The 61,719-nt window shown below is 40.8% G+C and overlaps 1 protein-coding gene and 1 long non-coding RNA gene across 3 annotated transcripts; both read left to right on the plus strand.

Annotated features, from left to right (window-relative positions):
- Positions 1-11,814: 11,814 nt before the first annotated feature.
- On the plus strand, positions 11,815-51,530 carry RDX (radixin). Of its 2 annotated transcripts, XM_035326925.1 has the most exons (14): positions 11,815-12,055; positions 20,658-20,729; positions 29,838-29,921; positions 34,793-34,888; positions 36,918-37,192; positions 38,757-38,840; positions 39,321-39,467; positions 40,921-41,017; positions 41,681-41,844; positions 42,513-42,643; positions 45,578-45,738; positions 46,429-46,521; positions 47,918-48,160; positions 49,135-51,530. In XM_035326925.1, exons 2-14 carry the CDS (start codon positions 20,718-20,720, stop codon positions 49,297-49,299), a joined length of 1,752 nt encoding a protein of 583 aa, XP_035182816.1. In that variant the 5' UTR covers positions 11,815-12,055; positions 20,658-20,717; the 3' UTR covers positions 49,300-51,530. The 2 variants fall into 2 exon arrangements, with proteins under 2 accessions (XP_035182816.1, XP_035182825.1); XM_035326934.1 differs by lacking the exons at positions 11,815-12,055; positions 20,658-20,729; positions 34,793-34,888; positions 36,918-37,192 and having other exon boundaries at positions 29,863-29,921.
- A 635-nt stretch (positions 51,531-52,165) lies between these two features.
- On the plus strand, positions 52,166-55,812 carry LOC118167521. The gene is made up of 2 exons (XR_004751178.1): positions 52,166-53,594; positions 53,748-55,812. It is a non-coding gene; the product is annotated as an uncharacterized LOC118167521 (long non-coding RNA).
- Positions 55,813-61,719: the final 5,907 nt, after the last annotated feature.

Genomic DNA, 61,719 nt, shown 5'->3' on the forward strand with positions numbered 1-61,719 from the left:
TTGAGATTTTTCTCACACTAGGAGCATGTTTATCACATTCAGAATGTGAACAGAAGTATTTTTAAAGCTGCTAAATTTTATATTTTTTGTAATATGTTAACCAACACCTTCTTTCCCTCATTTCAAAATCAGGTGATCAGCAGCTAAGAATGTAAAATCTAAAATCTGGACTTTCCCCAGGCTGGAGGAGAAACCTGAATATAATAATACAAAAAAGAAATAAAGAGAGACCCAAAGTATCATTAAAGTCTCATGAGTGATTTTTGTTTGTTTGTTTGTTTTTTAAATGCCAGTCTCATGAGTTTCTGAGAGCTGATTTATTGAAAGCCTTGGTTTGGCGATTCTGCACTTGGCTAGCTTGGCCTTTACCCAAGTCCCCTTTTTTTTTTTTTTCTTGGCAGCACTTAAAACAAGTCGAGATGGAGCCTGTGTTCCTTTGTAATCCAAGATTGCTGTGTGCAATCAGGAACCCTTCAGCAGAGGAAATGAACAAAGCGCCCCAAAGCCCAGCTGGCTGCGCAGGCTGCGGGGGGCTGCTCCTGCGTGGGTTTGGTGTATCCGACATGCTCGCCGGTGCAGAAATTTGACTTTACTTTAAATTGCACTAGCTTAGTTGGCAGCAACCCGACTGCTGCAAACGCAGTTGCTTTGAGGGAACTCATCTGATATTTCCTTTAGCTTTCCTTTCCTTTCCTTCATCTGATACTGCCTTTAGCATTTGCTCGAGCTGCTGCTCTGCAGCAAGCAGAGGCAGCGTGCGGCCACCCCCCGCAGCAGCTCGCGTCCCACCGGAGCAGAGCAGCAGCAGCGCCAGGTGGTTTCAGGAGCGTTCAGCAATCTCAGCAGCGAGGCAGCAATAAAACAATGCTTCCAATGTACTGCACTGGCTCTGCCAGGCGGCTCTTATTTCAAGGCTGGGGTATATATATTGCATAGGAGGTTTCTCCTGTGCTGCTTTTAGGGCTCTCGGCCAAAGTGCTGGCACAGCATTGGAGTTAGTAACCCGTGGCGGTACCAAACCGCTGCGGCAGTGCTCTGCCCTATTACTTTTTAACACACTTCTGTTTTCTGTATACGAGCATGGGTAATGGAATGGGGCAGTACTTGGGGTTTAAAATGGGCCAAATTCTTTGTTTTAAATGGGCACAGCTGTGGAGCTGGTGGAGTCCTTGCCGCAGTACACCACGCAAAGCCTGGCTAACCATCACGATGCAGAAGCCCTGTGCAAAGACAAGTAAAGGATCACATAGCTCCAGTGTTTATACCCTATGCGATTAAGCATGATACTTTTCGTAATGCCTTTAAAATCAAATGTCTTTTAAAATTGTGTTGTACCATCCTGCTCTCACTGACTTGCCGGCAGCCGAGATTTCAGCCCAGGTGTTTGCTGCACTCAATAGCTTTTATGTGTGGGCTGGCGTCTTCCTAAGATGGAAGAAGCTTGAACTGTTCAGCTCTATAATGGAGAAGCAAATGCTTTTCTAGCAATTGCTAGCTGTGTAGCAGAGGGGAGATACTTCCTGAGCCAGCATTGTTGCAGTCATCACAGGCCAGCCTGCCTGTAGAACCTGCCATTTGTTAGCTGGGACAGCCAACTAACTAGGCTGAATGTGTTCCCTTTTATATCTATCGATGCTGGGTTAATAGTTAAAAGGGTGTGTATGAAAGGCTGAAATCTCCAGCACTGCAAACATATCAACAGTTTTGTTTGAAAGATTAATCCCACCGCATAGAAAACCACAATGTCATCAGACAGCAGCTGGAGCAAAAACGCAGTTTTAACATGTATTATTACAAAACACTCAAAGTTTACTGAAGCAAAAATACTCGGGTTCAAAGACAAGGATGCAGAATTCTGTGCTTTTCTTTGGGTGTGTTCTGTTTCAGTGGAATACAGAGAAGTCAGCAGAGAAGAGAGCACCCCCCCTATACCGGAGCTCGACCTGTGGCCCGTCTCTCGTATGCCAGCAGCAGAAAGGCTCGCAGGCAGCCCACGGCAGCCTGTCCCATACCGCTGAAGCCTGGTACCCATGACTGAGCCGTGCCTACTGTGAGCTAACCCTGGAGGTGTGTTTGCTGCCTCTCGGATCCCCATGCTGTACCGGGTTTACGCCTGACAAAGTGAATCTGTTCAGAGGATGCGTGCAGAGCAGCTGCCAGGAAGCAGCTGAGATATGTTCACTCAGCCCACACAAACCCAGAACTACCCACATCCTCATCTGTGTCTCAGGTGCATCTTCTGCTTTACAAGAAAATGTTCCGGAAGAAATCCTATGTTCTGCACTTTTTGCTAGAGCTCTTCCATCTTGTGTAAAGAAGCGTAATAGTGCCAATTTAGTTTAAGGTAAATGATATGTTGTAGTGTGTCTTGCTTAATTTGCTGATTTATTTATCTCTCTTGTCCCACAGATTTGTCAGTGGCTTTGCCCACTGTATGGGAAGAATACGAGTCCAATGGTTTAGATTTCACTGAATATGGAAAAATCTAGGCGGACAGTTCTGCAAACCAAAATGTGTATGAACAGTCCTTCAAATACATCAGGACTGCTAGCGAGGCTCGTAGGTCTTGTGAGGCTAACTTTGCTGTCATTTAAACTTGCTGCAGTAGGAAGTATTGAACCTTTGAGTAATGGATTACTTCAGGTACTACACAAATATTTCTGAGACTGATTGCTGATTATATTTTTATACAAATTAGCAGTTTGGGTACCTTCAACTGATAAGGAAAAATGTTTGGCAATTAAAAGTCCCTTCCAGGGGAGTTGAAAAATGTGGTGAGAAGCAAATGACATCTGATAATATTAACACCTAGAAGAAGGTCTGAACCCTTTAGAGAGTTGTTCTGAAGGCTCTGGTCTTGATAAAAAATTCCAGGAGCAGTTCTCAGCTATACAACTGCACTAGCAGCAGTGGCACAAGCTCAAGCAGAGACAACAGTAGAGGTGTTCTACCATTTCAAACCCACTCCAAATAGAAAAGGTGAGAAGAGTTAGGTTATGTCCATGTGGCACGGTGAAAAAGTGAACACAGAATTCACCTCAATCTCAGTGCAGCTGACATTACGACTGATTGGCTTTACTTGCAATATCTGGACTAAACGCCTGTGCAGGCTTTGGGCATATCTTCATTTTGCTTGTTAAAGCACCTTAACAATACAGCCTCTGTTGCTGTGTTTTACAGTGTGAGTACTACGTCTTGCAGGATGTGGTGTTTCAGCATGACCATAAAATTACTAATGAAAAAGACACTTAAGTAAAAATGTTATGTTCTGCTCTGCTACCATTGGCAGGAGGAGCGTGACTAGGCTACTACTGAAAAATAAGCAAGTTACCTTAAAAGCTGGATTCTGTTCTTCCACAGAGAGTTGTATAGTGGGGCTTACTGCCATCACAGTTTGCTGTATGTGAGAGAAGGAATATTAAAAACAGCCTTCGTAAATACAAAGAACTTTTAACAATCTTGGGTGGTACCATGACAGAGCCTTCCACGAGGAATGGTAGCACTTTTGAGGATCGTAACAGCTGGCGATTGCATTTTGACATACAAATTTTAATTGGTAAGCAGAGCTGCAAATAGGAATCTACCTCAACATTTTCATGGCCTGTTGTATTTGGGAACAAGGTTTTCTGAGCCCTAACAGCTCTACAGTAACACCTGAAATGAGGCTCTGCCTAAATGAATTTTCCCAAAGCCTGAATTGTCTAGAACTGACTTTCTACAGAAATTAGGGATTTTCTGAACAGTTGTGTAACTTGTATTTCTTACATTCTCCTAAAGGGAAATAAGAACTGACCTTTCAGAAAGAGAGAGTTTGGGAGCAATTATGTGCACTTCAGTAGTCGCTTAGAAACTTTGCTTTATAGAATTAAACCTTAGAGATTCTTTCCCATTTTTCCTCAAGGCATGTATAGTTTGATCACTGACATGCTCTCTCTGTGGGCTAAACCTAGTTTTATTTCTAAGACAATGTTGAGCTCATTGGAGCATATAACGTGCCACACTGCATTATGTTAATTTAGCCCGATTGTGTATATCTAACCATTGTTGTTTCCCAGTGCTGCTGAGAAGATACAAAAGTAAAACAAACCCCAAAATATTGTCAACAGAAGTGTGGTGATGGAGAATTCAACTTAATTACTAACTTGTGTTTCAGGCTGGTTTTCTCTTTCAATACCGCATATAAATAACAAAAATATCCAGAAATACAGTAATTCAGAACAAGAAAATATTGCACTCCCTCTTAGATGCTTGCTGTGTGTTTTGACTTCGGTAACATTCTGGAGCAGTGAGTTTCAGTCCATTTTTGTTCTTTAATGAAAAGATAACACTTGGTTTCAAATATACTAGTTTTCAACTTCATGGTCTGCCTCCTCTTGTACTACAAGACTAAGAAAATGAAAGCTCATGAACGTTTTCTCTATTCTATTTTTATGTTTGCCAGCATTTTGCTCGATCTTGACACAGAATTTTTAGGGATTATTTACTCAAAAGGGACATAAGCAATACCATACAGCCCATTTATATCAGCAAATCCAATGGCTTAACATGACAGAGCTTTGAAATGAGGGAAATAAAGGAAGAGAAATGGGACAGCAACTACATTTTTCCTAAAGCTCAGAAGTAATTTAGAGATGTGCTCTGGTTTCTTAGGGGAGGTGGCAGCTATTTATCCCCTTAGGTAATACTTTATTTGCTGGTATTTTATGTCAAGTCCTGTGGATTTACCACCTACCTCAGTTTAGGCTGCAGTATGTCAAAATGTCACCGTGTCATTTGAGTTAGTTGCTCCCCGTCACCTGCTGCCCTTTCATCCTACCAGCTATTCCTTTTTGTTAGACACTCATCAGTGATCATGTGCTTTTTCACAGGAGATCACATATGAAGACAAATAATCTTTATTGCCCAAGAAAGATTTTTTTCAGAGCTTTCTGTTCCTTTTCGAGGAGTTTCTGCATCCACAGGCTGAAAGTGTGGTTTTAGAACAGGGCGACTGCTAATCTGGAGCACATTTATGCCTAGTTAGTTTGCCCAGGCTTTTCATGTGTTACTGCAATTACATCACTTTTTCAACTTTATAACATTTTTTTTTCTTGGTGGCTGACTTCTTAACGGGAATAGAACAAAGCACAAACTACAAATAGAAGGTTTCAAGCCTGCCCATTTCTGTTCTGTTCCTTTTCTATGCAAAATCGGTAGCTGTGTTTTTTTTCACAGAATCACAGAACGGTTGAGGTTGGAAGGGACCTCCCGAGGTCATCTTGTACTGTGCCCCACTCAGGTAGTATGACCTAGAGCCATTTTTTCTGGAAACAACATTGTTACCATATAACGTGCAAGATGTAAGTCATTTTTACCATCTCTACCTTGCATAAACTTCATTTGCCATTGTGCTCCCTGCACCTCAGCATAGATGGACTTCCTCCCATCTGTCATAGACTGACCACAGAAACAAAGTTTGCGGGGCCCAGCTGCAGCAATGAGGGAAAAAGTGCTCAACTATGCTTATGTGATAGGAAATGATGTAAATTTCAATGATGAGCCATCAGCAGGGCAACCAGCGTAACCCTCCTCTCGGGTGTTTAAGTGGAAGCAAGCAGAAGCATGCTTTGTTTAGGAAGATCATGGAGCAACTTACCTATTTTTATAATTATAATTTCAACAGCATCTGAAGTCCCAAATCTGTCCTTACATTCCACCCTTTCGTTCTCTCTTCACCTCTAAACTTCATGAATGACCTATAAGAGGAAGACATTAAGAGTCTGAAACAAATTTCTCATTTCAATTTTATCCTAGTTCATTGCTTTGGTACCCTTGTAATATCCTAATTCACCTGTCTCTTCACCTGCCAGCATTCTGTAAGGACAGCCATAGACTGTATCTTTCAGTATTTCTCCTCAAAGCAAGTAAATACCGCTAAGTCTTCCAGCCCTTCTTCACACATGGCAAAATGAAAAAAAAAAAGAGCAGCTTTTAAAAGTATGAGAAGCTTTCTCTTTCCTTCCTTATGGTTCTCTTTGCTGAACTTTACTCAAGGGTGATTTGTTCTGATAACATTAAATTGGAACATGACACCTGCTGCAAGAGCACATACCCTCTTAAGGCCAAATCACCTTACAGACTCCAAATTGCATCTTTGTAGGTGAGCTAGTCATAGAGCCTTGAGATTAATCTGGCTTCTGCAAATGAAGAACCTTGATACACGCCTCACTTGCTGCGCTAGGGAGGTGAAAAAAAGAATGAATCTGCAGGGACACGCACTTCAGCAATAGAGTTGTAGCTGGCTTTAATGACACTTGCTTTTGCTAGTACCAGCTCAGCCTTTTTGTTCTTAAATTCCTTCAGAAGCCTAGAATGTCTGCTGGCTTGCTACTCTGTACTCTGTTCAAGCAGATTAACTCTGAAATAAGCCACTGATTTCCAGGGAGGCATAGAGGTAAAATAAGAAAGGAATTGTATTTGCTGGCTACTTTACATCAAATTCATGGTGTGATTTTTTTTTTTTTCTATTGCTTTTTTTCAGTGGAAGTTCACGATTAAGGGCTACATATAATTTAGCTGAAAACAACGTCAGCAAAAATTGCCATCTGTTTTCTTCTAACTAGAACGTTTTCTTAATAAGAATGGGCTGGGGAGACTTTTGTGGAATATCCCCTTGGAAGAGGTGATGGGGTGTCTCCTTTGGTTCTGCAGGCATTTTTTCATCATTGTGATGCTACTGGCATACTATCCGTACGGAGTAAACACAAAACTGAACAGCTTGCACTTTTCTAAATATATGTAAGCATTCCAGGAAACTTCCCTGTTAGAAAAGGAGTCCTAGCCACTCTATTTGGAAAGGGTTGAGGGGAAAGGTGGACTTCCGTTTTGAGGTTTTGACATGTCATTTTGGCAGGGCAAGTAGATGACACAGTCTCAAAATTGTATTTTGGCCAAAAACTTGTAACTCTCACAGCCTTGATTCTTTTTGCTTCTTAATAAGGAAGCAAGTAAATGCAGTAAAAATAGAAGGGTGGAGGCCCTAAAAATACTATAGTGACTGATTCCTAGTAAAAACCTCTATATTTTAATATGATTTTGTTTATTCACTAATTTCAGAACAGCTTACATGCGCCTCAGTGGGTGAGTGGGTGTGGGGGGTGGAAGTCAAAATCATTTGCTTTTACTTTAACAGCTGTATTTTTTTTTAAGCTTTCAAATGCTTGCATCCAATTCCTTGGTAATCACATTCCCCTTTTTCACCCACAGAATTAGTTCCAAGAAAAAAAAAAGTTGTTGTTTGCACTGGTGCCTTTAACTCAGCCTATTACCTTACCCCCTCTTTTATTTCATAATAAATACTCAGCATTATTTTGCTGAAATTAATATCTCCAGGATTATCAATGGCTTTCATTTCCACTGCTAAGACCTAGCCACAGCCATATGATAGCTAAAATAAACACTGTCACTAAAAAAAACAATGCTGTCACTGCGGAACAACTTGTACTTGTCATAATAATTACAACTATGAATGAGATAAAAACATTAAGTGGCCAGAAGCAGAACTGCAGCTAAGTGTCAGCTGCTAGATGACAACCTCATGCATCAGTGAAGGCACGTCTGGGTGACATGACACAAGAGCAGTGACATACACAGATTTGTCCCAGCTGGAATACAAGAAATCAGCTTGCCCCAGCCTTAGCTGCAAAGCAGTTTAATTTGTTAACATCCCTTTGGACAGTTACCAACTATTATAAAAAAAAATCATAAAATAATAATGGTAGTTGACATAAAAGATAAAAAATAACAACAGGGTAATCCGTATTTTGTGTGCAAAAATTACATTATTTGCAAATTGTTAGCACAGAGATGCAAGTACTGATTCACTTAAAATGAATTAAGATCTGTATTTGACACTTTTAAATGAACATACCTCAAAAGTGATTTCACTGTTTTCAGTCTTGAGCAGAAAAGGTGTTACAATTTGGCCCTGAGATGGGCTGACACCACTGTGGTTCCTTTCCTGCAGCACCAGAGACTAAATACCTAAGAGAAAAACAAAAATATGCCATTGGAGGAGGTCATCATATGTGAGAGATGTTTGGTAGCAAAGCTTTTGGGCTACTCAGACAACAGTCTGAAACCCACGGCCCTAACCATGTGTTTGCTTGTGGTGGCAGCAGTCATCAAGAGAAGCAGTGTTTTCCTCAAGTCTCACTGGCAGGAACTCACTGGGCTGCAGGACAAATCATTTGCAAACAACTTTGCAGGTTTTCAGTGGTAAAGGTGGCCACTGGCCAGCCAGATTTCAGTGTGAATGTTAAAGGTTAAGCCTTTTCAGCTAGGTTATTAAAACAAAAGGCAGAACCGTTTGACACTAAACCAGCTGCCAGCACAGCAGTTCGGTAGCAGATTACCCTGAATTTTGTTTTCCAGATGTTTTGATCAGGCTTTGGGGTCCTGGTTTATCCTGTTTTCTGTGTGTCCCTGATGAGGAGGAAGAATCCCTCTTCCTTGCAGCACACAGAGGCTGTCCTCCCTTGTCACAGCACTTGTACGGGGGAATCTCCAGGAACTAGACTCCTCAACATTTTCCTGGAGCTGAGGCAGTCAGCAATAAATGTTTGTGGAGCTGCTGCAAACCACAGTATTGAGGTGTTGAAGGACACCTAAGTGTGTTTCACACAGCTACAGTATTTCAGAAAGGAAAAGGACAAATCCTTCCCAGAACCATACCACATTTTGCCTTTTGAACTTGATCAAAGCTCAGGCTATATAAATACACTCAAGTAAAGGCAACTTGGATTGTTCAGTGTTGTTACTGGAATCTTTATATTTTTATTGAAACTTCGTATTTTAATAGCACACAGAAAATAGTTTTTAGTACATTTAATTTTAAATGACAAATTTAACACCGGACACAAAACCTATTACTTCAGCCATTTACTGTAATTTCACCAAATATTTAAAATATCTGTGAACTGGATTCATCTAATGACTGCAAAATTCTTTCAATTCATTTTTTTTTTCTAGCAGAGACTTTAAAAGGCAACACTTGTTGAAAAAAGAAACGTGATTAATGTCCATTAAGGCAACATACCCTATTATATTTATTCAAATATTAACAAAAGAATAAACAATTCTGTTTTAGACCGCACAATTAGTAACAGTTAAACTACCCTGCAATAATTCTTGACACTGTAATGTCTGCCTCTGTAAACATATTAATAGATGAATATGTGTGTATTGAGTCACATGCATAAATATGCCCAGAAAGAGCAGCTGGGCTCCAGACTTGCAGGCTACGTCCACGTATAACTTCTCGTGTCAGTGGCATGGTATGGGGAGAACTACACTTCTACCCGAGCTGACAGCATAACTCTTGATTGGATTACAGGATAAAATAAAGGTGTATTACATAACGTTTAACGTGCCAATTTGGAAATTTCTCTCTTTTTTTTTTTTTTTTTTTTTGTCTTAAGCTCTCCTTTCCAAACTGCCCTGTCCAGTAAATGCCCCTCGGATTGCACGTTTAGCTTTCATAAAAGTAAATTCTAACACACTGACTAATGCTCTCCTTCACGGCTCAGAAATCTTTACTGTCACAATCGATTCTAGGTTTAATTCCTCAGATGGGGCAGTGGAAGTTTAAAATCTGTTTTTTAATGAAGAGCTGTATGTTGGCATTACTGCTGGAAGACAAACTTTTATATCTTGCAGTTACAGTATTCTTATCATTAACTTTATCTTTATAACCTACCTCTTCAATAACTGTGCAATTTAAGTTGATACAGATATCTGAAAGCTCTCTTTATTGGCTGTAATTCTTTCTGTAGTTTCAGTTTCATGGCTAAAATGAGTACACTAACTACACTTTTCTTTTTACTGCCCTGCTTTATCAGGCACACTCTAAGTTTACACCTTGTTAAGGAAGCAAGGCAAGAATAAAGCCACATTATACTGTTGACAAGGTAGATAAGAATGTTATTTACCTTGACTTTTTTGAGGAATAATATTCTTTGTGCACCGCTATAAGAGATAAAGCATATCTGAAGACGATAACGCGCACATTGAAAGGCACTTTCTTTACACCTGCTATCAGCACGAAAGCATGTCCTAGTGCAATAATCCTACACCTGAGCCAATTCATGATGGACTCTGTCAGAGGAAGAGCCAGCCTCCAATTCAGTCAACTAAAATGAAGATATTTATCTGTGCACTGCCCTGATTCATAGGTGATTTCTGGTCCTACCAAACTTCCTAAAAGTTCCTACCTTTAGGTCATTGAATGCAATAAGGTCTGGTTTTCCATGGAAGAGCTTTTCTTGATTCCCCTTGGATCTTGCTCTGACCTGAAGAAAAAGGCCATCTGAACAGGGAAGAGTATGTTGCATACTGATGATGATCCCTGGAACCATGCATCTGCAGAAGCTGCAGGACATTTCAGAAGTTTAATGTGCTCCAAAACTTTCTGTTTCAAACCAGGATGTTCTTGAGGACAAGCAACAACAATAGAGAGTAGGTGAAATTAGCCACTGTCACTTTTTCATTGGAATGTAAAAGCAAAAACAAAGCTGGAATTGAAATTTTAGCCCATGGGAAGAAATTGAATCTATCTTTAATAGACCGAGATGTTCGGGTTCTGTGGTGACGACTGCAAGTGCAATAAATGCCTATTTGACATATACAATAAAATACATAAAACCATGACAGATTAACTTCATTAAATGCTTCTATAAGAAGCAATTAAACTCAGTCTCATATAGTTCAATTTAATTTCATCACAGATTGCATTATGTAGTCATCTAATTTATGGGAATGTTCTTTAGATTTTGTCCAAACAAATGCAAAAAGATTTAGTCAGTGAGGCTCCCACACATTCACGGGGATATTACTCCTTGTGGCTTGCCAGGCTGCTCTCCTCTTCTTCCCCAGCTCCCCACCTCCGATTCATCCTAAAATGTTATTATTCTTGCTGAAGCGGCGTTAATTGGCAATTCCTCCCAGTTCTTCCCCCAGCCTTTCTTTCTTTATCAGGCAGCCAGAGGGCGAGGTGTATTAATAGCAGCTGCATGACTCAGGGCTGGGAGCTCAAGCGGATCCCTCTGCACCGAGCCTTGCTGTCCGGCCTCCCTGGCGGCACTGCCAGAGCTCGGGGAGCACCTCCAGTTACTTGCAAATAAAATAAACCGCAAGTCCATGGAGGGGGGCTGGGACTGCCTCGACTTTGTCCTTCAGGATTGGGAGAATTTTCTTGACCTTCCACAAGAAGTTTGTGGAGGGTTCTCTGAAGGGTTTGTGTGTGAAAAAATGGAAATGCGAATACGAAAAGCCACGTGTGATGCCAGCACGCCTCCTTCCCCCCTTGGAGCGATGGAGCAGCAGCGAGGGTCCCGCCGCCCTGCGCCAACACGGACGTGCGAGCTGTTTCACCTCTTCACGTGGGCGAGCCAGAAGTTTTTATTTTTATTTATTTTTATTTATTTTTTCCCCGGGAGGACGCTCCTTACACCCCCGAGCATCAGCGGGACACCGAGGGGCAGCACCACGCCTCCTGGCAGCCTCTCGAGGGCCGAACCGAGCCCGAGGACTGCCGGGGACACTTCCCCGCCGCCTCAGCGCGGCGGCAGGACACCGCGCCCCGCCGCCCCCTCAGAGCCGCAGCACCGCCCCCTCACCGCGCCCCGCCAACCCCGTGCCCCTCCGCCGGCACTACGGGAAGCGGCTCCGCTCCGGGCACGGCTCCGCTATGGGCAGCGGCTTCGCCGCGCGCAGCGCGCATGCGCCTACCGCGCCGCGCATGCGCGCTGCGCCCCGAGGCGCAAAACCCGACAGAGGCGGGTAGGCGGGAGGACGGGAGGGGGATGTGCCCGGCGGCCGCCGCCGCCGCCATATTGCGGAGCTGTCAGCGCCCGCCGCGCTCGGCGCCTCGTCCCCGGCGGCGCCGCCAGCAGCACCGGGGCGGCCCCGCAGCGGCGGGCGGGGGCTGCGGGGGTGGGCAGCGAGCGCACTGAGCCCTTCGGAGCGGCAGCCGCCGCCAGCGCCTCGCCCCCCGCCGGCCGGGGGAGCGCGGCCCCAGGTGAGGCGAGGCGGGACGGGGCGGGGGTGGCGGCGCTGAGGCGGCCCCGGGCTCCTCTCAGGCGGCGGGGGGTGGCTGAAGGGGCTCTGAGAGGGTCCCCGGAGATCGCCTCCGGCCCGTCGGCGCTTCCCGGCCCCGCTGCATTATTCATGTCCCGTCAGCGGCCGGCCGGCGAGCGGGGAGGGCTGGGGAGGGATTACTTCATAACCGGGGGCTGTGGAGCATCTGTTGCTGGCTATTGTTTTCAACGAGCGGCCGCTCCTCGAGTCCTGAAGGGCCGGCAGAGCTGGCGGCCCTCAATGAGCCTTTGTGCGTGGCTGTGGAGCGGGTTCGTGTTGTGCACGGGTCGGCGTGAGCCTTGCTGGCAGCTCAAAGGCTGGTGCAGTGAAGTGGCTCGGGCTTTAAGTCCGTGGGTTTCAGTTGTGTGTTTTTTTTTTTTTTTTTTTTTTTTTTTGTCGTTTTTTCTTAATTCGAGCACGGGAAGGTCTCTCTTTGGACTCCATGCCAACACAACTGGTCATGCCAGTCGTGAGGAGATAAGAAGCTGTCTTTTCCAGTCTGACATCCCAGCAAATTATTTCGTTTTCCTCTGTCTGCTCTAGGCTTTCAAAATGACTTCTTGTTGAGCTTTGGGAGCTACAGTTCTGAATTTAAACCCGTTCTGTCTCTGTGACTGCTTTGGGCCAGGAGTCAGAGGTGTCCCTGCATCTTGCACAGCCCTTTTTCCATTCGGGGCGCTTGTCGTTGCATTGTAAGCCACGGCAGTGTTTCGAGGGTGCATCGTCAGCTCGCACAGCACTAGCCATGCTCGGGTGCCCACAGAAATGCCACGGTTGCCCCGAGCTCTCATGCAGCACCTTGGCACAGCGCTGCCGGGCGCTGTGTGGCGAGGGCAGGCGTGGAGCTGGCACGCGGAAACCTTATGGCAACTGCCACGAGGTGGGTCTGCGATCGATAAAGATAAGAGAAAAGTAGTGACTCTTTATTGGATTGTAGGGCTTCTCTCCATTGATCCATTGATTCAGCATAAGAGGGGTGTGAGAAAAATAAACTGTAAGTCAATGCAGTGTTCCCAGATAAGAGCCCTCCTGGCAAATGGCAATTGTAAGGCAGTGGCATGCTTCCAAGCTTTGTGCTGAGTGACACAGCTCTTCTATCAGCTTGGGAGACAAGAGAGCAAAAGTACAGTAAACAACTTTAAAAAAACACATGGAAAAGGACATGGTGTGACACGTCAGGAGCTGTCCAGAGAGTTTTCCATGAGCGCTGACTGAAAGAAACAGTGTAAAAGCATCTGTTGGGAGGACAAGAAGAGTTCTTGTCACTGCCTACTTCTGCCATTGCAGTGGAGAGCGTTGCATGCCTTGAAGATATTCAGAGCTGCCAGAAAAAAAGTTGGTTCACGGGAAATTTGGTAAAGCTGTCGAATGAGTATGGCTCCGTCTACAAGGTGCAAGGTTAGGGAGTAAGAAATGTAGAAGGTTGTGACGTTAGAAGGCAGTTCCTGGTAAATAAAGCAACTAAAGGTACTTAAGGCATTGTTAGGCTAGGTATATGGCCTTTCTTCCTTAGAGATCTTAAATTGCTGCTCAGCTCTTTAAGCAGGGGTACTTTTGTTGGCAGGCATTAAAAGGAAAGTTGTTCAAGGTATTACTTCTTTGTATTGGATGTGTTAAATACATCAAAGCTGTCCCATCTCTTTGTATTGCATGAAAAGTGTGTGGGAGTAGAGGAAAGGGAGGATTTTCAAGTCTGCAAATGTAACCAAAACTTTATACAAACTTGTGAAGAAAGACCTGATTGTCAAAAGATACTGGTACATGAAAGCAGCGCTGAGTGTCTTGTGTGCTTAGCGAGTTTTCTCCAGAGCTGAAGGGACCTGGTAAACTCCTTGCTTTCAGCATTGAGGGGCTGCATTTGGGGGTAACTTCACCACTAGTCGAATCCTTAGCTATGCTCTGAATTATTTTTTTTCTTTTAGATCTTTATTAATTACTCTGTGCAATAAAACTTTCAAGTCTAGTAATACAAGGAGAAACAAATAGTGTATTGGCCCAAACAGGGAGTTAACATCTTTAGAACAGTTTGATTCAAGAACTCGAGCCAGCTCACGTGGAGTCTGATGCGAATGGCAAGTTCACGTTAGCAGGTTTTCTTTATTTTGTGGAACTGCTGCTAAGAGACTTAGCTGCTTTATTCAGAAAACACAATACCTGCTTCTGGAATGGGATATATCCAGGATTTTGGTTGTGACAATCACCTGTCAGTGGTATTTCCACAGAGAAGTTTATTGAAGCAACAGAGTACTTATATTGGACACAATTTGTAATTCTCATTTTTATGAGAGATATGTGGGAAGAGTGGACGTTGTCGTTGTAGAACTTCAAAATCTTATAGTTATTTCATCTACTGCAGTTGTGAGTACTTTAAAATGCGAAGATGAGAGTTTATATTCAGATTAGTATGTAAGTTATACAGCACATCTGTCACGGACTGGTAAAACTGCAAGCGTTGCATAAATGTTCCTTGGCTGGGCTGTGTTCCTTTCTGACTGCGGTGTTGCCAAGTTCCCATTTGTACTTTTGAAGTTACTGGGATCTCCCGTTTGGAAGAAGCGCTTGCCTCTTCAAAATACGTTTAGCTATAAATACACTTAAGGCGTAACAATTGTACTGGTTGTATAGGAGTTACCTTTCAGAGGCACAGCAAGCCCATCTCTAGTATCTTACGGGGGGGATTGGGAGGAAATTGTGTTCTTAGGAAGGCGAGGGGATAGTGCTCAAAATGGTGGTATGGAAAACTCTGTGATAACCAGCTCTGGTCACATCTGTTTTATTGTTACAGAACTGCTACTTCTCCCCTTTTTTTGTAAGATAGCTTGCTTTGCTTTCCCCTGTGGTTTGCCTACCTGCGAGACAATTGTGCAGACCGCATCTCCTCAGCTGTCTGAAAAAGATGTATGCGGAGGTAGAGCCTGCGGTGAATTAACTTCTTTATTGGACTTCTGCAAGTGTGTCATTAGGGAGCTGTTAGGCTTAGTGGAAAAGATGATTGCCCTGCAGGTACTCGCAGGCTGCTTTGGAGTAGAGATGTTTTGGTAGAAAGCTGAGACCAGTTAGTCAGGTACAGTGGCCTGTACGTTTCCTGCTGCTGCCTCTAAAGCTATTAGGTACCATAAGAATTGGAATGGTACAAGACTGAGAAGAAGTACATTTAGTTTTAAGAAGTTCCTTCTTTTGATACGGCCCAGGGTATGCTTGGAGCCCAGAGAGCCAACTGTACTCTGGGCTGCATCAAAAGCAGTGAGGCCAGCAGGGTGAGGGAGGGGGTTCTCCCCTTCTGCTCTGCTCTCGTGAGACCCCACCTGGAGCCCTGCATTCAGCTCTGGGGCCCCCAGCACAAGAAGGACAGGGACCTGTTGAAGTGAGTCCAGAGGAGGGCCACAAGGATGGTCCAGGGGCTGGAGCAGCTCTCCTGTGAAGACAGCCTGAGGGAGTTGGGGTTGTTCAGCCTCGGAGAAGAGAAGGCTCTGGAGAGACCTTACAGTGGCCTGCCAGTACCTAACGGGAGCCTACAGGAAAGCTGGGGAGGGACTCTTTGTCAGGGGGTGGAATGATAGCACAGGGGGGAATGGTTTTAAACTAAAAGAGGGGAGATTGAGATTAGATGTTAGGAGGAAATTCTTTACTGTGAGGGTGGTGAGGCACTGGCACAGGTTGTCCAGAGAAGCTGTGGATGCCCCATCCTTGGAAGTGTTCAAGGCCAGGCTGGATGGGGCTTTGGGCAACTTGGTTTGGTGGGAGGTGTCCGTGCCCATGGCGGGGGGGTTAGGATTAGATGATCCTTAAGGTCCCTTCCAACCCAAACCATTCTTTAATTCCTGTAAATAAGCAAGTTAGAGTGGCATTGCAGTGGCTAAAGCTGTGGGGTCCCTGCCATCTGCTTGCAGGAAAGCAGAGGTTGAGCCTCTTCATTGAGCTGGGGAAGCATGCTGTTAAGAGGTTGCTTCTGAGGGAAGGTCCTAAGCTGTCATGTAGGGACCCTGCTGCTTTTGAGGGTTGGGTTCTGCCATCCGGGTGCCCTGCTCGAGTCATCTTCCTCACCTGACCTCAGACCCACGGCTGTGTGCATGAATGTTTCTTTTGAAAACAGCTGCTGCATAAATTATATGACAGAGTTTTGGCATGGAGTGCTTTATGCACCATCATTTTCTGCATAAAGCTTCCTTTGTTGTCTTCCAACAATTGCTTTATTTGTAGCCTTTTGTGGCATTACTGGAAACATGGATGATGATGATTTAAAAATCTAACTGCCTTGCAGAAAGGAGTTGGAATTGCAGTTCTTCACTTTAAGAGAATTTTTGAAGTTCTGGGCGAATCTTTTCGGTTTGGTTTGGGAAGTGGAGCCAGCTGATATTTTGGCGCTTTGGTCCAGATTCCTAGCATCTGCCACGAAGGTCTTGAGGACTGGAGCACTGTAGCAGCAGGAACTCTGCGGAGTCACGACCCTGCTAATCCTCTTGGCTCAGAAGAGGCACCTCTGGGACTCGCAGTGCCCCAGCAGCAGCTGCGGTGTGCAGGAGGTCACAGGCGCTTCAGACCGCGAGAGCCGATAGGGAATATTGTTCCCCGTCCTGTTGGATGCAGCGTCGTTTGATGAAGGCATTAAGATAAAACTATAAGTAATTAACTGTGTCAAAGCTAAAAGCTGAGTAAAACTGAACTTACTGCATCTACCACGTGTAAAGTTAGTGGACACACAAGTGGCAGACATGAGCTCCCCTTCCAATAACAGCAGTGCAGATGCACGCTATTTTCCCTGACAGTGAGTTTTTGGTTTCTTTTGGACAAATGTTTTCATGTTTGCTGTGTTTTAATGCTAGCTGATGTCAGTACTCAGGAAAGATAATGTTATTTTTTTTATTTGCACAGTTCTGAGATCTGCGAAGCTCTTATTTTTTTGTAGCTATCATTCTTGGTTGCAGTGCTTTTGTGTGAGCATACTGTGCTGAAATTGTGTAACACTTCAAGTGTGAAAACATATAGACACAGGCTGTTTTTTCTCTATGTACAGATTATTTCCATTTTACAAATGTAAGTTTTAAACTAACATTGGTGTAACATTTAGTGTGTTTTACTTGTAATATACCACATGGTTTTCATCATCTGAAACAGAAACAACTTTCAGCCTAGTTGAATAAATTTAGGAAATATTTTCCTTTTAAATAAATGAAATGACAGACTAAGTTACTGCAGCACACTTCAATGAAAAATATCTGGGATATTATTTGTTTTCCATAGATTTTTTTTCTCTTATTGTGGTAACTTTGCAAGCCCCTGAGATGATCTGTGGGGCTGTCAGGGGCACTGTTCCTCCCTGTTGGGTTTTGGACAAGAGGATTCTTACTTTTAGCTGATAACTTTGTTTCACTGTGCATGAGCTATGTGTTAATTCCATAAACTCAGTTAAATTACTTGTCTCCTAATTGCGATTTGATGACTTTGTTTTATATTACAGGATAGTTTTTTGTAGTGATGTTTCTGATTTAAAAAAAATACGTTAGGGTTTTAGAGTATGTTATCAAATAATAACTTAGATTTGGTTGTTTGATAGGAGTTTAACAAAATGTTTAGGTTAAAGTACTCACCCCAGATCAGGATACATTTGTGGGAGAACTTGCAAGGACAGAACATCAGAGGGATTGATGTAGTCCCTTCAGAAAGTGCTCGATACTCTGTCTTGTAGGAAGCCCTGAGCCAGAAACCAGTTGGTCGCCCAGGACTCAGCCTTGAGCCATCTGCTCCCATTTGTTTCCCAGCGGCTGCTCTGAGGCAGTATCGGTCATCCCCCTGTGCCTTGTCTTGTCAATGCAAATGTTACTCCAGGCACATAAAAGCAGTTGTGCTACTTCCTACTCCTTTTAGCACTGCTGAGTTGGCACGCTTCTAAAATGGTGGATGGGAATCTAGTTTAGCTTTTACATTGCTAGTTAACTGAGCTTAACTCCAGGGCTTCTGCCTGCCTTCAGTGTTACGGGCAATGAGCCTCTGCTGGCAACCAGGTGGGCACAGGGATCGCTCCAGCTCAGAGCCCTGCTTACAGGTAGCAGGAGTCAGAGCCAAGCCTGTTCTGCTTTTAGTGCTCCTGGGTTTCTCTGAGCTAGAGAAAGGAAGAAGAGGCAGCAGCGTCTTCTGTGGACTGAACATGTGCCATGGAATTGTATCAAAGGAGAGTGTTATAAGGTCCCATGAAACATGTTAGAAACATCATTTGTCTCATCTTCCCCCCCACCCCCCCATTAAAAGTTTTTTGGGTAAATGTGGTGGTTTTACCATGCTAGGCAGTTGAACACCACAACCGCTCTCTCACTCCCCCTCCTCAGATGAGGAGGGGAAGAAGTAAAGGAAAGAACAACTCACGGGTTGAGATAAGGATGATTTAATTAAAGAGGGAATATATATATATATATATATAATTAAGGAAATATTATTATTAATTAAACAATTCAACTAAAGGGAAAAAAAGGGAAAGGGGAAGAGGAAGGGGGAAAGGGAATAACTAAACAAAACAAGTAAAGGCTATGTGGAAGTGCAGAGGAAAGAAATTACTCTCTACTTCCCACAAATGAGCGTTGCTTGACCACGTCCTTGAAGCAGGGCCTCAATGCACGTAGCCGGTGTTCGGGAGGAGGACAGACGTTTTCACAACGAGAGCCCACCCCTCCCCTCTTCTTCCTTTTTCCACCTTTTATTGCTGAGTGTGACATCATATGGTATGGAATATCCCTTTGGTTGGTTTAGGTCAGCTGCCCTGGTGATGTTTCTTTCTCACTTTTTGCCCACCCCCTAGGAGGGTCAGAGAGAGTCCTGATGCTGTGCCAGCACTTCTCAGCAGCAGACACAACACCAGTGTGATACCACTGCTGTTCTAGCTACAAGTGCAGAGCGCAGCACTGTATGGGCTGCTGCAGGGAAAGGTCACATCCCAGTACAGTAAAAAAAATATTTTTTATTTTTTAAAAAGGGATTATGGAAAAGTGTATTTGTATTTTACAAATTCTATCAGGCTATATATTGAGATGGTAAAATAGACTTACTGATACTGTCTAATGCTTCAGAATATCTTCTGAAATTCAAAACCAAAATAAAAAATTCAAAATTTCAAACCCAAAGGAAATAAAAATCCTACTGGAATGTAATTGTCTTTATGATGGGCAAACTATAATATGTTATACCTTTATAGTTGTGCTACATTAATTATGTCATAGTGAATATACGTTAAATATACTGTTTTAATTTCAGGCTGACTCTTGGCGTTGGATCTCTTTCTGTAACGTTTAGTCATTTATTTTTCTTTACCAGCCAACAATATTGATACTTCTTAAATTATTTTCAACCTTTATCTCTTTTTTTCCAGTCCCTCTTTTCAAACGATCTCTACAGAATAGAAAAAAAGAAAAAGCCTTAGCTTGCTGCCCAAATATTTGTTGATGTTACTGTATTTTTTGCCAAGAAGCAAAGAACTTTTCTAAACGTATGTAACAAAAATTGATACTCATTTTTTGATGAATAAGAAATCATAGAGAAGTTTGCTTTTGATAAATAAATTGCTCTAAACATTTTGATTTTGATTTATACTTTTTTTTCCTCAACCACTTCTGAAAATTTTATGTCAGACGTAATCATGGAATTGTAATACTGAAATTTCAGATTACATTCACACTAAGGCAAATATTTCTCGGAGTAATTAGTTATATTTTGGAGGCAGTGCCACCGTTGCTACTCTGCAGACCAGTAGCAGGACTGATTCATAGAGGCCGTTACTTTGAAAGTGTGAGAGAAGGTGACTAGCTGCTTTTGCTTTCTCAGTTGACATGAATTGAGTCAAGGCAGGCTGCAAACTACTAATGAAATTACACGCTTTTTTTTTTTTTTTCAAAGCATAAAGACTGTTTTGGACTTGCAGAAGTTGATAGTAATTAATTTCATTATCATATAGGCGTAACTTAGAGCATTTCTGCTTAAAAAATAAAAAATAAGCAGTGCAGATTTTCTTCCTTTTTTAATGTAATGGTCTGACAACTGGAATTTCTCTTCATTAGGGAAAATTGAGTTCATGACTTGTTCCCTGAGACAAATGGATGCCTTTATGGATGCGAAATACAGTCTGATGCTTAAAAAATGTTGTTTTTTCTTTGCAAGAAGCTTCAAGTTTGGCTAGCATTGACAGATTAAATTGCAGCTTTGGAGTTCCTTGTTCAAATTTTACTCCTCTAATAATGTTACAAGCTTTCAGTACTGGAAGCTGTCAAATATCAATTTTTTTAAAAGAATTTGGTTGGGGATCTGTGTGTCTTTTCTCTAACATTAGTGGATTAGTATTCTGTAAAAACTGGGAAAGGGGTTACTTTTTAGGCACCTGTAGATTCTGGTAGTGGGTAACTTATTTTTTTTTTTTAAATAAATGATATCTACTGAAAAGTGCATTTTGTACGTGTAGAGCTCTTGTTTATCTGTGTTGGAATTTGTACTATTTGCTGTGATGTATGTGAACTCTGTTATGATTTATTTAAAAATGAGCCTTTTACATTTCTTTTTGACAGAAGGGGACAAAGAGATTGTAGAAGACTTCACTGGACAAGAGACTAAAGAAAACCAGCAAAATGCCGAAACCAGTAGGTAGCTCTTTTCTTACTAATCTAAAATGTAACGGGATTTTCAGTTTTCAGAGTAGTTATCTTAAAACAGCTCTAGTTTCTTTGACTCTGCCCTTATTAGGTTTTATAAGATCTGGTAAGGTACAATCAGAGTTCAGGTAGTTTAATACCAATGTGTGGAAAAACAGCTCAAGAAATCTTGGAGCTGGGAGGAGCTGTGTGCAGCATGGATGTGTGTACACTTGGAGAGGGGGCAGAGCTCACAAGCTGTAGTGAATTTAGGGCCCCTTTGGCTGGCAGGAGGAACAACTTCTCAGGAATTGTTGACTTTGAGATGAGCTGGCATGCAGTGGGTGACGGAGGCTGACTCAACATCTGCTAGAATCAGTGAAAGGATTTGTTGTAGGATTTGTCAGGGAAAGGCAGAACACGTGAAATGTCCGTGATAGCAACAGGACTAGAAGGTGATATTTTTTCTATGGGCAGGGATATAATTTAGATGGTAAGCGTGGAAGGAAGGACAAGAGCAATATTAGTGGTCTATTCATCTCATTTCAGCTAAAATAAGGGTTCATCCACTTTCTGTAGAGGAAAAAAGAAATCTCAGATTTTTGTTTCCATGCTGGTTCTGGAACTCTTTAAGGATATAACTCTTCAGCAGCTTGATCTTTTGTTGTTGATGGACTATGGGATGCTTGCAAATTTTTCTGCCATGTGTTAAAGGATTTTTGGTTGTCTTTTCCACTTAAATCTAGTGAGCAAAGTATGCAGAAAGGGAGCTGAATTGTCAGAGGAGATTAGTTCTATTCTTCTTAATTGGTTTATGTAACAGCCTGCAGGCTTCCTTTGTTTACTGATGTTTCATTGAGATCAGGAACAGGACAAATCTACTGAACATAAGTCTGTGTGCACATATATTTGTGGATATATGTATATTTTTGCTATTAATTAGAAATCACAATAGTTGGTATTGCACTTCAGTGTTTGGAATCAGTACAGCTGAATGAGTATTGTGAGCATGGGACTCTCCAAAGGCTGCGGGTTCTGCTTGGAGCTTCAGAGCTCCCGGCAGCCTGGCTGCAGCATTTTGTTTCTGTAATTTTTCTTCCCCCACGTGTGACCCTCCCCCAGGTGATTTGGGACAATATTTTAGCACTTGATGAAATGAGAATGAGTAATTTGTAGCCAATTACTCCTTTGTGGAATGAGTAATTAGTTTAAAGCCATTCCCCCTTGTGCTACCACTCTACCTCCCTACAGAGTCCTTGTAAGGCTGCTGTAAGGTCTCCCCGGAGCCTTTTCTTCAGCAGGCTGAACAATCCCAACTCCCTGAGCCTGTCTTCACAGGAGAGGTGCTCCAGCCTCATGGCCTTCCTGTGGACTTGCTCCAACAGGTCCCTGTCCTTCTTGTGCTGGGGGCCTGAGAGCTGAACGCAGGGTGGGGGGGCAATCAAGTTTCTCATCAGCCAACACACCCAGGTCCTTCTCCTTAGGGCTGCTCTTGATCCATTCTCCTCCTGGCCTGTATTTGTGCTTGGGATTGCCCTAGCCCAGTTGCAGGACCTTGCACTTGATTAGTAGAAAAACAAAAAACAAAACAAACACACAGACTAAGTTTTTTTGTTTGTTTGTTTGAAGTTACATCTGTTTAAATTCTGGGATCAGAATCATGAAACTTAGACAGGCAGTGTTCCCGCTGCTTTAGGAACCTGAGACAATTGTAGGAAATGTAGTTTTAGAATGGTTCAGATTGAAGAGTTCTCCTTAGGGTTGAGATTGCAGAAGTGTTATAAGGGCTCACAATCCACCCAGGAATGGAAATTAGCTACTAGATCTTAGGAAGGTGGAGTCATGCCAAAAGTGAGAGAATATATATACGTCCTTTTCTGAAGGGCTTGCTTTGTATAAGAGTTTGTGTTGGGCTTTTCCTACTGATAATGTGAGATCTCAGAAGAAAACCAAGTGAAAGGAGCCATGAAATGAAATGAAATTGATCATTGTTCAGGAGAAATGTCATAGGGATTTTTTTCCTGTACTTCACGACGTTGCTGTAGTTATCATTTGTAATCCTTGAATGCGGTAGTGCACATGCCACAGATTAAGTGACTTTATTTGGAAAACTCAAACCTCGGGTTTTGTTCTGGTAGATTCTTAAATGATAAACTGCTTTGAAGCGCCCGCCCGCCCCTGATTCTTTGGGGACTCTAACAGCCTAGTCATAGGTTATGGTCAATAGATCTGCTGCTGTTCTTTGAAGACCATTGTTTGGGTTCTGCCAGGACTCCATAGCACTGGGCCATAGAAGGTTTCTAGCTCTGGACATGGATTTCAGCTCTTACCAGTATTTTAAAGAAAATGTAGCCCAGAAATGACTTTTGTGCTTCAACTCCTTGTTCTTTGACAGCTGTGCAATAAAACTGTTCTGTCAGTGTTCTGTAGCTTTATTTTTAGATGTCTTTTAACCTGAAAACTAATGAAAGAATTGTGAATAAGCTGTTGTACAGAACTGAGAAAAACCAGTTAACATAATTGGAGAGAATTTTAATGGTATTATTTTGTAGCTCTCTTCACTGTATTACTTTGACCTATTCAGGTATTTTCTCTTTCGCAGGTCCTGCTGTAATGATAGTTGTCAGAAAATCCAATGTTTGTGTAAATAAGGGAATCTGTGCATACAAACAAACACTCTACATCTTGGAATTAATTTCATTTTGATGTTGTATGTAACAAATAATGAAGTTAAAAATCAGTTTAAATCACTAAACACTTAATCACAGGAAAGTCAATGGAATAGTTTTTTTTTTTTTCTTTCACGTTGAAGGTTTATGCAATGTACCAATCAAAATTAAGTAAATGAAGACCAGTAAAGCATCTTAGCATAGCTGAATTTTAAAGCATTTTCTTCAGTTTTCCTGGAAGTTAAGCCTCTCTCTGAAATAAGGTCTTTGCCACTGTGAATGGTCTTCTTAGATGTTGTAATAAAAGGTCCTTGTTTTTATGTGAGTGTTTGGGATTTTCTCTGAGGCTACTGGGTTAAATAGCATGAGTGAAAAAGCGTGTTTTGAAAAGGGTTAAAGTGATGTTAATGCATTGTCCTGAGATATTAAGGTAATGTGTCTGGAAAATACCTACTATTAAACATTTTCTTGTTCTATTGCTTCAGTAGAAAAATCTGTTTACTTTGTATTTGGAACAAAGTAGCTCTCCGTTCTTTTCACACAGCTCCCTTAGCATCTCCTCTACTTTCAAAATAAAATAATGTTGAGCCTTTCATGTTCTTAATTCAGGGCAAAATTAAGTTGCCATTAGTTTTTGTTCTGATCTCTATGTAAAAAAAATGCTGACTTCTGCTGTTTAATTAGGTCTTCGTTGCTGTAATCAAAATCGGAGCTGCTAACTAGGTAGGGCTATTTGCAACGTGCCTGGTTCTCTGCTTAGAGAAGGATAGAATATTTGTTGAATCTTATTTGTGGGCGTTTCTACCTAAAAGAACAGATACAAAATGTTTCTTAGCTGTGTGCCATTCTCCCAGATCTTCACCAAAAATAGAAACCTGGGGACTAAAATTAGGCATCATTAGTTGCATAACTGTTAATCATTTCATAGGCTAAGAAGATTAGGTGTAATTGACTGAAATTTTACTTGCATTTATAGGATGTAAGAGGAGTTAAAATTACTAGCTGTTTTGCTGATAGTTTGCAGCACTTTTCTGCAAGACTGCAAGACACGAAAGAGCAAGCATTATGCTATGTAGTAACGGGGCTAAATGTCAACGTTACTAAGCTTAAAACAATCCTTTTTTTGGACTACTTTGGCATTTTATGGTGTTTTCCATCCAGAAAGGGTAGCTGTCAGATTGTGGAATTATATGGGTGTTTAAAATTGAAATTAATATTTACAAGATGAAGTTAATTTCAGTGAAGTGGTGGTGTTGAAATGCTGTGTATTATAAATCCAGTTTTCATCAGAATGTTACTGTTTTGCGGGACAATGTTTGAGCTATATAGTGTAGTGTTTGAGTTACGGATTGAATAAATGATGTATTGCTGCAGCATAAATAGACAACTGAAGTCAGTTTGGAAAACTGTTTTCTTTTTTGTCTTTGAGTATGATCAAAATGTGTGGGCTGTTTTTCTGTAGCCTCTTCTGTTCCTAATGCTGTTTAATCCTCACCGTTTTACCTTATCTTGTTCTTTGATTGTTCTCTTCATATGTCTGCTTTGAGACTGATGTGTAGAGTGTGCTGTGTGCATTTGTGTGGTGCGAAAAGCCGTGGGACCAACATGCTGCTCCTCTGCTAACACAAATAGTATAACATTGTGATAGTATAGTAATCAGCTGGTTACTGTGGAAAAAAACTTTTTTCTGCTACATGACATATGATTGCAGATAAGAATTAGGCTGGTTTCTCTGGCTTTTGCATGTGACCAACTCATATTGTACTCATTAAAACAGAGAAAAACCACAGAAAGCCTTTTCCATATAATTTTAAATGTTTTCTTACTAGGTATTGGTACCTACTCAGCTTTGGATTTCTTGATGAAGGCTCAAGTGCCAGCCTCCTGCCATGGGCAGGGACACCTCCCACCAGCCCAGGTTGCCCAAAGCCCCATCCAGCCTGGCCTTGAACACCTCCAGGGATGGGGCATCCACAGCTTCTCTGGGCAACCTGTGCCAGTGTCTCATCACTCTTATAGTCAAGAATTTTCTTCTTATATCTAATCTAATTTTTCCCTCTTTTAGTTCAAAGCCATTACTCCTTATCCTACCTCTATACTTGGTCACAAAGAGTCCCTCCACAGTGTTCCTGTAGCCCCCTTTAGGTACTGTAAGGCCTCTGTAAGGTGTCCTCAGAGCCTTCTCTTCAGGCTGAACAACCCCAACTCCCTCAGCCTTTTCTTGTAGGAGAGCTGTTCCGTCAGCTTGGTCATCCTCGTTGCCCTCCTCTGGATACATTCTGTTATTTCCACGTCCTCTGGGCTTGTTCTAATAGTTCTGTGCATTATTCTTCAAATAACTGACCTTGTATGTATTATATATGCACTCTTCCTCTTTCTTTGACCAGTGTAGTCGTACATCTGAAGTGTGAGCTGGGCAGACATCCTGTATCCTTTGCATTAAAGCTCTGGATAGCTGCACAGGTGAAGCAGTGGCAGCACTGGGGTTTTCTTCACCCTCTGTGCTGTGGTTGGTGACTTCCTTGGGTGGGTATGACAGAGCTGGCCGAGGTGTGCTGCGCTGCCACCTCAGTGGCAGGCTGTCATGGGCTGGCTGCGATTCAGTGTGACACCTCCTGGTTTGAGGAGGAGCAGGAGGGGATCTTTCATGGTGTGGACTTTGAATCTTCTGGGAAGTTCCAGGTTAGCCACTTGTGAAGGCTATGATAGCTAAGGCTAAGGATGGCCCAGCTGTGATTGCATAGGGATCTCTAGGTCAGTAATACAAGAAGTAAATTGTGGCTCCAAAATGATGCTTAGGTGTAGCCACTGTTTAAACATCAAAAAAGTTTGCTTGGGCATATTCCTGTGAATAGTAGAACCACCTAGAGAGTTTCTTGATTAGGTTTCCTTAGAAAGCATCTACTCAGAGTCCAGTCAAAAATGCATGTAAATGAGATTTGTCGCAGCTCTTCCCCTGAACCTGTGCGCAGCTGAACTGGATGTGTGAAACAACTGAGGAGCTGAAGTCATCACCCAAGACCTGTCAAATGTTCTGTAGTAGTTCCTGAAGTTTGAAGGAAGAAGTGTAATCCTGGTGAGAGCAAGAGTGAATCACTGGCATAGCAACAGCCTTGTGGTACGAGGAGTGGTGGTGTTCCAACTTGTGCTGCAGGAAGCCTTAGTGCATTTCTCACCATTGTGAGAGGTCCACCCTGTTTGAGTGTTGGCACAGTGCAATTATGTTCAGACTAGTGACTGGCTTCATAATTTGTGCATCTTGTGTTCAGCTTGCTGTTGACCAGAACCCCCAGATCCCTTTCTGTGGGGCTGCTCTCCAGCCTCTCATCCCCCAGTCCGTACACATATCCAGGGTTGCCCCTTTCCAGGTGTAGAATCCAGCACTTGCTCTTGTTAAACTTCATTGTTGGTGATTGTCCAGATCTCTCTGCAAGGCTTCCCCACCCTCAATGGAGTCAACAGCTCCACCCAAGTTCATGTGTGAACTTGATCCAAAAATGACTTCAAGTCCTTCATCTAAATCGTTTATGAAAAAAAATGGCCCTAAAATGGAGCCCTGGGAAACCCCACTAGTGACAGGTCACCAGCCTGATGTAACCCCATTTACAAGAACCCTCTGGGCCCAACCCATCAGCCAGCTGTTCACCCATCTTATTGTGCTTTTATCTAACTGGATTCTGATCATCTTATCCAGAAGGATACTGTGAGAGACAGGATTGAAAGCTTTACTGAAATCCAGAAAGATTACATCAACTGGCTGGGTGATCTCCTTGTAGAAGGAAACAAAGTTTGTTAGATGTGACCTTCCCCTCATGAGCCCATATTGGCTCTGACCAATGACTGCCAATGTTTTCTAGGTGTCTTTTGGTAACTCCTTGAATAATCTTATCCATAATTTTACCAGTGTCACCTGAAGTGACACTGACAGGCCTGTAATTGCCAGGATCTTCTTTCTTGCCCTTCTTGAGAACTGTGACCACATTTGACAGCTTCCAGTCAACTGAGACCTGTCCAGATTGCCAAGACCACTGGAAAAATAATTGAGAGAGATCCTGTGATGACATCAGTCAGCTCTCTGAGTACTCTGGGATCTTCTGGGTTCAGTCTCAGGCTTTGCCAGCATAACCTGCTTGTTTTTCATGGGCAGAAATAAATGAAACCTTGAAACAATGTTAATGAAACACAAGGAGTTCCATCTGAATATGAGGAAAAACCTCTTTACTGTGACGGGGTGACAGAGCCATGGCCCAAGGAGAGAGAGGCTGTGGGGTCTCCTCCTTGGGGATCCCCAGAAGCCGCCTGGACATGGTTCTGGGCAGCTTGCCCTGGGTGTCCCTGCTTGAGCAGGGGTGGCACCAGAGGCTTCCAGAGGTCTCTGCCAACCTTAGCCATCCTGTGACTTTGTAACCATTATAAAGCTGTACAAGCTCAGTATTTGTACCCAAAAGCTAAGTTGGTCCAAATGTATACAGGAGGAAGACAGTATTTTTTTTCAAATCAAGAGTGTCATTGCCTTCGTAGGCCTCTTCATATAGTCTTACAGCACGCTGCTTCTTTTTTTTAGCCAGAATATCCAGAAGCAAACAGAATCTACAGTTTGTGTTTATTTTGCCTCTATATTTCCTGTTCATTATTTTACTATTTATTTTGAATGTTTTAGCTTTTGAAGGATACAGACTTTCACCTCAATTTCTGTAAAACAGCATTTGTTACTAGGATATTTATCTAAGAAGTCTTTGCAGCTTTAAAAAGCCTGCTGCAATTAGTTTAACGTCCTGTGCTTTCTAGATCTTCTGTGGCACTTCTTGTTTTGGCAATGCTGCTCTTATGTAAGAGTGCTTTGGTGTTTAATAAAGTTACATTTTAGCTTTATCCCTTGTAATTTGTTTTTAGCTGCTCTAAAGCAGACCTCCTTTTTAAAAGTTGAAGAGAAGTGTTTTTTTTTAAAAGAAAACAGTTTTATCTTGAAATGGGGGAGCAGAATATGAAGAAAACACTTATTTTTCCCTCCTCTTGACACACACACCCTCTATTTTTTTTCCAATAAAAGTTTACTATCTTTTCCTCCAAAGCCTTCAACTCTTGTTCTTTATCAGTACTTGCATGCAGAAGTTTTGCCAACCCCCTGCTATCTTCTTTGTTTGCAGGTCTATAACCTAGAGGTCCTCTGCCTCCTGCTACTCTTGTCTGGTGTATCCAGCTCATGGATACACAATGTTGTTTACCTTGACACAAAAGAAAGGGGTGAACAAGCTTAAACTGTTACACAGGGACAAACTTCTCTCCAGTTTTCTTTTTCACAGCTTAGATGTCTTCTGTGTAGTCTTACTGAGACTCTTCCAGGCTCACTTCTCAAAGTATTCCACCTGGTGGCAAAATTCAGGAAGTGGGTAATGGAAATGATTTACACAGGCATGGGTCAAGTAGTGTGAGAACCTGTAATACAAGCCCTAATTTATTCCTGCTCCGTATTTTACAGTAGAGAGAGAAATTAAAATGTGTGTGCCTTAAATAAGTTCCATGCTTCTGGTTTTGCATTCAGAGCAAAATAAATTTGATCTCTGATGCTTTATAATTCACTAAAGACAAATAAAACGTGATACTCGGACAGTAGGACAGAGGGCCATTCTAGCAGCAAGAAGCCAGCACTGTGTATTTAGTACTTGGTTCTGTTTCATGAAAATCCCCACCTCTGCATGTACCAGTTGAGGAAAAAATGGAACAGACCGTTTTTCCAAGGAAGGTAGGCTTCCAGATAGCACCTGGAGCATCTGACTGCTTGCTTTGGAACAGATAGAAACAGTGCCTGTCAGGAGGCATCTGGAAAATGGTTTTCCATTCCAGCAGATGGAAGAAGCTCATTGGAGGTTTTTCAGCCTCGTAGTAAAGCGATCAGATGGGATCAGTATAAGGGGAGCGACTTCTACAGTTCTTCCTTCCAGTGATGGAAAAGCTGTTACTGGGCTGTCCTGAGCATTGGTCCCAGACACATTAAAAAAGTTGAGCCTCTCAATATTGGAAATGGTCAGGCAGGAGACTGCCAAATACAAATACTTTGAAATAATAATGTGTGACTTGAACTTTATTTTGCACTTGTTTGGGAAGTTCATCAAAAGGTAGTGCCCCATAGCTTAATGCCAGAGTGTTCTTTGGGTGTTTAGGAGTAGTGTCAGCCATCCCATTAAGTTGATTTTTTTGAACTTTGTTCCTTTGTTTGACCTTCAAAGCCAATGTTAAACATTATGTCAAGTATGCTTGTATACAAAGTTAATAAGACTTTTTTTTTCAGATTGAAATTTTACATTTTTGTCTGATGTCTTCTGCATATGTACAAGACCATTGCAGTTGTTGAATTTGCTTGCCACAGATTGTTTTTTGCAAGGTAATTGCAGTATACAGAAGCATTATGTTGTTACAGTGTGATATGTATATTTTTTGTTTTCTTTAGATCAACGTCAGAGTGACCACAATGGATGCAGAGTTGGAATTTGCCATCCAGCCCAATACAACAGGCAAGCAGCTCTTTGATCAGGTAACTTATACATGTCTGTGATCCTGTACAAACACATCAATTAAGTGTTGTGGTTATTGAAGCACAGTTTGATAAAGCAGAAGTGTTCTCTTGTATAGGTTTCCATGATTTTCTGTAATGATCTAAGCTAAACTGTCAATTAGCTTGAACTTTGTTGTTAATTCTAATCGAATGCACTAAATTCAAAGGAAGTTCTGCATTAAAAGATGAACAATGGGGCCTCAGCAGAATCTTGTGTGTAGCACTGCTTTAAAGCAACAGTATTTTATGTCACAATATAGTTACAACTGCAATAAAAGTGTTAGAATTACTTGTATGAGAAATACACGTAGCCTTCACTTTTGTTTGCAAATGAATGTTACACAAAAATTAAGCAAAGTTAGAATCTTTTCTTCAGGAGTTGAATCTGTAGATGCTATTTCAGCTTTGAGTGTTTGAAAAGTAATGCTGTCCTATGATCCACTTCCTTTTTTAAAAACTTGAATTTCGGAGTGGAAAGGTGCAAGTGATGGCCTTTAATGTGCTTTTGGTTTACAGTCCCATCAGCACTGCATTCTCTCTTGATGGTGGTTTTATCTTAAACCAGCTAAATGAGCTAAATTAATGATTTCTTTAAAAAGGTTGTTCTGTGTGGTGTTAGCCATCGGAACCTTGAACTGTTATTTTTTTGATCCAGGTTGTGGAGTGTCTTAGATCCTGTTGAGAATTAAAGCTTGTTGATGCCTCACTTCTTTGTTCAGTGAGGAATTAAATTACTGTATATTATCTAAGCAGAAGATGCATGCATTTAGTTAAAAATACAGAAATATTCCAAGTTATTTTTCAAAACCAGTGTACATATATCAAATATTTGGTCTAGTAGGACTGTTGCTTCTGTCCACTCTACCATAGGTGCTGAGAGTATGTAGCACTGAGCATTTTAGAGAAAGTAATGTATACTTAGTTATACATGAGCTTAAAGAGTTCTTTAATAGGTCAGTTAAATGTCTTAGTATGTAAGGCGGAGAATTTCTGTGTTTTGTAACACTGAGCCTTTTATTTTATAGTACTCTTATTTGCCATTTTTGTTAGGAACAAGTCTGATCTACCTCTACCCCCTGCTCCTTTACCTAACATGAGTAGCAGTCTGTCTGCGGCCTCAACATGGGAGTAGGCTTTGTGACTCTCTGCAAGTCATCTTGAAGAAAGGAGGCCAGATGTATGGGCAGCTGTCCTGCTTTTTGTCTAACCCCACCATTAAATAAAAAGGGTGGTATTCTGCACAGCAGCCTGAAACTGTTGCCTCTCTTTTGCCAACCTTTGCTGCTATCTTCTACCCAGCAGCTCTGGGTGGGGTGACTTTCTACTGTGTAATGTCTTGTGCCCAGGTAATCAGCTTCATCCAAATTGGGGCTTTTGCAGACAGGGAACAAAGATACAGCTGGGAGTTCTTTTTTCTATCCTGGCACGTTCCATGTTCTCTACAGTTTTGTTCCTTAACTCGCTCTGTGGCTTTTGACATCTCACAAGCTCTTACAGTCACCTTGTGGAAGTTGAAAATTAAGTCAGACAAAATCAACCAGCATGGTTTTGTGTTATGAGAAAAATATTTTCAGCATGATCCGTACGTGATTTCCACAGAGTAACATCAAGAGCTGAACTGTATTGCAAACCCAACATAGCACTTTCATACAAAAAGTATGCTATTTCTCTAGGAATTTAATAGCACTGTTATTGAGAGAATTGGTCTGCCAGGCTCATGATGAGATGGTGGACGTGACTTGTTAGCTTTTGCTTGCAGAAGACAACCTGTCCACGATTTTAGCTGTTGTCTAGTGTTACTTTGGTTTTGGTGAACAACTTGTCCTTTCTTCAGTCAATGGTTCTTTCAACTTTTTAGTTGCTGTTTTCTGGAGTTGTTGATCTGTTTCCTGTTCTTTGTGTGTTCATCTTAATCTGCTAGCATTCAGTGTTTCTGATGGCTTTCTCTTTTCTCCTCCGTTGTGAAACATAATGATGTTCTTTAATGCACAAACCAGTTTATTTTAGTGACTCCTACTCTTTCAGGAGGTGTCTTAACATATTTTTCATTAGTCTTTTTGACCATCCTGCCAGTGCTCAGGATGGTCAAGAGAAGTTCTGTCCTCTTTTTATCAACCAATTTATTATCTCTGATTTTCCTGGGAGAGAGAATCCTGGGGTGGGTGCCTTTCCAGTCTGGTGGCAGAGGTGGGAGTTGTCTTGTTCTTTCCAGTAAGGTGTTAGCACCAAGCAGCAGAACTGGTTTCCCGTAGTTTCCATTTAGGAAGAATGGGAGAGTTGTCTCCTTTATTTCAAGTTAAACCCCAGCTCTCCTTTCTGAGTATCTCAGAAACCTCAATTATGATTGATCTTTCCATGGTTGACTAAATGGAATTCCTGCTAGGTTTTCTTCATGTGAATGTTTTGATTTGCCAAAACACGTATCTGTTTTCTAGTCACTTTTCTTCTCCGAGAGTTTATTACCCGTTAGTTGTCAAGCTGTGGGATATGATGGTGGATAAATCTGTTTTACAGATGTGATGAAAATTTGCCTGAAGCTACCTAATAAATCTTCTGAGCCTGAATTATAAATCAGACTCCTAAGTTTCCCATTGCGTACTTTCCGTATCACACCACTGGTGTGTACAAGTGCTTATATTATCATGTTACAAAGTTTCAGAAATCCTTTTCTTTGAGCTGAGAGGCAGCGACAGACCGTCCTTTTCCTTATTTCCTGAGGTAGAACAAGCTCATGTGTAAGCTGTGTTCAGTATTGACTTACAAGCACGCGTAACTTTGCAGAAGGCAACCTGTGTGTTTTGAATAATGTGCAATGTGCTTCTCAGCTGAAGGGCAGTGGCTAGCAGTGAGAGTGAAATGTTTTGACAGGAGCATAAGCACTTGTCTCATGCCTTATGGGCAGAGCTGTTCAACATCTGCAGTTCTTACTGACTGATGTTGCAGCTCAGAGTGCTGAGTAGGTACTGAGGGTTGACTTGGACAGCTGCAAAGTAAAGAGCATTTGGAGTCATCTGCTGAAGCCGTAAGTAGTTTAATCAGCATCACACCAGAGATCTGTGCCAAAAGAAGCAGCAGGATGCCAGATTCAAATGAGGACAATAGCAGAAACATAAACTTGCTCAGTTGTTCCAAAGCAGGAACATAATGTAGGAATTTTCAAGCAAATAATTGTTCACTAAAGAATCAGTTTGGATCCATGAGCGTTGTCCGTTCTGTGCCTTGATGGAGCTTGAAGGTGGAAGGGTAGATGATGGAATAATAAAGGTGCACTTGAGTGACTGTTAAGTAGTAATACACACGTTCAAGGGATCAGAAGTAAGTTTGCACAGCAGTCTTAATTATGACATTCTTCTAATTTTCCAAATCTTAATTTTGCAACCCGCTAGTACTACTTAAAAGTGGAGGAGGATCTATGTGTAAAATTCTATTTACTTCATATGCATCTGAATGCTTCCATAAAACAGCCTTCAGTAAACCAGCTTGCCAGCATGGTCCAGCCTGAGAACATACGTAAGTACTGCCATACCGCATCTTTTGGAGCCAGAGTTTACAGTTTTTTTTTTTAATAATCTTTGCTGGACCTTTCTGATTGATTGCTTACTGAATCCATGTGTACTCTCACTATGCAAAAGACTTGCAAGATAGTTCCACAGTTTTATTATATGCTGTGCAGTAAAAGTGCTTCTTTTTGTTTGCTTTGAACCTGCTATTTAATGATTCAGTTGATTCTCATGATGTAAGAATTATTAGAAATAATGAATAATCATTCTTTATTTTCCTTCTACCTGCCATGTGAGTTTTAAAGACACACATCGTATTTCCCCCCTTCCTCATTTCTCTGTCTGTAGCTTTAGTTCTGGTCTCGTCTATGCTGAAAATGTTCCATATCACTGATCGTTCCTTTTAACATTTCTGAAACATTTCCAGTGCTGAAACATCATTTTATAAAGTGACACGACCAGTCTGTATGTAGTATTAGAGATGTGGGAAGACCACAGACCTGTATAATAGCATGATGTCATTGGAGCCTTTTTCTTTTGCAACAAGTACTCTGTTCACAAGATTAAAATTGTTGTGTTCAGTTCACAGTATTTTAGTTCTATTAAATATCATATTTTACTGAAGTTCATCTTTTTTCCCCATTGTTCATTCAGAGATCTTTATGGAAGGTTTTCTACAGCAAATTTTGTCACATCAATTTCTTGTTGTTGTTGTTGGATCACCTATGAAGTCTTGCAGGACTTCCCTAGTGGTTGCACTACAAGTAATCAGTGTCTATTGCTGGAATTGGTTATTTCTTTTTAACTCATTTATCCATAAAAAACCTTCCCTTTATTCAAGGACATTTTGTTTCTTTAATAGCCATTGGTGATAGCCTGATCAGAAATCTTACAGGAAATCCACATACAATTTATCAGCCAGATTATTCTTATCCCTTTTATCATTAACTCAGAAGATCTCAAAAATATCTGAAGGAGGTGATGCATCCTCTTTACATCATACTTGTCCCTAAGTATTATTCTTTACTATAATTTCACCGATTATCTTTTATTGAAGTGGACCTACTTGTCTGTAGGTCTGCAGATCACTTCCCAGACCTGATTTCAAAGATCAGGGTCCTCGTTTGCTGCCTCTTATTCCTTAGGTGTTGAGGATGATACATGCAGTAAGCTGCACACTCCAGCTGGTAGTTCAGCAACATGGTGTTAGAGTTTATGTAGAACATGTTTTGCTCCTTTTTTTTATGTTAAACACTTAATTGTATTTCAATTTGAGATGGTTTATATAGCTCAACCATAAAAAATTCCTGCTGTACAGATTACTGATGATTCTGGGTCACTTATCTTTAGGTGGTAAAAACCGTTGGTCTTCGTGAAGTCTGGTTTTTTGGGCTACAGTATGTGGACAGCAAAGGCTACTCAACTTGGCTGAAGCTAAATAAAAAGGTAATAATTTCCTGACACTTTAGCAAATGTGTAGTTATAAACAGGCTTTTATAAGACTTGATGCTTTGTTGTGAGTGAGATATCTGGCTTCAGATTTAGCCAAGAAGTTGTTTCTCATTTGCTTTAAATTACAAAATGCGGTCTTAAGTTTGATTAGTTAGAAAGGAACAGAATCGTATTGCAAAACTACATCAACAGTTAATTTGTGGATGATTGGAAGTCACTTTCTGTGTTTCTAGGACCACGGTGATGTATGCGTTCAGAAAACTTCCATTCATATGACTGTCTTGTTTTCAGGTGGCAAAATACAATAGAATAAATGTTCATAGTTTATAAGTATTTAAGCTTCAGAAATTTGCATGTAGCTATAGATTTTTGAGCAAGGCACCAATAGTAGGTTCCTAACCTTCCACTTAGGTATCTAAAATCCAACACGCAAACTGTGGGATCATTTTTATTTTGTTTTCCCCAACGGCACGGAACTGCCAGGTATTGGGAACCAGATCGTTTTATTTTAAATTTTATCTATGGTTTGGTTGTCGCTTTTTAATATTGGTTGTCACTTTTTAATATTAAAATTATTTAGTATTAATTAATGGCACTGCTGAATAAAGGGATTCTTTGAGTTAAGTTTAATCAAGAATATGTTCGTTGAATTTTAGGAAATAATTTGGGATTTTTTTTTAGGACTAGGTCCTACTGCTTTTATATAATCTTTACTTCTCCTCTGTGATAAGTCTACTGAGTTTAACCACCAAAGCTGTCTCCTGCAGATTAATATCTATATCTTGTTTTGTGCAATAAAGATTATACTGCTACAAACATTTTGTTAGTCCTAATGGCAGAACTACATTATCTGATGTATCATGCAGTTAAAAATACATAAAAAGTTACTCTATAAAAGGTCTGTAGTAAGTCAAATTGCTTATGCAGGAGCAGCAAGGGTGTACTAACTTCTTTAACTTCAGCTAAGGTAGGGAATTGCCTTTTAATCACAGAACAGATGTACAAATATGGTTTTATTATGGCAAGAATGGAACTAATCGTTGGTGAGTTTAAAGTGAAATACAGTATATGTAAATCAGAGCTCTATGGGCAAGAATGAAAGCAAGCAAAAGATGTAAAATTAACATCTGAAATGTAATGCTTAAGCTGCCTGAGGTACGTGATTAAATGGTTGTTATTTATAACTTTTGGTGCTTCCTATGAGTTGAGCAAACAAACATGATTTCATGCATAGTGAAGTTCTAAAAGGACTGCTTGTGCACATAAAATTAAATACATGATAAAGTGCTTTTATAGGTGAGATGTCTGAGATTTATTCTCGATGCACCTTTTAATAATCACAGTACTCACTGCTAGGATTACTGTAACTGTTGATTTTTTGTTTTAGTCATAGTGAGTTCTGAGGGTTGAGCTCAAATAAAACAGGAGACCTATTTTTCATATAGAGATTTGAAAAATAACATCTTGAAGTAGACAGCTGTTTAAAACTTGTAAGCTGACCACATCTGCTCTTCACCCAAATGCTGATAAGGCTTATACATAAGTTCTAGGAAAATGTGATGAGTAGAATTGTGGTTTTTCCATTGGCACAAAGCTTATGTGCTTAGTTCAGTAGTTCAAAGACTTCTTGTAAAAGAATCCAGCTTTACACTTAATGTGCAGTAGTTCTTGCTAAAGAAATCTTATTAAACCTGTTTTGATATTTACTGCAGTTCATCCATGGATATAGCTTCAGGTTTTTTGTTATGTATTTACAACTTGTTCTCCAGATCTTTATTGTGATAAATACACTCGGGTAGACAAGAAGCTCTCACACAGTCTTTGAATAATGTTTCAAAATTGTCTGATTTATGCAAATTGGTGTACTTGATTCAGTGCCCTGTGAATCTTCAGTGAGTTGTACTGTGGGCTTGTCAAGAAGTTCTGGATTTCAGTGCGCAGGAGCTTACAGCCAAGCTATTTGTATTTGATATAGCACTTAGTGCTCTTTTTGTTTTCATTTACTTTATTTTTCCTCCCTTAGGTAACACAGCAGGATGTAAGGAAAGAGAATCCTTTGCAGTTCAAGTTCAGGGCCAAGTTTTTTCCAGAAGATGTATCTGAAGAGTTAATTCAAGAAATAACACAGAGACTTTTCTTCCTGCAAGTCAAAGAAGCTATCTTAAATGATGAGATATATTGTCCACCAGAAACTGCAGTTCTTCTGGCTTCTTACGCTGTGCAGTCCAAATATGGAGATTACAATAAGGAGATACATAAACTAGGCTACCTAGCCAATGACAGACTCCTCCCTCAGCGGTGAGACAGACCATAAATATATGCTTTTGCATCATCTGCTGTATATGAACTTGCAGCGCACTTGTTATTGTAAAATATTAAGTGAAAATGTGCATTTAATGGTAACTTTCTTAAAGAGATACATGTTGTAGTAGTAGAATTTAGGAGGAAATGATATCCTGTTTCTGATTGTGATGCCTGCCTGTGAATATTGGATTGCTTGTGTACAACACAAATTCAAATGCTTAGGATGCTCCTTTTCAGTAGACAAATGTTCAGGTGATTTCCCAGCATGTTTTCAACCAATAGTGTGGCAGTTTGCACTGAGTGAACACATCTTTTGTATTCATTCTAACATTATTCCTGTTTTGCCTCCTGTCACCAGAGATTTGCCAGAAAGCTAACAGGTACATAATTAAGGTACTTCAGAACAATGTAATGACAAAAATATTTGTTTCCACAAGTAGACTAGCATTGTAAAATTTTACTGAGAAAGGTGAGAAGACCTTCAGTTCTTCTTAACTATAGAGTTGTGCAGTATTTTGACCAGTGAATATACTTCTTGGCTCAAAAGTAATGAGTTGGGTAGCAACAAGACAGAAATTCCTTGATTTCTCTTTTTGTCAGAGCAGTACTTGCATACCTGCTAGCCGTGCTTCTTTAGGAGCATGTGAAGAAATAGTGGAGGGGACCAAATGTTGAGATGGCTGTTTATTTAGACAGAGTTGCAAAATGAATGAGAGAGGTCCTATAATAGAAGTACTGTATCAGTATATTCTGCATCAATCTCTTTATTCCTTATTGTAGTTCCCTAAAAATGTAGGGAAAAGTAGTAAACTGTTCTTTTTCTGAGTAAAGAGAAAGGAAGGAAAAATAACTATTCTGACTTCTTTTAGTAAGAATGTCTTAGTTTCTTTTTATTTAATACACCTTAAAAATAATTTCTCTAAAGAATGCTTGAGAAGCTAGCCACATAGAGTAAAAGCATAAAAAGTCACCATACACTTTTGATTTCTTACTGCAGTAGTACATTGCAAGTTCTAGGTAGGTCAAAATATATCTCCATCATTGCAGCCTGCTGTAGTTCTCTAAAAATCAAATTTCTGAAACTGCTTCACTACTGATTTTAATGTTTTTGTTTTGTTTTTAAAAAAACACAACATAGCCTGCTGACTTGTTTTAATGTGCTATGTTTTCTTCCAAATGACAGCAGAATGAAAGCTTGAATGTGTCTGGGAATATATAGAGATTAATTTGTGGCATTGTTGTATGAGGATTTTATAGGCTTGTTTTGGGGCATTCCAAACGTTACGCTTTATGGCTTTATTGAAAGTTGAGATATGCCATGCTGTCACTTTTATAATTCAAAGAGTATATTATACAATGAAAAAAGAAGTGAATTCACACTGTTTTAAACTGCATATTTTTCGAAATTTGAAACTTCTGGGTCTGGGTTAAAGGTGAGTATATAGGAAGTAATGTTTAAACTTAATTAAAGCATGTGTTATTCCACAAGGTTGTTTTTTTTTTTTTTAAAAAATAATAATGGTAGCCAGTGTAATTTAATAACAATTTCTATTCACAGTGTATTAGAACAGCACAAACTGACAAAAGAACAGTGGGAAGAAAGAATACAGAACTGGCATGAAGAGCACAGGGGAATGCTAAGGTAATTGCTTAAATGTTCCTAGACCTTTTAGGACTTTATTTAATTAGAATGTATTTTATGAGGTGTTATTTTTTCTTGGAAACGTCTTTCTTATTCTCTTCTGGCTGGTATAGCCAGTTGTCAAAAACTTCCATGAAATCTTAGGTGAGAGTTGAGTTTCCAGTTGGATTATTGGTTACCTACATGATTTCTGATAAGGCTGTCAACTGCTTTTGTCTGCAGTCGCCTACCTCTAAAATATTAGTGTTTTGTTAGTCCACAGGCTGAAAACACAGAGTACAGTGATTTAAACTGTATTTGAGTATTAGGGTGTCCACCTCTACAAGTACCTAAATCAATGTACATGTGAATTTCAAGGAAGAGAGGTTTGATGCCTACCTAAATCTCACACTAGTTACTCTGCAGTTCCCTTATTCTTACAGTGTATTTTTGATTTGTCCACACTTACCTGTTTACATTTGTTATTCCTCTTTTCATCAGGGAAGATTCTATGATGGAATACCTTAAGATAGCACAAGATTTGGAAATGTATGGAGTCAACTACTTTGAAATAAAGAATAAAAAAGGAACTGAGTTGTGGTTAGGAGTTGATGCTTTGGGTTTGAATATTTATGAACACGATGACAAGTAAGTGGCTAATACTCATTTTCTATTCTGTCCTTGGAGATGCTACCTGAGATTATACAAAAAACACCTTACTGTGTTTCAGGAACATCAGCAAAATAGATTCCCAAAGACCTTCTTTCTAATCTATGTAAAAGATAGAAATTAACTGCTGAAATATTTGAATTTTACAGAAGAAATAGCAATTGAAAAGAAGGGAACAGCAGAACAGTTCTGTGTAAACCTACATCCATATTTAGCAACGTAACTTCATGATAGAGCATTTTTATATGGGTTCCTTCTGTACTTCTCACTCTCTCAAGTCTTCCTTTTCAGTCAGAATGAAAAGGACACTGAGAAGCTGAGCAATATGTCTGAGAAACATTTTGCAAGAACAGCTATTAGGATTAGAGCTGTTAGATACCAAAGTTTTTCATACTCTAAAAGCAAAACCTTTTAGACGTCAGGGAAAATAGATGGATCTTGGATCCTGATAAAGAGATAAAATTATTTTGTATTTGAAGAGGGATAAAGCTAAAATGTACGAAACTTAAGAGTCTTAAAACAGAAGAACAGACTCATTCTTTTATTTCTTTCCAGACACTTCTATTATTAGAATCTGATGTTAACAGTACTTCCACAGTGATTTGAAGTAAAACATGATGTATCAACACCAGATAAGAGCTGTCAGCTGAACTGTAATTTCATGCTCTCTGATGTATATACTTCCTAACAAAATTCTGCAAGCCTTAATTGCCATTAGATGGCAACATAACTCCTGAAAGATGAAGAAAATAGTCAGGCAATGTTCAGATCAGGTTGAATAATCAGCTAATTTTTGGTATTATTTTACTCCTGATAGTTAGCAATCAAACGTTTTAAACATTTGTATTTAATATAAACTGGGAAAAAAAAAACCTTTTTGTGCCCATGGAGAACAATACTTAGTTATGCAGTTGGTGCAAAGCATTGGAACTGTTCCGGAACTTAATTCTACTTAAAACGCAAGTGGATGAAATTCAGTTTGAACTTTGGGAATGTAAGAACACGCACGTATCTTACAGCTGAGTTTAAAACAAAGTACAGCCTTCCTGAAGGCTAATCTAATTTCAGCCTTTGGGATGTCAGACTTCTCTAAGGGTATATACTCATCGATATAGTTACCCTTCTTACAGAAGGAAAAATTATCACTGACTTATAAAGAATCAGTGTGTGATTGTGCTGTGTAGCATGTATTTAACGATAGTAGAAAAAGTCACCATTTGAAATTTCTGAATTCCTCCTGTTGAAGTGCTGCATTAATATGAAACATTAATTTGATGGGCACGTAGTAGTATATGGAGTTGTCTACCAAAATGTCCTTAAACTGTTGTGCATGTGATTGTGTAGCAGTCAAAACAGTACAAAATTAAGTCTTAAGCATTAGTGGATATAAATTAAATACACTTCTTTTAATGAGAACTTTTTCTCTTTGAAGGTTGACACCCAAGATTGGTTTTCCATGGAGTGAAATAAGAAACATCTCTTTTAATGACAAAAAGTTTGTCATAAAGCCAATTGACAAAAAGGCCCCCGTAAGTACTCTGTAGAATACTATGCCTTTGTATATCAAGAGTTTTAAGCCTTAAGGCACCTGCTCTGGCACTGTGGTATGAGTAAATATTTGTATGGCATTTATTTTTCATATTGGTAAAATAGTAATCAAAACCAAGTTTTAATTGTGAAGTATGGTATGCTTATTTTCCCTTTCCTCATTCTGGCTGACATTCTGGTAAGACTTTTTCTTTTTCTCCTCCTTTTCCTTTTTAAACCAACTAATGTTTTGTGATGAATTGAAAAGCTGTAGTGTAGCACGCTAAACTCCCTGTATCCCCTCTGTTTTTTTTTAACTTGTATTATGGTAGAATCTTTCATGAAACTCTCTGGGGCAAAGCAGTAAGTTAACTTACTATATTGAAACAGAGTAGAGAATAGCCTTACATTTAGAAGTTTAAATAAATTAATGTTGGGTAAAATAGCTAACCTCTATGTAGAGGAAACCAGATGGGATTTTGAATTTATCTTGCAGATTCCTTGCAGTAACTAGGTTTATAGACTTAATGTGTTGAATTGCTCACAGGAGAAATGTCAAAATGTTTGTAAATTTAAATTTAACAAATGCAGGTCTGCAGTGATACTTCGAGTCTCATCACAACTGAGTGTTTAGATTAATGGATATGCTGCAATTATTTTTATAGGATTTTGTTTTTTATGCACCTCGTCTAAGAATTAACAAGCGGATTTTGGCACTGTGTATGGGAAATCATGAATTGTACATGAGGAGGAGGAAACCTGATACAATTGAAGTGCAACAGATGAAGGCCCAAGCTAGAGAGGAGAAACATCAGAAACAATTGGAAAGGTAATTAACAAACTTTCATGAAACTGAAGAAAAATTCTTCTGTCCTTCTAAGAAAACTGAGTCATAGAATATCAGGCATCCTAGCATTTTAGAAAAGACGTTTGCTTTTCTTCCTGTAACATGGTTCACCTGTCTTAATAGAAAGCTGTATCCTTGTTGAGCTTTCAGCATAGTAATAGTAGCTGTACCGTTGTTTCTCATTAAGTCTTTTTGTGAAACAGTTTTAAGTCTCCATCGCTTGATTCTTAGGGACTTTTATACTCTACAGGTGAATCATTAAAGCAAGTTCAGTGAAGAAAATCGTGATTTACCTTTTGTATACTCTAAAAAATAAAGACAATTGTTATTTCTAGTCCAGATGAAACATCAGTTGTGTAAAAAATGTAACTGTAGCTTTGGATTTATGTGGTTGAGCCATAACCAATGTTGCTAAGCAATTCTTGTTCCTAAATTATTTTTCTGTACAGCATGTTGAAATAATGAAACTTGGTTCCTCTGTTTGCATTGTAAAATGAATTCAAAGTATTTAGAATTTTGTACTTCTGTTCTAGCTGAGTAAACTAAAATAATATGCTACCAGAATCCTAAGACTAGAATTTAATCTGCTTGATGTTAAAAAACAAAACAAACAAACAAAAAACAAAACAAAACACTTGTATTATTTTCAGGGCACAACTAGAAAATGAGAAGAAGAAAAGGGAGATAGCAGAAAAGGAAAAAGAAAGAATAGAGCGTGAAAAGGAAGAATTAATGGAACGCTTAAGACAAATTGAAGAGCAAACAATGAAAGCTCAGAAAGGTGAGCTCTCACTGGTCCTGGATTTCTTATAGCTGATGACACTGTTTAGTTCATTTGGGTAGTGAGGTTCCGCAGTTCTCTTGGTGTGTTTTTCTGTGTTTTTTTTTTTTTCCAACTTACTAAAATAACAGCAAAACTTAATGCTGTGTTTGTGATTTAAGAACAGCTGTTCTTCTTTTCAATGTTAAAAGTTGAAAGTTGGGGTGTGTGGGTATGTGTGTGCATCATATGAAAGCAATTTCTGATTTTAGCAAGAGTGGTTTTTTAATAAAATGGAAGTTAATGAGTATACAGTTCAACTCAAACCTGTGAAGTACTTGACATGCTGAAAACCTGAGGCTGGAGGGGGGCTCTGAAGATTCAAAGTAATTCATCTAGGATTTTGTTGAATATAACTTCTCATTTGAAAGTTCCTTAGCCTTTTGTTTTCCCATTCCCGTGTAAGATTTGAGAATTTTAAAAACTAAATTTTTGTCAGATTTTAGTGAATAAGCTATATTTAGTGAATAATCATGGTTCTTTGTGTTGAACTACTCTGTACAGTCCATGCCTCAGCTGCTTTTCACTCGCTCCTTTCCGTACTCTTTTTTTCTGCTTCAGTTTTGGTTAATATTCATAGAAGTTCTGTTCTTCCCTCTTCTGGTCACAAGTCGTGTCTTCAGGTGTGATAAGGGGAATCTCTGGCTACATCTATGCAAATAAATGGCATATCCCTGGCACTGTTTTCTAGCTCTACCTCTGTACTTTTTAATATTTCAGTGTAGAACAGGGTGGACACACCCAGACAGCTGACATCCCAGCTGGGCTTTGGAATTGTTCAAAGGAGAGGTTTTTAGCCCAGGACATCACAGTGTCAGGGTGACTGTGAAGATTTAATTGTGCGGATAGTGAGTTCCAGTGTTTGGTAGCATCTCCTGCTGCTGTTTAGCCTGGTATCATGGAAGTTACCATCAGCAGCAGCATGGTGAGCAGTTCGCCTGACTGTCATATTATTGTCTCTCCATCACTAAATCAACTGCTGACATCAGGTGTTTGTTCTTCTGCTAGGGAAAAAAAACACAGGCACATTTTCAGTAAACAACAGTGAGTAGCTAGTACATCTTACAAGTCCTTGAAAGATGTGTATACGTTTGTAACTTGGCTAAACCTAGAAACTTTTCACCAGGCACCGAAAAGGCACTTCTGTTGATGTAAAGGCTGTCCTCTGCGAATTCCAGCCCTTGCTTAAAATCATGAGTAAGACAGAGCTGCTCTGAGAGAAGATTGAAACCTTTTTATTCTGTGGGCTTCGTGTTTTGGATTTTTTGATGATCTGAGGAAATAAGTTTTATGTTTCCTCTATTAAAAAAAATAAAAATAAATCACATGTTTGGGTCTAAATTTTAAATGAACAAAAAAGCAATCCTAGGCAGAATGTTTGGCAGGGGAAATGTCAGCTGAAATATTTTTCATGAAAGTATAGACATCAGGGAACCTTGAAAATAAGCAGTGTTTCCAGAGCTACTCTGACTTGGTGATCATATTCTAATTGTTGCATTTCCAAAGACAGGACATCAGGATTGGTGCTAAGCATGTCACAACCATTAATTTCTGGAGAACTTGACAGAAATCACACTGTAGCTTAGAGTTCTTGAGAGCTGTGTTACTGAATAAAACTTAGGAAGTTTAACTTTGTTCTTAGTTTGTCTATGTCATTCAGGGACAGGAATCAGAATAGGATTTTTTTCATCTCAAATTGTTTCATTATATTGAGTGAAACAGTATACTTGATCTTCATTTTAATAAAGAAAAATTAATGTTCTTGCTAAGTTAGAAATTGTTCTAACACACTTCATTTGGAAATACCTTTAGTTGTAAATTACTTACAATAGAAATCCCTTGTTAGTATTTCTTTTAACGTGCATGTTACTAGGAAAACTGTTCTGTAGGAAAGAGTATAAATGTGTAACTGTCAAAGAAACTAGTACGAAAAAACAATTCATTGATTCTGAACAAATTATAGTCTGTTTTCTGATACAGTGCATAATGGTCACGTGGTAGTAGTTATTAGCCTTCTTTTCCTATATGGACTAGTGTTTATGTGAATGGTGCCTTTGTTCTGTAGTTGATACGGTACTTAAGCATTTTCCATCTTCACTGGAAGACTTCATCCTTTTGAATAGTGTTTTAAACATTCATGCATTTTATTTAATTTTATAAGTACTGCATTTGTGCAACTCCACATATTTGTAATGCCATACCCCTGATTCTGGCCTTCAAATTTGGATTATCGGAAAAAAACAAGTTCCCTGTGCAAATCTTCCTTTGAAATTACAGAAGTGGTAGATTGTTTCTTCCTATTTCTCTTATATCATGGTTTTGCCCATTAGCTTGTAATGTTTTGCTAATCGGGCAGCTAGACAGCTATTATCCCTTCTTTGATTTAAGTTTTTCCTCTTTGCATCTTTTTGAAGTTAGCTCTGTTCTCTGACCTTTCCAATGAGTCATGTTGGAGATGCATGTCTAAATTGTCAGTTGCAGTTATTGTTTGAAGCATTTTAATAGAGCAGGTGATTTTCTGACTTGTTTTATGGTAACAGGATGATTTATTGTATATAAAAACTTCTCACATAATTGAGAGGGAGTATACACTTAGTGACAGAACTAAATTAATAAAGATGAGTTGATACTTTTCTGAAACATTGGGCTGTCAGTCAAGTGAGATGAAATATATCCAACATACGTTTCAAAAGGGGAGAATAAAAATCAGACTTGGAGTGTAGCTCAGGGGAACATGATAACTCTTCTTGGCTCAAATCAGGCTAACTTGAGGCAGCCTTGTAAATCTTTGTCAATTTTCCACCTTTATTTTGAGTATATTTTGGCTGTTATCTGTGTTACATATGAGTAGGAGTTAAGTAACGATGTATTGTCTGCAAACTTTCCCTACCACAGAGCTAGAGGAGCAGACTAGAAGAGCTCTAGAACTGGATCAAGAACGAAAGCGTGCAAAAGAAGAAGCAGAGCGCCTGGAAAAAGAGCGTCGAGCAGCTGAAGAAGCTAAAGCTGCTCTAGCCAAGCAGGCAGCTGATCAGATGAAGAACCAGGAGCAACTAGTAAGAATCTTTAACCCTACATTAAAGAAATGGAAAAACATAGTTGGAAATCTAGACTTTGGATTTGGTTGCATCTATTTTGTAAAATGGACAAGTATGTGAAATGCTCTATGCTTTGTTACAGATTGTTGTGGGACATAGTATAAAAAATAATAAAACCCTTATGCTCGATTTTGCTCTTTGCAGCAGTATCTTCTTATATTCTGTGCTAGATGGCTTCTGTTCAAAGATTTGCACGTACTGAGAGGCACAAATTTTAGGAGAGTATTTCTCAACTATAAAACGGCTTTTGGTCTTCCAAGTCAGCACACAATGCTGAAGGCAAGATGTAGCTTGAGAGAGCTGAGATTGTGATCCAGAGTCATCAGATTTTTGGTGGAACTTTTAAAGCTGTATTAAACTGAAACAATGCCAAATGGTAATTTGTACCTGCAGCTCTTTATTTCCCAACAAGTTTGGAAGTGCAGCAGACATACATGTATGTGTGTATATATATGTATATGTGTGCATGTCTCTGGACTTATTTCTATCAGGCAAGATTACTGCTTCTCTCCCTCTGTCATGTATATTTAAAATTTCTGTTTTGAATAAACAGAAGTGATGGATAACTGCTGTGATCCAACTTGAAAATAGTCAAAGGCAGAACCAAAATAGTATTGAACTAATTTTTTTTGTTTGTTTTTGTTTCAGGCAGCAGAACTTGCTGAATTCACTGCCAAGATTGCACTTCTAGAGGAGGCCAAGAAAAAAAAAGAAGAGGAAGCCTCAGAATGGCAACACAAAGTAATGAGCTCATGCTGTGTGAAGTCAGAACTTCAAAGAAACTAAGGGAGATGAGTGCAGGAATACCAGTGGAAGTCCGTGGGGTTGAGTCTTACTCCCTTAGGCTTTAGAGAAGCTTTTCTTAAAGGTTTTTGTTCTCTAGTCTTTTGAAGCCAGCTTGACTTTAGAAGTCATCTCTTAATAGTAGATAGACATGAAGGGGGAGAGGGGGAATTCTCATCGCAAAGGTGTGATCAAAGATTTGAAATGGCTTCCGTACGTGTGGTTATGGGATAGGTTGCATCTTTGTGCTGGAAAAGAAACACGTCAAGAGAGGTATAAAAAAAAAAACATGAGTGGTGGTGAAAAAGAGGAAACAGAATTAGAACAAAGGCACATAAAATGTAATGAGACCATCATTTAAATAAAAACTAAATTCTCAGCACTGGTGAGGCCACGCCTTGAGTGCTGGGTCCAGTTCTGGGCTCCCCAGGACCAGAGGGACCTGGGCACACTGGAGAGAGCCCAGCACAGGGCCACCAGGTTGGTGAAGGCACTGGAGCATCTCTGCTGTGAGCAGAGGCTGGGAGAGCTGGGGCTGCTCAGCCCAGAGAAGAGGAGTCTCAGGGGGATCTCATCCCTGTCCCTACATCCCTGAAGGGAGGGTGCAGAGAGGCCGGAGCCAGGCTCTGCTCAGTGGTGCCCAGTGCCAGGACAGGAGGCCATGGGCACAGCCGGGCACCCAGGAGGCTCCCTCTGAGCACCAGGCAGCACTTCTGTGCTGGGCGGGTGACGGAGCCCTGGGACAGGCTGACAGAGAGGCTGTGGGGTCTCCTCCTTGGGGGTCTCCAAAAGCCGCCTGGATGTGGTCCTGGGCAGCCTGCTCCGGGTGTCCCTGCTTGAGCAGGAGGTTTGGACTAGATGGCCTCCAGGGGTCCCTGCCAATCCTTATTCTGTGATTCTGTGAAAATATTTCTTCACAATTTGTAATTGACTATGGAATGTGCATACTAGCTGTATACACAGGTTCAGAAAGTGATTGAACAATTTCTTATTAAAGTTCTGGTTGTATATGAAATTCAAGGACATCACCTTTGTTTAGGAAGTCCCTGAGACTCAAATTTCTGGAGGCTGTAAAAGATGGAAAGTAATCAATATACTGCCCTCTCTGACTCTTCTCTCACTCTTCTATGGCTACTGCTGGAAATGGGTGGACTAAATGGGCCTACAGTATAGCTGGTTTTAGTCATTACCTCTTTTACCTTGTTTTTTAACAGCTTTCAGCATCTAGGCTTTTCCTGTGTCATTTATAGATGCGGTTTCCATGTATCTAAAGCCATCTCAAATACTTCTTTCTAATTTTCTGATTATTTGTAAATCAGTTTTAAAGATGTTAAGTGTTGTTTGCTTTATTTAGGCTTTTGCAGCCCAGGAGGACTTGGAAAAGACCAAAGAAGAACTGAAATCTGTGATGTCTGCTCCTCCTCCACCTCCTCCCCCACCAGTTATTCCTCCAACAGAGAACGAACACGATGAGCATGATGAGAACAATGCTGAAGCCAGTGCAGAGCTGTCTTCTGATGGTGTCATGAATCACAGGAGTGAGGAAGAACGGGTAACAGAAACACAGAAAAATGAACGTGTTAAGAAACAACTCCAGGTAATGAAGACTTACAGTTGCATCGACATAATTCAGGCTTTGGGTTTTTATTCTTTGCTTGTCAAAAATCTCATTGAAGTTAAGAAAATACCCTTATCACTTACTTTGTTTTATTACTATTTAACCAATGTCCTTCATAGTGCTCTAGCAGCAGAAGAAAGGGGAAGGCTGGATGGAAGATTATGCTTTATAGCTTAGAAGTATTACTATGTTTTCACATTGGACAGTAAAGATTTCTAGTCATTATTATGATGCCCAGGACACTGAATGCTAAAACATAACACTTTCCTTCTTAAATTACTGAAATTAAGTAGTATGAACAGATGCTTGCTTCATAGTGTTTGGGTTTATTTGCAGTTGCTCAGACTTCGTAAGTGCAAAAACTGAAATATGCCCATTTAGGATGAATCTTAATTCCCTGAAGAAGAGCATTTACTTGTAGGCTAGCCTACCTCTAAAAGCATCTCTCAAAGTACAATAATCTAATATCAGTGGTAACAATTTGCTGTGTTAAGAAATCTCTGTTTGGAGAGGAAATAAATGAGAAGTTGCTTCTTTTTTTGGCAGCAATATCTTAGTAGTGTGATTCGGTAATTTTTATTTTCTGCTTGAACAGTCACTGACAGAATCAGGAGGATGACTGTGCTGCCTTTAGTTAGGCAGAAATAGAAATAAGATCATTCTCCTGCCTTTTCCTGCTGGTCCCTCTTTTCTTAGATGTTAGGGTATGAGGCTTTTTTTTTTTTTTACTTTGACGCTCACGCTTCTATAAGGAAAGAATCCTGTGTCGCTGCTGCTTTTCTCTTCCTTCTGCAGTCTGATAGACCTCCCAGCTTCTGTTACTGAACATTACTGAAAGTATTTCATTAGTTGGCATTCAAGAAATTCCAAGCTGCAAAATAGATGTTATCAGAAATTCCAGAATCATTAAAAGATTAGTTAAAGCACTCAAATGCAAATATTTTATTCAACAGGCTTTAAGTTCTGAGTTGGCTCAAGCCAGAGACGAAACCAAGAAAACACAAAATGATGTTCTTCATGCTGAGAATGTTAAAGCAGGCCGTGATAAGTACAAGACACTTCGACAAATCCGACAAGGCAATACAAAGCAGCGTATCGATGAGTTTGAAGCAATGTGAGAGCTGTTATTTTGCATATATGTTCCTCGTAAAGCTGAACCACCAGCAGAGATAAAAGCAGGGCTTTACATATTTGATGGATTGCACCCCACTTTGCCAAAGCACTTAATACCAGTGTGACTGCAGTGGTCAGAAGACAAATTTATGGGAAGCTATTCAACAGTAAGGCAGTCTGTCATCCTAACTTCTGCGGGGGGAGGATGTGGAGAATAATAGCATTTTTTCCCCCCATCATGTCTTCAGTTTTATTGTTTTGTAGTTTTTTCTTTGAAAACTGATGTGAAGTATATACTGACTGACAAGTGTACATACTGCTTAAACCTTAAGAAATAGAAAGAATAATGGAGCCGAACCTAAACTGGATAGGTACTACTGTTTCAGTATGATGAAGTTTTGAAATCACATTTTTCAATGTAGCTACACCACTAAGAGTTTAATATCACTGACTTCCAGTTTCCTTTTTTCTTTTTTTCCCCCTCCCAAGTCAAGTTCTTTGGTGTTTCATGTCCTGTCATCATTGATGGTTTTCTTTGCCTACCTGTTCACAAAGGTCTGGATGGCAGGTGGTAGTTCCAGGAGATGTTTTTTTAAATGGAACACTACCTGTGGGCAGCACATGGCTGCGAATAGGCTTGAATAAGTATTGCTTTGCCTAGGTGATTATTTTAGACGCGCAAAATGTTCTAACGCAGCAAAATAAAATTTAAAAAAAAAAAAGCTTTGTAAGCTATTTGCTTGTAATTATTTTATTTGCAGTAGGGAGACCTGGACCTTTCTGGCAAGGGAGCATATGAAAACATCAGTCCCAGGGAGGGGACAGTATCCTACCTCACTACTACATACATGATGACTGGTCCTTCAAACACCAGGGAAAAAGCTCTGTTCAAACTGACTGTCTCTATTCAGTAATATCACAAATGCTAGGAGCCCCCACTCCTAGGATTTCCTTTGAATTCAAGAAGGATTTATAGTGCTAAATGCTATTTAACTGCCTTTTGTTGAGTTTAAATTGTAAAAGCATCTTACGTTTTTTAAAGCTGGAACCTGTCACTGGTATACTATCTTCTGGGAGGGGTGTAGAAGGTGCTTAATAGTTAATCTGGTTTTAGGTTTCCAAATAAAAATGAAAGTTCCCAGAGTTGGAGTAAAAGTATCTGTAGCTTCAGTTCTCATTGAAGCTGTTGTAATTGTCATATCTGATGTCAATCATGAAGTCCTTTCTCTCCTGAGAAGGAGACTCGCTCCTTTTTTCATGTATTTTTCTGAGAAACCTGCTTAGAAAATGAACTTTAGAAATACCTTCACAGTTAATGTGAACTGCAGTTGTGCGTTCTGTTGCAGTACCCTAGTAAATATGTACAATGGAAGAACCCTGCTTTCTCTGAGGATGGTTCAGCTCTCTTCTGTTTGATATTATGCACTCATAAATTTACACTTATCTATTAAAATTTGCCATTTTATTAAACATTTTTTTCATGCACAATAGGTTTAATTTTTCTTATGAACAGTCCAACTAAGGCTTTTTTATTTTGCAGTTAAAGGTTGGCTATGTGGGGTGACATCATGAAAATAAAATAAAGAAACATTAATATATTTTTGGTTTGTGGGGCTAAACATATCTCATTAACCTTGAGGACTGATGTGCGGATGGTGTACACGTGCTTCAAAATGCTGCTTGGTGGAAGCTGGTGTTTCTGCTTGTGGTGCATTGTAAGAACAGTTCTTGTTTCACAGGCTTCACACACTGAAGCATGAGCAAATTTCTGAAGTATTCGAACAGTTTGCCATATTAGGTGAAACGCTGTGCTTCCAAGGAGTTCTTTTTTCCCTGGAAAGTGTGCACTACCGTTGATGCATCAGTTTCAGTGTTGGGGAAAAATACCAGTAAAGTTTGCTGTTCATAAATCTACAGTATATAGAATAGGGGTAAATGGATTAGATCCATTTATAAAGCTGTGTGATTTTTTTCTAAAAACAACCAGGAACAACCATTTGTACTCTGGATTTTCACAATGAACAAAGTGGTAATAGATGCTGTCACCAGCATTTGGGAATACTTACTGGTGCAGAAGTACTAAGAATACATTTAATGATTACTTGGTGAAGTAATTTTCCACATGCTTTTTCCTTTAGCATCCTGTTTTGTGTTGTACAATTAAGCTACAATTACATCTACTATTTTGGATAACATTCATTGGTTAACAATAAAGAGATACAGTTAATTTCTCTGAGGTCCATTGTTGTTATTTAAAGCACTTTTTATTTCTGACAGTTCTATTAAATGCACTCTATTAGGCTTTTTCAAGAGCAGTGTACAAGCATTGGTAATCCATCTTTTGTTTCACAGGATGGTCAAACTGTTTAAAAATAAATTATTAAATTCTCCGTAGACAATGGTACTCATGAAATTGCCGCATACAGCTGGGAGAACGCATGGGTGATTGTTGATTCAGAATGGGATTGGAAACATATTGGTTCTCCTGAGCTGAGGGTAGTTCGGCCACATAAGAAATTTGTGGGTAATGTAAGAACTTTCAATCACTGCCGACATATTGCTTAGCCCCAGGACAAGTGAAATTTAATTTTAAGTCAAAGTCTTAAAGATTAGAACAAACTTTTTTTTATGATATTACACCTTATAGTAGACCATGCTGTCAAATACATGCATAGCTGTATGTTTTCTGTAATGGCAAGTTCATAACTTTTTCACCCCTCTACTGCACTAGGAGAAGGGCAGGAGCAGTCCTGCATAAATAAGTACATAAATTAATCTGCTCTCACACAAATTGGGCCTCCTCTCAGGTGACTTTCTGTTTGGTCCTGTGTTTGCACTTGCACTCAAATGCAAGCACATAACTCTTTTTGTTACTGTGTATGGTAGGATTGTTAAGATGAATTAAAACACTTGTAACTCTGCTTTTAGCTTACATTTCCTCCTTCTTGAAGCCCCTTCTGCTGGAGATTAGGTTAAAGTTTCTTGTTTGTTAGCTTCTGCCATAGGTACGTAACTCAGAATATTGTGCTTGAAAGGGGAGGTAAGTGCTTTGTAAGTGGCTTCTTTAAATATGCTCTTGAGATGGAGGAAAAAAAAGTGTTGCTATTTAAAGGCCAGACTAACACAATCACTTCGAATGCTTCATTGTAAAAGAAGAGATTTTGTCTTTTTAAAATAGGTCCCTCTGCACATTGAAACTTGGATTTCTATTAGTTGGATCTTCAACTACGTGTTTCTTACTCCATATATTTTGTCCAAAACAGAACAAAGCTCATGCCTACGTTTTTAAATGCAGTTGGGGACCATTATTTTGCTTTTGCCTTTTTCTTAGAACGTGTTCTCCAGGGTTGTTCAGGTTACTTGCTTAACCACCTCTGAGGAGAAAAGAGGTCTGTTCTAAACAAAAGACTGAACTTATGAGAAGATGATACTTCTCTCTCTCTCACAATGACAACATAGAGGTTAAAATGATCAGTTAAAAACCTTTTGCTTTGGAAAAGGAACTTCTATGCAAGCATTTTCCACGTCTTCATGGGTGGATCATCCAACATATCTTGTTCTCCCTCAGACACCAAATTAATTTCAAGAACTGGGGTTTTTAACAAAGGTGTGCTCCCATGGAATGAGGTGGATGATACTAGCCTTTGTAAGAGTGTTTTCTGAGTAGAATTGTCGACCCAAGAAAATCAAAAGCTACCTTTCAAAAGAGCCTGATGCGGTGTTCACTTACTACTAGAAGCTGTCCCATATGCACAGCATGCTGTATCTGGATGAGAAGATTTTTTTTTAGGAAAACACAGTAAAATGTCAATGGATCAATGTACAAACTGATATTTTTTGACCCTTCAGAGCATATTCCTGTAGCTGTGCTTAGAGGTGAGAGGATCTGCCTCCCAGCTGAGGTGCTGTGCTGGTTTGTCACCTGGGAGAATGGCAAGGGGCTGGTTCTGGCTGCTGTGGGTGCCTCCCAGGTAGTGTCTGCCCGCTCTGCTCCCAGGCAGGCCACGCAGCACCTCTCCTGCCTAGCCAGTTGGTCTGCAGGCACCTGGGCGTTACACGACTGGGCCATTTCCCAGTTTGGGGACCCAGCCAGCAGCAAGGAGCATCTCAGGGCTGGGAGGGACGGTATGACGGTGAAACTTCACGGTGGCAGGGGGCTGTTGGAAAAGAAATGCCGTGTGGTGAGGTAGGATCCTTAACTGGCAGATTTATTCACTTGTGTCAAGGCCTTGTCACTTTATTCTTACAGCATCCATAAATTTATTCTGAGAGTTGGTTAGCAAACTCAGCAGCTGGTTTGGTAGAAAGTGATGCACTTCTCATTTCACAGAGCTGAGTTCTACATCTGTAGGCGCAGGCCAGCCACCTGATTTTTCTTCTGACTGTTGGAATCTGTCGCTTGTGTTCACTTTACTCTCTGCAGATTCTGAGTTGATTTGCCGTACCCAAGTAGAGATTGCCAACGCTATCAAATATAGATGTTTCATGTAATGCCAATAAAGAGGACTAAAAAAGCCAACAACAAAAAACACTTCCCCTCAAAACTCCAAATCTAAACAATCACGTTTCTTGACAATAAGAAACCGCAGTACTTGCAGCAGTGCCTGCAGTATTCCACGTATTCAGGGAGAAGCAGCTTATGTCCACACAGCTCGTAGCACAGGGAGAGTTAGCAAAGGGAAACGAATCGCTTTGACGTGTTGGGATTCTGTGAGGTGCTTGTATTGGCTTTTGGAAATAACTTGTCAGAGTTTCTGTTCACAGCAGTAGGCGTTAGGCAGCAGAAGAAACCAGGGGAGATGGAAACACACGTGAAAGGAGGAGGCCTGCTTGGTGCAGATATTCCTAATGCACGTGTGCATGGGAGTTAATGTTCCTTGTGCTCTGGATAAATGGATCAGGTGAAAAGACATCAAGCTCAGAGGTAGGACGCTGTTTTTTTGGTTTTGCATTGCTTTATTTTGTTTATTTTAGACTATCCTATTTACACCAGAGGGCTTGCTGTTATCTCAATATTTAGCTGAAGGCTTTTAGGAGGCCTCTTGCTGAACACTGAAAGATCTTGGAGCTCTTTAAAACAAGGTGTACCCAGACTGCCCACTGCGTAGCTTGTTAAATCTCAGCAGGCAGCCTCTGCAGTCTGATGATTTTGCTTTAGAGCCTTTCTACCGTCACGGTTTTAGCTGCCCCATTGCTCGTTCCAGCAACGTGAAACCCATGTGTACCCACGTGAAACAGCGATCTCGTGACGGGCTCTGTGACCACATACGCGGAACTCTGCAGGTTCTCATATCAAGCTTACAGTTCCCCGTGGCCTCAGCTTTCACGCTTGTTATTCACATCAATTTCTTTTTTGAAATAGGATTTACCATCTTAATCCGTGATTTCAATAATTTTCTACAAAGCTGAGCTCCTAGTAAAAGCCTGACTCTGTGTCAAGTGTTTTCTTAAAATACATCATCTTGATGAGTTGAAATAGTCTAGCTTTTCTTTTATTTAAACAACACTTCTGATTAATTAATCTCTATGAATATGGTAATTGCAGTCGTAATGCCAGAGGTTCATTTGCATTGGGACTGAAGCTGAAAACTTTTCTGCAAGTGCACTTCGATTGTCAACACAGCTAGTCTAGAACGTGCAGGTAACATCCAGAGTACCTAGGGTACACCCCTGTGTGTATCCAGCCCTCCTCTTGGTTACAGGGAATAAATTCATTTATGTCTTGAGTGAGCGGATTCAGTATTGCAGGGATTTGGGATAGGACAGCAAGATTGTTCACGTATCAAAAAAAAAACAACTGAAGCTGTGAGAAATCTTCATAACATTAATCTGCTCTCCTACTTTGCTTCTTATTCTGGATAATTTTTCTTCAGTTTAATTCATGTTTTAAATTCTTGGATCTCTTGTGACCAGAGTTTCAGGCAACTGTCATGCTGCTCAAGTACCAGTCACACTTCTCTGTACCATTTGAAAACACGGCTCTTGCTCTTGCTCTTTCTCTTCTTTAGCATTTGGCATCTTTACGTAGTTGTTTTCCACAAAGCATGCACATTTGTCATACTTAAATTTACATCTACTACTGCTTGGAACAATCTCTGGATTAACTTAGGCTCCGTGTTCTCGTATCAAGCATGCATGGCGAATGCCAGCTTTTAAAAGTAATGCATATGGTGACGATACAATAATTGCAAGGAGCATTCTGGAGAACAGAGAATGTCAGAAAATAAGTATATGAATATGCCCAGAAAACTGGGGAAGATATGAATCAGTGTTTGTACCCATGAGGCTCAACTTTGAGCCTAGCCCTAGTCACGCAGAGAAGGGAGCACGTGGGAGAGACGTTTCTATTTGTCTAATTCTGTTGCTTTGTGGCCTATCTGCCTGGCTGGACCAAGCGAGAGAGAGAGGGCTGGAACAGGATGGTTGTGCTTGCTCAAGCAGCAGAACAGCCAGCTGCAGTTGCACAGCGCCGTGGCTTTGCTCTTCAATACAGCAGTTGTCGTGGATGTAAAAATCCTGACAAGAAAACAGACGGACTAGCTTACCTTTTCCTGCAGACTGTTATACAAAGGAGTCACGTCTAAGTTTCTGCCTGCCTTCAAATTTCATCTGTAGGTCACCCTGGTTGAAACTGAAGTCCTCTGTAACATAAGCACTGCTACCTTTGAGGAGTTACCCAGCTGTTCTTCAGCCCATGTGTTTAAGAAGTAGTGGCAGGCGTGGGTGGGGTAAAAGATCTCTTACATGTCTGTGCATTTTCATACTGGACCATGAAAACAAATTTTGGAGAACCTTCTTTCTGACAGTGACTTCGATGTGGTCTGTGTGACTTTTTTATATGCATTTCTCCCAGTCCCTGAACTGGTTCCTACTTCTCACCTTGTCTTAATACTGTTATTTTTTTTTAACTTGCTAGTGCTTCGTGCCATTAATTTTACTCGAAGAATAGATTTCAATTTATATCCTTGCTTGCTTTAATGCAATTAACTTTTGTTTCAGTGTGAGAATGCGAATTATGCAAGATCTTCATTCCCTGACCTAATTACTCATTTTAAAACATTGTGGGGTAAAAAGGGTTGAAGCCCCAAGACTTACCGAAAGAAATACTTCGTAGACTACGTAGACAGCTAACACAAAGTGAAAATGAGAGGCAGGCAGCTACGTACGGCAAGGTAACCCTTCTCCCAAACTCACTTTATTGCAGCAAAGTACTTTGGTAAAATTCACTATTTATTTATTTATTGACACTTGCTGGATTCTTCAAAGAGCCTTGTAGAAAAGAATACCGTGTATGTCTTCCTACAGTCATATTTCAGTGGTGGATTATTGTATCAATTTAAGAGTAAAAATGCCTTTTTCTTCCCCAGTGATTTTGTAAAGTTGTGTTTTGCCTAGGTCACCAAAAGTAGCTTTGCAATCTGGAGATTAACGGGTGAAACTGTTTTCTGAAGAAAAGGTGCTCTAACCTGCATTTGGCTGAACTTGATGATGTGTGAAAAAACACATAGCATAGACTGCAGATTGCTAATGCAGTATGTAGCATCAGGCCTTACTATGGCTGTATTGAAATGAAATATACCGTTAGCAACTTCTTTGAAACGAATTTTGATCTTGGGTAGGTTTAAAAATAAACCATTTTCAAAGCTAACAGTGTTTGAAACATGACTTAAAATGTTACAGAGCGAGTATGGTTCAGTTTTCCCGTGATATCAAAATCAGATGTATTTACCTGCACCTTTGTTTTTATCCTCCTGCAAAAGCCAGTTGTGTCTGGGCATTTACCAGTACCAGGAAGCACTTCACTGGTTTCAGAGGTACCTTCCCCATCTCCAGTTTCTCTCACTGCCAATCTCCTCCCACACCCCACCAGCAATCGCTGCAAGACTTCTAAAACACCAGTGTTGTTAGTACTTCTGAATCTTAACCACCCATCGTATTTGCTTGTACTCAGGCCCTGGAAGTTCCCACTTTCTGTGCCAGCAAATGATTTGTGTGGGAAGCAGGCTGCGGCGTAAAAGTTGATGTGGTGTTCCTGCGTGTTACGTGCTGTGGTTGCGCTAGTAAACATGAAACAGTGCTTTGAGGGCTTCGTACTTCTCCACAGCAATTCATCCCCCGAGCTTGTTAAGTGATGAAGAGAGTCTGGTAATTAAAAGTCTTTTCCTGACTCCCTCGGAATAAAATTTGGGTTTATTAATACTTGCTGATGAAATGTTTTGTTGAAACAATCGCAATGAGAGGTTGGCGCTATAATTGATCTTTTAAATTCATCGTTCCTATTCTTTCTGTATTCAGAATGTGTTTAAAGAAATTCATTGTCAAAAAGGAAAACATTTTTCAAGCCACTTCAACAATGAATTTCCATAAAAAAATAAACAAGGAACATCTGCATTTTTTTTGGTATCCTCGCACACAGAAACAATACATTTGACTCACTGTCGATTTCAATCAGAGGACTTCAAACTTCAGGAGAAAAGTAAATTTGAGAAATTCTTTATGCTGTTCTCACAAATAGCAAACATTTCTCAAAAGGCAATGAACTGAACAAACTAAACCACAGAGCTTACCCCGCAAACAGCACATGTGTGATGCTACAAGGAAGAGATGTCGGAAATAGTATTGGCTGTGATTGAATGTTCTACAACCATGTCCCATACCTCGTGCACTTATCCACAGTGCAGCTTATTTCAGCCACCTTTGGAAGCAGTTTTAACACAGTCTTACATCATGCTCAGTTGTCATCTGTGTTGTCTGCATTAGCAAATTAATCCTGTAAAACTATTCCCTGAGTGAATTTTAGGGCAGGGGCTTTGTAAGGCTAAAATTTGCCATCAAAACTCTACTGGTATGTGAAAAATAAATAATAATAATAAAAAAGAAATAAAAAAATTGACTTGGGCATGCAACAGTTGTTGAACAAAGATGGCCCTGGTTTTTGTGAGCTGAAATTTGATGAAGGTTCTCCATGTGTGTGGGGGTGGGTATTGGCTACAGAACAACGTTTTTCTAAAATCATTCTTTTGTGGTGCTCCCTCATTCTGCTGGCATCTTTGAAACAAAATTCCTTCAGACATTACATTCAGGAATTTGATACTTCAGAGCAGTTACAGAGAGTGACGTACGGCTCTTACGATGTTGCTGCATGACTCTGTTTATTGCCTTTGTTTCGTATCTTTGCTAAATCTGCTTGACTTCTCTGTGTCTTTCTGTGCAGGTTACAAAAGTACGATCTCTTGCAGCCCTTAGGATAGGAACGAGGTAAAGATCAGCAGAAGACCTGGGGTCTGCCAAGGCCTGCCATTGCGCTTCTGTCAATCTGGAGAGTTTACAGCACTTTAAATTAGGTGCTACCTGGTCCACGAAGACTTTTCTGCAAGGACCAGGAAGTGCTATTGAAACATTTCATTAATGCTCGGTTCTCTCCGATCTCTCTAAATCTCTTTGTTGTCTTTTCCTGGGAGAAAATCCTCTCTTAGAAGTACTTCAGTTGTTGTTCTCCCCCATTAAGCAGGAACGGACACTAAGCTATCAACCTTTAACATGCGATGGGACGTGTTAGAGCGAGCGGTGGTGTGACCACTTCGGGGATCTTGAAGGCTTGGACCACGCAGTGTGGGAAGCCTGCCTCTATATCCAGCCTGGGTAAAGCGAAATGAGAGTAGATACTTTCCAAGTTTTATTGGTTTTCTACACAATTTCTAATAGCCTTGATGATACATGAGCAACGTCAGGTCACTTTTTTAATGTCAAGCGACTGATTTAGTATGTCTGTACATACATCTCGGTGTAAGATCCTGTTGCTACCTGCCTTTTTGTACGCTATTAGAACGTGCATACTGTGTATACGTAACTGCAATGAATTGTGCACCCTGCACAAAAGCCTGAATAAATGGGTTTTAATGTTAATCTGAAGAATCCCTATTCTTTTGATGATCAGTCTTGCTAACTGTTAGACTGTGCCATTGTTCATTTCGCTGGGAACTTTCAGTTTGAGGTACCAGGTCCGTAGTGGAGTTTCCATCTGTGTGCTTTGTGCTGTGCTCAGACAAGCTGTGTGAGACTGGGTTTGCAAGGAACAAGTCACTCCTGAAGGAGAAGATGGGAACTGGTGAATAAGGGACTTGGTAATTAAGCTGAGGGACAAGTGAATTACTGGGAATATACCAAACCTTGAAAGCATTTGTGCTGATCTCATTACCATCATGCACAATAGCTTCTCAGACTGAGAACCTTGTGGGTCGATCCCTTGGAAGAATTACCTGAGCCTGTAAAAAGTGTAAAGCACAGGTCTAAAGTTATTGGTCAAAACTGCTGAACAAGGGCAATGCCCCAGCGTCCACAAGCCTCCTGTGAAGCCTGGATGCTGTCTCAGTACTCGCACTGTGCCTCGCGGAGGCAGCCCATGGGGGCAGTGTGCTACCTCCACCTTTGCCACCGGCTCAAGCAGGACCACCACACATAGCCCTGGGAGGATGGGGTTGGGGTTCAGGACCCTGAGAGGGACCTGAAACCCTGCACAGTGGGATTTCAGCCTCTGCTTTGCACATTCAGGCCAGCACTGGCGCTCGGGACCTGCTTGCCCAGCACTCATCAATTCCTTTAAAACCACTCCTGAAGCCTCTTGTTCTCTGTGTGGCCCATGCTGGCGATAGGGGCTGAGGGGAATCAAGGCACAGCAGCTTCTGAGACACAGGTAGCAGCAGCTTTGTTTCTCAGTTGCCATCGCTAGGATGGCTGGGGGGAACACTCGTGCACATCTCAGCTTTGTTGTCTCTGAATTTTACTGCGAGCCAGACTTAGTGTTTCTGCAGTAGCTGCACCTGGGAGCAGCCTCCTTCCTTTAAGCTGTTTACTTCAAGTTTCTAATGGTGAAATGTAACGAGGCACTTTCATGCAAATGCATTTCAGTACAACTGCAAAATGTTCCTGAGGATTTTATTTACCATTATGCTGCCTTTCTGATCTCTGCCCACAATGTTTCTTGGCTTCTCTTGTCAGTTTGCGGGTTCCCTGGTGGATGTGCTGCAGAGAGGGAATTGTGCAAGAAGACGTGTAATATATTTTTAAGAGCTTGATTAAAAAAAAAAAAGTGATTTTGACATAATGAAAGCTTTGGTCTATTACTGCTGCTGATGGCTTTGTTTGAAATGTGGCAGCTCTGCCACAGCTGTAGAGGCTGCCTGTTTGCCAAGGGCCAGCAGGGCTGGACGCTCCTGGGCTGGCAGCTGCAGATGTGCGAGGCGAAAATGTTGCCTGGGGTGAAGACCACAGGAGGATTCCCATTTGGGGTCAGGATTTTGCCCCAATGAGGATTTTGCTATTGAATTTAGCAGATGGGAGGTTACCCATCGATACGGGTCTGTCCGAAGTGTCTTTGTAGCGGAGCTGTGTGATGAAAAACGCTGCGTGTTGGTGATGGGGTGTCCTGCGTGGGCATCACGCCTGTGGATAACCACCGTGCGCGAGCAATGCCTGCTCTGCAAGGCAGAGCACAGCCTGACCAAAAGCTGTGTTCTCCTTCCTTCTGCAGTCCCCGTGTTTCAGAGCTCTGCTGCCTCCATGCTCGGCCTGGGCAGGGTAGCACCAGCAACCTACGTACGTCTGTATTTCTGAATTTTGTTCCAGTCTGTGTAGGACAGTTCCCATTTCCCACACAGCCCTGGCCAGCCCCCCATGCGGTTATCGCTCCTCCAGGCCCTCAGCCGAGGGCTGCAGTATCAGGTCACCAAAAGTACGGCAGCGGCCCTCGGTCCGGGCCACAATCGGGGGATCTCTGTAACACAAGCCTGGCTGACGTAAAACACCTGCTGGGATAGCGCTGATCGCCATCTCCTCATCCCCCTGCTCCTGTTGCTTGCGCTTCAGCAGCTCATGTAAATTAATAGCGGCATTTAATTTCCTCCGTACCCACCTGCTGTTCCTGGCAAGCTCATCCGTGGTGTGGGGGCTGGAAGCAAAAGGCCAGCCCTCGCTTTGGGGGCTGTTAACTGGGGACGGCAGCTCTCCCCGGGGAGCCCTCACGGCAGCAGCTCCCTTCCTGGTGGTGGCTGTGGGGCCTGGGGGCTGCTGCAGTGACGCGGGGCCTCTTTCTCTAACCTCTGCCACGAACTCCGTGTGAAGCACAGACCTTTCTGAAGCAGACAATCTCTCAGCCATTTCTCTAAAGCAGGATGAGCTCCAAGCTCCTGTGAAGCTGGAGGGATGCTGCCCAGTGTGGCACCAGCGGGGTTTTCCTTCACATGGGCATGGCCCCACAGGCGCGTCCCCGTGTGGGCCTACAAGAGCCGTGCTGTGGCTCCTCCGTCTGAGGCACCGCAGGCTGTCTTCAGGACGGGCGACAGAGCCACTGTCATGACGCTTCAACCGGCATCAAGAGCTGCTGTGATGCTGGTCAGGCTCTTTTTGAAGACACCACAGGATGCAGT

Source organism: Oxyura jamaicensis, chromosome 1 (assembly GCF_011077185.1).
Source record: "Oxyura jamaicensis isolate SHBP4307 breed ruddy duck chromosome 1, BPBGC_Ojam_1.0, whole genome shotgun sequence".
NCBI lineage: Eukaryota > Metazoa > Chordata > Aves > Anseriformes > Anatidae > Oxyura > Oxyura jamaicensis.

Coding starts and splice junctions, on each gene's coding strand:
- RDX (XM_035326925.1), top strand. Junction 41,018..41,680: donor CAATTGACAAAAAGGCCCCC/GTAAGTACTCTG, acceptor TTATTTTTATAG/GATTTTGTTTTTTATGCACC. Junction 45,739..46,428: donor TGAAGAACCAGGAGCAACTA/GTAAGAATCTTT, acceptor TTTTTGTTTCAG/GCAGCAGAACTTGCTGAATT.